Source organism: Astatotilapia calliptera, unplaced genomic scaffold (genome assembly GCF_900246225.1).
Source record: "Astatotilapia calliptera unplaced genomic scaffold, fAstCal1.2 U_scaffold_19, whole genome shotgun sequence".
NCBI lineage: Eukaryota > Metazoa > Chordata > Actinopteri > Cichliformes > Cichlidae > Astatotilapia > Astatotilapia calliptera.
In genome coordinates this window covers 270,287-342,375 of record NW_020535718.1, presented here as the reverse complement: position 1 = coordinate 342,375, position 72,089 = coordinate 270,287, and the positions used below count along the sequence as shown (strand labels likewise).

The 72,089-nt window shown below is 43.4% G+C and overlaps 1 protein-coding gene across 1 annotated transcript; it reads left to right on the top strand.

Moving 5' to 3' along the window:
• Window positions 1-13,463: 13,463 nt before the first annotated feature.
• LOC113017703 (neoverrucotoxin subunit alpha-like) lies at window positions 13,464-40,609 on the top strand. Its single transcript, XM_026160820.1, is given in 5 exon segments — window positions 13,464-13,524; window positions 19,418-19,513; window positions 33,284-34,762; window positions 40,073-40,148; window positions 40,150-40,609. Coding segments are annotated over 4 exon segments (2,106 nt in total). The 5' UTR covers window positions 13,464-13,524; window positions 19,418-19,422.
• The last annotated feature ends 31,480 nt before the right edge of the window (window positions 40,610-72,089 follow it).

Here is a 72,089-nt window from a genome sequence, read left to right as displayed (position 1 = left end):
TGCAAAAAAGTGCAATAAACTACAAAAAAAATTAAAATCGTTTTTCATTTTTTAACATATATTTCTAGTTAGAGAAATTTAAGAGGCTTATCCCTCAAAACTGTAAATACAAAAAAGTTGCACAAATTAGTTTCCCACCAAAGGAAATTTATTTTAAGTGTCTTCATAGTTGTATTTTTGAGATACACCAATTTTCATATACTGCAGGAAAAACGAAAAAATATATTATAGTGCAAATTTGCAAAATAACAGCATATGCATCAAAATAAACTATTTCCAGCAGTGCAATATGAGTCCTCAGCATCCCAGAAACGACGCAGAAAGTCATAAAGTCAAACACAACTTTAAAAACACAAGTATAGGCTCATAAGATAAGATAAGAGAAGATAACCTTTATTAGTCCCACACGTGGGAAATTTGTTTTGTCACAGCAGGAAGTGGACAGTGCAAAAGTTATGATGGTAAAAAACTACATTTCCGCAAAATGACGTCACTTCCGGTTTCGGGCAGGTCATGCCGGATATGTGATAGTTCACGCTGATGGACGTAGGAAGTGTTACAAACAGCTGATTGGATCAGCAAAGCGTGTTTCTGGAATATTATGTTTTTGTTGCTGCAAGTGCTTTTTATGCAGTTTTTGCAAAGCTATATGTGGAAGGAAACCGTGACCGGTGGCATAAGATTTAAGTACAACTCCTCCGGTTTCATATGCAAAAAAAATTATTGCGCTAGCTTACGTGGTTGCAGTGCTACCGGGATTTAAAAATAGTTACGCAAAATGGAGCGTGCAGAACACCGGCTCCGACCGGCTTTAAAGGGTTAACTGAATTAACATCCTCCTGGGCTTGGGAGAGCCTGATTGTCCTGCGGAAATGTTTGCTGCCAGATACTCGATGGTCGGTTACGTTGTGTGTCTGGCGACACTCTCAATGGAGGACAGTGAACGACATCTACCAATTCGGAACCACGATAACAGAGTTCTGGCTGATTGGAGCGGGCTCGGACCTGTCTTATCGAAGAACAAGAAGCAGCTACAGCTGTTCAAAATCCCACCAGGCTGGCCAACATCATAGACGATGGGCAGGACTGTGAGTAAGACTGTGTTTATTGAACGCAATATGTATAAGATTTTGGAGAAGAAGAACAGGAATTGAGAGACCTGTGACGAGTGACAGACATTAGACCAACTGTAAAATTGGAAGCAGTTTGTTCGCACTAACCAAAATAGCTACCATCTTCATCTCATGCGGCCCCCCTGGCACCAGCTGGATGCTCAAGGCAAAAGCTGACGGAAATAACAAAACTCTCCTTTAGATAATAAGACTTTTTGTTGTGACTCTCTCCCTCCTCATTCAAGGTAATTGTTAACTTTTGCTTAACCGAGTGAAGGGACACTTTCTCTCGGTTGAACACAGAACACACACACTCATATGCACACACACACGTACACTAACACAGACCTACACTTGTTTATTGTATATGTGGTCGGCAAGGTATCATCTATCTTAATTGCCTCTTGGGGATAAATAAAGTATCTCTTACTGTGGTACACTGATACACAGAAATCCACATTTTATGTTTCTCACAGCCTTTGATGAAAATGAAGTTTTTGAAATTGTCAAAAAAAATGTAAAAAATCTGTAATCTTTGGATTGTAATGATATTGATATATAGTAGTTAAAAGCATCATTGAGGCTATTATAAAACCATAAATCTGCAATTTATCATTTCAAACTGGTCAATTTGCAGACAGAATGAAAATAGCAAAAGTTATACCTCTATACAAATCTGGCAGCAAACACCATTTCACAAACTACAGGCCTGTCTCTTTATTAACTCAATTCTCAAGAATTCTTGAAAAACTGTTTAACAAAGGACTGGAAAAATTTATAGATAAATATAAACTACAAACAAAGAGTCAATACGGGTTCAGATCAAGCAGATCAACATTATTGGCACAATTAGATTCAATAGAATACATCACAAATTCCATAGACAAAAAGCAATATGTGGCTGGGTTATTGACTTCATAAACTGGAGCATTATGGTGTCGGAGGGGTAGTTTTAAATTGGGTCCTGAGTTATTAAAGTGACAGGAAGCAGTTTGTGAAATAAATGGTGGTTGCTCGTTATGTATGGACATTGTTTGTGGTGTACCACAAAGGTCAGTTTTGGGCCCAAAATTCTTTAACTTATACATCAATAACATTTGTAGCATGTCCAAAATATTAAAAATGGTACTCTTTTCTGACGATGCAAACATCTTCTGCTCTAGCGATGATCTGCTTCAGTTATTGGATGATATGACTAATGAAATAAGTAAAATGAAGTCCTGGCTGACAAACTGAACTGGTGATGTGATTGCTATAATTCATTGAGTACTAGGAATTGTGGTAATGTGTGGGTGTTCATGTGCTAATGGGGTTTTGCCAGTAGGGGGCGCTGTATTTGAGAGGGCTCATGAATGCCTCTATAAAAGAAGACTGACAAGTGGATGCTGTGTAATTATTCAAAGCTATACGAAGACAACACATGGTACCAGGAGTAAAAGTGGGAGAGCGGAAGCAATAGCAGCTCAAAGTTCTGTTTGAGATGGAAAGTTTGAAGCCTCCGGATGGACTAAAACTGGTGGGGAATGTGGACAGCAACTGGCGGTGTTTTTTTTTTAACTCTTTATTTTGTACTTTTTCCTTTGTATTACATACGGACAAGACAATAATAATAATAACACAACAACAAACACACAAAAAAAAAAAAAAAAAAAAAAAAAAAAACACGAGAGGTCCCGCCCTATAAGGCTGGCTGAGACTTATAAATTATCCATTTTGTCCACTGTTTTCGGTGTTTGTCAGATTTCAGTCTCAGAGTGTAAGTCATTTTTTCCATTGTATATATGTCCTCGATTACGTCCATCCAGTCTTCCAGTTTTAAAGGATCGCTTTTCAGCCAATTCTTTGTTATCACCTTTTTGCTTGACAACAACATAATCTTAAACAAATACCAGTCCTCCTTTTTTACATTTTCCCATATTCCAAAATACATTACTCGTGCCTCACACAGTACTTCATACCCCAGCACCTTCGTCATTGTTGCCGCGATTCTTTCCCAATATGATTTAATATATTTACACTTCCAAAACACATGTGAGTGATTGGCGTTCCAGTCTCCACATAATCTCCAGCATTGTTGGGGTGTTTTCAACTGCTTGCTTTTGATATACGGAGTAATAAAAAACCTAATCACATTTTTCCAGCCATATTCTCTCCATCGTCTAGAGCTAGTGGAGTTATGCTGTGTGAGACATAAGGATCGCCAATCATCCTCTGACAACTCAATTTGTAGTTCCGATTCCCACTTCTGTTTAATATATAATGTTTCATTCCTATTCGAATTTTGTAGGCCATCATATAATTTCGACAGAATTCCTGATGGAAGATTTTTATATGCACCTGTTATTGTTCCTATTATACGATTTCTTTCTCTCGAGAGCTTCTTTCTAATTTCTGTATTGTAAAAGTGTCTTAATTGAAAGTACCTAAATAAATCTGATTTATCCAATCCGAATTGTTTCTGTAGATTCTCAAAAGATTTAAATGTTGTCCCATCTATTAATGTACACATTGCTGTAATTCCTTTATTGACCCATCTTAAAAATGTGCTATCCCATTGTCCACTTTGGAATTTTCGAGAGTATGCAGGCCAAATCAGCAATTTACAATCTTCTGTAATTCTATATTTCTTCATTATTGTCCACCAGAGTTTAATAGTAAATTCAGTGATGAGATTTTTGTTCGTGGGCTGGGTAGTTTCTTCTCCCAATCTTGCTTGTGGATGACATGATAGGCAATAATTTAACTCTATATGCTTCCATTTTGAAGTATATTCTGATGAACACCAGTAAACAGTATATCTCAGCTGGGCTGCATAGAAATATTCCTTGAAATTCGGGAGGGCAAGTCCTCCTTTTTCTTTTCCTGATTGGAGTATTTTAAATCTTATTCTTGGCTTTGTCCCTTTCCAAATAAATCTACTAACTAATTTATCCCATTTACCAAACTGTGCATCTGTTATTTGGACTGGTAATGAGGTGAATAGGTACAATAACCGGGGAAGCACATTCATTTTTATTACCTCTATTCTTGAGCTAAGGTCCTTGACAAGCGGAGCCCATTTAATCAGATCTTTTTGGATTGTGTTACTAAACTTCACATAGTTTGCCTCGTATAAAGTACTTGTATCACTAGTTAAATAGACACCTAAGTATTTGATCTTATTTGAATCCCATTTTAGTTTAAGTTCATTTTGTAATAATTCTTTGGGGAAATAATTCAGACAGAGTACTTGAGTCTTTGCGATGTTTAGTTTATATCCTGCGTTTTTACCAAAATATTTTAATGCTTTAAACAGCCAAGGAAAGGTCGTATCAGGATCCTGTAGATATATAATTATATCATCTGCAAAAAGACCTATTCGTTGTTCAAGTTTGGAAACAAAAACCCCTTTTAAGTCTGTACTTTGCCGTATATACTGAGCCAAAGGCTCAATATACAAAGCAAAAAGAGCTGGACTCAAGCAGCAACCTTGCCTAGTTCCTCTAAAGAGCTCAAAGCTGTCTGTCAAGTCCCCATTTATTTTAACTCTAGCCATTGGCCTATGATACAGGGATTGTATACACTTGATGAAGATACTGTCAAAGCCCATTCTCTTCAAAACAGCAAAAAGAAATATCCAAGAGACTCTGTCAAAAGCCTTTTCAGCATCTAAACTCACTAAGGCTGTTGGGATTTTTTCTCTATTAACTTCATTAATTATATGCAATGTGCGTCGTATATTGTCTTGTGTCTGACGCCCCTTAATGAACCCTGTCTGGTCTTCATCCACCAGGTCAGGAAGGAACAGCTCTAGGCGTCTTGTGATTATAGATGTAAATAGTTTATAATCAACATTTAAGATGGAGATTGGGCGATAAGAATCACAGTTTTCCTTGTTTTTACCTTCTTTCGGTAAGACTGAGATGATGGCCTCTTTCCAGGAAGGTGGAATTTTAGCGTGTTTTATTGTCCAATTAAAAGAATCTATCAAAATAGGGGCCAAAACCTCTTTGAAAGTCTTATACCACTCATTGGGGTACCCATCACTCCCTGGACTTTTATTCGTCTTCAATCTCCTTATTGCCTTATCCAGTTCTTCCTTTGTAATTGGTTTGGTTAATAGTTCATTTTGAGTTGTCCCTATTGAAGGGAGGTCTAACTGATCCAAAAACTCTACAATTTCTGGTCCATTTTTCTGATCCGGTTGACTATACAATGTTTTATAATATTCTTGAAAGGTGTTTTTTATCTGTGTTGGTTCATATAGTAGTTCCTTGGTATTTGGATCTCTAATCTTGTTGACTGCATTAGTTATTTGCATTAATTTTAACCGTTTAGCCAATACTTTAGTTGCTTTGGAGCCAGACTCATAGAATGTTTGTTTTGTGAATCTCAGTTTCTTTTCTATTTCCTCCATAGTCAAATCACTTAGTTGTTTTCTTACGTTTTTGATTTTTTCAGCCAAATCAGGACTCAAATCTGTATGCTTTTTTTTTTTCCAAATCCCTTAATTGTTGTTCTAATTTGGACTGTGTAAGCTTCTTCATTTTTTTGAGGTAGCTGGTCCTTGATATCAAATACCCCCGAGTTACTACTTTCACAGTATCCCAAATTATTGTTGGGTCTATCTGATCATCCTTATTGTGGGCAATACAGGTTTGTATCTCTTTTTTGATCTCTTTTACCTCAGATTCATTATTGAGAATACCAATGTTCAATTTCCATAATAATTTCTTATTCTGATTATGTAGGTGAATGGTCAAATGAATGGCATTGTGATCCGACAAGTCGGCTATACCGATATTGCATTCTGTGACTCTGTTTATCACTTCTATTTATCAAAAAAAAATCTATCCTAGAGTGAACCTTATGGGCTGCTGAGAAATGGGTATAATCCTTCTCCAGAGGGTGTAATTCTCTCCATACATCGCAGAGATCCGCTTCCTTTATTAATGAGTTAAGAGATTTAGATTTATTATCTTTGCGTCTTTTTTTGCTTGTAGTATCTTTAGTATGATTTAATATACAGTTCCAGTCGCCCCCACATATCAAAACTGGCGGTGTTTTAAGCAGCAGTTTGAGCTGTACATGGCTGCCATGGGACTGGACTCTAAACCCGATGCCAGGAAGATTGCTTTGCTGCTCACGGTAGCTGGTCCTCAGGCCATTGAAGTCTTCAACACGTTTGAGTTTGAGGAAGTTGGTGACAGGAGTACGTATGACAGAGTGATTGAAAAGTTTGATGCACACTGTTCACCACAGAAGAACACAGTATATGAAAGGTATGTTTTCCGATCTCGGATGCAGCAACCAGAAGAGACTTTTGATTGCTTTGTGACTGATTTGAAGCTAAAGGCACAGTCATGTGATTTTGGAGAGCTGAAAGATTCTATGGTTCGTGATCAAATTGTGTATGGGATCCATGATAAACGGACTAGGGAACGGCTGCTCAGAGATTCCAAGCTAACTCTGGATGAGGCAGAAAGACTGTGTCATGCGAGTGAGTTAGCCCTGCAGCATGCAAAGACATTTAATGAGACGAGCGTCGCTGCAGTACATGATGGTGCAAGAATAGCTATGGTTAAAAAGAACGTGAGGAAGAATATGTCGCAGAAGCCCAGCAAAGAGGATACAGTGTATTCCTGTAAGCGATGTGGTAGCAGACATGCACTTAGACAGTGTCCAGCTTATGGCAAAAGATGTTTGAAATGCGATGGAAAAAATCATTTTGCCAAACAATGTCTGTCGAAAGTCAAACCCAAATCAGTGCATGTAGTTGAAGAGACTGACTTAAGCGAGACTTTCTTTGTGGGCATGGTGTCACTTGAGGATGTGAAAAGTGAGCATAACGAAACAGAGGACAGTGGGCGATGCTCAGAGTATGACGACACGTGGATTGTTTCACTCCCAATACAAGGAACTTTGGTGGCGCTAAGGATTGATACAGGTGCACAGGCAAACCTAATCAGCATGACAGAGATCCATGCTATGAAACCAAAGCCCAAAATAATAAAGAAAAGAGTACCTCTAAAAGACTACAATGGAAAGAATATTGAAAGTAGTGGTCAATGCAGGCTTAAAGTGACAATAAAACATAAAGATTATGATGTGTTGTTTAATGTTGTTCCAGAAGGTCGTGCATCACTGCTGGGTGGCGTGACATCCAAAAGATTGAACCTAGTAGAAAGAGTGTACCACATCGGCTGTCCAGAAATAGAAAGTGGACAGCGAGGAGCAGTTGACTCCATTGTACAGTATTATGAGGATGTCTTCAAAGGTTTGGGATGTCTACCATGCACTTACAGTATCCAGCTGACAGAGGATGCAAAGCCAGTGATCCATTCACCACGTAGAGTCCCAGCTCCACTGAAGGACCGTTTAAAGAAAGAACTTAACAGGATGTTACAGTTGCAGGTTATTACAAAAGTGGAAGAGCCGACTGCGTGGGTAAACTCAATGGTGTGTGTGGATAAAAGGAATAAAAACAATGATTTGAGAATATGCATGGACCCTGGCGATTTAAATCAAGCCATAAAACGTGAGCACTACCAGATACCAAAGCGTGAAGAGATTGCAAGTGAAATGGCAGGTGCCAAATACTTTTCAAAGCTAGATGCAGCACAGGGTTTCTGGCAAATAAAGCTGGATGAGAAAAGTTCAAAATACTGTACTTTCAATACACCTTTTGGCAGGTACAGATTCCTCAGAATGCCATTTGGCATAATCTCAGCATCTGAGATTTTTCATCGTGCCATGGACAACATGTTAGAGGGTTTACAAGGTGTTCGCTGCTATGTTGATGATGTGGTTATATGGGGCTCCACCCTACAAGAACATAATGAAAGACTGGTGAAGGTGCTGCAGCGGATGAGGGAGAATGGATTAAAGCTAAATCGTGACAAGTGTCATTTTGGTGTGAAGGAAATAACATTTCTGGGAGACAAATTCTCTGCTGGAGGTATTGAGCCAGATGAAAGAAAAGTAAAAGCCATCGCAACAATGCCACGCCCGACAGATAAGAGAGGTGTGCTCAGAGTGATGGGAATGATAAACTTTGTAGGAAAATTCATACCTAACTTGTCAGTGAGAACATCAGCACTAAGGGAGTTACTTCGTGATTCAATAGAATTTAAATGGACAACGAAGCATGAACAAGAATGGAATGATTTAATAACCACACTGACAACGCGCCCAGTGCTTGCCTATTATGATCCAACTAAGAGTCTGAAAATCTCGACAGATGCCTCAAAGGATGGGCTTGGAGCTGTTTTACTTCAGGCTGAAGAAGGGGGCTGGAAACCAGTTGCTTATGCTTCTAGATCCATGACTAAGTCTGAAGCTAGATATGCTCAGATTGAGAAAGAATGTCTCGGACTGGCATATGGACTTGATATTTTTCACTGTTATGTTTATGGTCTTCCTACCTTTACAGTTGAGACAGATCATCGTCCTTTGGTGTCAATCATTAAGAAAAATCTGAACGAGATGTCGCCGAGGATTCAACGTCTCATGATGAAACTGCAAAGGTACAGCTTTGACTTGATATACACACCAGGGAAGCATTTAGCTTTAGCGGATGCACTGTCGCGAGCATCAGAGGTGTGTCACGCAAGCTCCACTGAGAAAGACGTAGGCGATCATGTTAATATGATAGTGGAGTCTCTGCCAGTTTCTGACGCAAAAATACAACAAATATGCGAGGAGACAGCTGCCGACAGGGAGCTGCAAATGGTGATGGAAAATATCCAAGGAGACTGGCCCAAAGGGTCTTGTTCAAAGTATTATCATGAGGGACATCTGGGAATAGAAAAGTGTAAAAGGCGGGCTAGAGACACTGTGTACTGGCCTGGCATTAATAAAGACATTGAGACCATGGTCGGAAAGTGTGAAACATGTAACAAGTTTCAGAGCAGACAGGCAAGAGAACCCATGATGATTCCTGAACTTCCTACAGCGCCTTGGAGGAAAGTCGGAACAGATTTATTTCATTTTAATGGGAAAGACTATCTGTTGGTGATAGATTATTACTCTAACTTTCCTGAGATTGCTCTGCTTACAAGTACAACTGCTAATAATGTGATCACACATGTGAAGTCTATCTTTTCAAGGCATGGAATACCTGAAACTGTCATTAGTGACAATGGTCCTTGCTATAATTGCAAAGAATGGCAAAATTTCGCAAGAGAATACGGCTTTAAACATGTCACATCAAGTCCTCAACATCCACAGGCAAATGGCAAGGCTGAAAAAGGAGTGCATATCATCAAGCAGCTCTGCTGAGCTACAGGACTGCTCCTCTTGACTGTGGTTTATCCCCTGCAGAATTGCTGATGAATCGTAAGCTACACACAACTTTGCCCTGCTATCCAGAATGCAAGCAGAGTGAAGGAATTATAAAAAAACAAGAGCATCGGAAATGGAAACAAAAACTGCGATACGACAAGGGGACAAGAGCACTTGGGTTGCTTGCAAAGGATGATGTAGTGAGAATTCAAGATCAGAATGCATGGAGCAGGAAAGCCATTGTTCTTCAGGAAGCAGGTCCGAGATTATATGACGTAAGAACTGAAGAAGGACATGTGTTCAGAAGGAACCGTTGTAACTTGCTGAAGACTAAAGAGACATTTCAGGAGGAACAATCTGGTGAGGAAGATGAAAATCCATCCACGTCGCCACGAACTACACTGAACAAAAATATAAACGCAACACTTTTGTTTTTGCTCCCATTCCCCATGGGATGGACGTAGAGACCTAAAATTCATTCCAGATACACAATATAACCATCCCTCCCAAACAGTGGTCACAAATCAGTCCAAATGTGTGGTAGTGGGCACATCTGCTATATTGAGATAATCCATCCCACCTCACAGGTGTGCCACATCAGGATGCTGATCTGACATCATGAGTAGTGCACAGGTGTACCTCAGACTGCCCACAACAAAAGGCCACCCTGGAATGTGCAGTTTTGTCTACAGCAAAATGCCACAGATGCCACAAGCAATGAGGGAGCGTGCAACTGGCATGCTGACAGCAGGAATGTCAACCAGATCTGTCGCCCGTGCATTGAATGTTCATTTCTCAACCATAAGCCGTCTCCACAGGCGTTTCAGAGAATATGGCAGCACATCCAACCGGCCTCACAACCGCAGACCTCGTGTAACCACACCAGCCCAGGACCTCCACATCCAGCAGGTTCACCTCCAAGATCGTCTGAGACCAGCCACCCAGACAGCTGCTGGAACAATTGGTTTGCACAACCAAACAATTTCTGCACAAACTGTCAGAAACCGTCTCAGGGACGCTCAACTGCATGCCCGTCGTCCTCATCGGGGTCTTGACCTGACTCCAGCTCGTCGCCGTAACAGACTTGTGTGGGCAAATGCTCACATTCGATGGCGTCTGGCACGTTGGAGAGGTGTGCGCTTCACGGATGAATCATGGTTCACATTGTTCAGGGCAGATGGCAGCTGAGAATGTCCCAGTTCTTGCATGGCCAGCATACTCACCGGACATGTCACCCATTGAGCATGTTCGGGATGTGCTTGACCGGCGTATACGACAGCGTGTACCAGTTCCCACGAATATCCAACAACCTCGCACAGCCATTGAAGTGGAGTGGACCAACATTCCACAGGCCACAATTGACAATCTGATAGACTCCATGCGACGATGTGTTGCACTGCATGAGGCAAATGGTGGTCACACCAGATACTGACCGGTTCTGGGTCCCCAGACCCCCAATAGCGTAAAAAACTGCAAATTCCAGGGTGGCCTTTTGTTGTGGGCAGTCTGAGGTACACCTGTGCACTACTCATGATGTCAGATCAGCATCCTGATGTGGCACACCTGTGAGGTGGGATGGATTATCTCAATATAGCAGATGTGCCCACTACCACACATTTGGACTGATTTGTGACCACTGTTTGGGAGGGATGGTTATATTGTGTATCTGGAATGAATTTTAGGTCTCTACATCCATCCCATGGGGAATGGGAGCAAAAACAAAAGTGTTGCGTTTATATTTTTGTTCAGTGTATTTTTTTGAGAACCTGTGTTGCTTGGTATAAGCCAGACGAATCTGCTTAGTTGTCTTTGTGTACCCTCACTGGGTTTTTGATTAATTGGATAGCTGCAGCAGGAGTGATTTAAGTTTTTCTTTTCTTGTTATTCTTTTTTTGGGGTTTGGTTAAATACATGGTACCTGCAAAAACATTTTTGTGTTGTGTGTATTTATTAATTACTGCCCATCAGCTCCAGTTGCGTTCCTAAATCTTCTGATTAATAATAACCATAAAATTACACTCAATCCCTAGCCTATATTAATTCATTAGCGCTACATCAGTGTTACACAAACTCAACATCGAAGTTTACGGGAAGCCCACACACACACGGACCAGTACCTCCTCTTTGACTCCCATCACCCTTTGGAACACAAACTTGGAGTAATTAGGACCCTACACCACCGGGCAGAACATGTTCCCTCTAAGCCTGAAGGAAAAAAGAAGGAACACACACATGTAAAGGAAGCACTCAAAACGTGCGGCTATCCTAAATGGGCGTTCTTAAAGTCAGCAAAGAGGCACAGAAAAGAAGACCAGACACCAGCGAGGGAGGATAAGAGGGACAGACGCAACAACATTGTCATCCCCTATGTAGCCGGTGTATCAGAAAAACTCAGGAGAGTTTTCTCCAAGCATGACATCCCGGTGCATTTCAGACCCAGCAACACGCTCAGACAAAAACTGGTTCACCCGAAAGACAAAACGCCAAAACACAGACTTAACAATGTGGTGTATGCTGTACAGTGCAGCGAGGAATGCCCAGACCTCTACATTGGAGAGACCAAACAGCCACTTCACAAGCGCATGGCACAACACAGAAGAGCCACCTCCACAGGACAAGACTCAGCAGTCCATCTGCATCTAAAGGATAAAGGACACTCTTTCGAGGATGCCAATGTTCACATTTTGGACAGAGAGGACAGATGGTTTGAAAGAGTGAAAGAAGCCATCTATGTCCACTGTGAGCGACCATCTTTGAACAGAGGCGGGGTTTACAACACCAACTCTCTGCCATCTATAATCCAGTTTTGAGATCCCTTCCCAGACGCCTTAACGCCCACTCACATCCTGGGCCATCTGACCTCAGGAATTCGCATTATAAGGTGGGGCCAGGTTTAACAATGAACACACCCGAAACTCTGGCTGATTGGAACCCACACCCAGTTTCACACCTTGGCTCAGGCGATTAGAGGATTATCAGGGGGTCCTTTTGTCCCTCTGTGGGGGGTCACTCCCACTGGGTTTATATCTGGGACTCTCCACCATTTGACCTTAGAACTGAAGAAGCTTCTCGGATGAGAGGTGAAACGTCTTCAAGTAACTTAAAGAAGTCCAGACGCTTTTCTTTGCAAGCTCCTTTGACTATTTTCTTTAGAGCAAAAAAGAGCAAAAAAATTCTAAAGGGAACATTTATTTATTTTTATTTTATTTTATTGGTATTTTCCTTAATTGTGTCAAATATATATTTTCTCATCTAAATGTCCACTGAGCTGTGAGCCAGGGGGCGGTAAAGTGCCTTAACATTGGTTGCCAACAAAAAACTCCATTTGCAGTGATTCGAAACCCCGTTTACATGTGGACGAAACAGCTGCGTTTTCAAAAATACCCGTGTAGGTGCGGACATAGCGTGAAATAGTTAGTAATTTATTTTCTTACTACCTGTCATTTATTGCAGATTACTTGTATTTGCGTAATTGTTTACTAAATGTTTGAGGTGTGAAAGAAACCGCAATGGATCAAAATATGGGAGTGTGTGGTTGAAGGATGTGCACGCTCGCGTGCACGCGCGAGAAAGTGTGGGCGCGAACATTTTTCTTGTAAAACAAAGGGGGGCCTAGCAAAAAAAGTTTGGGAACCACTGTGCTAACTGGTGTTTCAATCAGCTGTGGGTGTAACTGTGAACGATTATTAGTCTCTATGTGCTACCTCTGTGATAGACTGGCGATCTTTCCATGGTGTATCTCACATAGGAATATTTGTGGAACACTCCACTCACCTACATGTCAGTATTTACAGTTGTAATTCCTCATCTTAAGTTCAGTAAGATTTGATTTCTCCATAATTTTTCACAAGTGAAAAGCTGCACACACTTGTTTGCAGTGTGATGTTTCATGAACTTGACTCATGGGAAAAAAAGGTTCTTACCTTATTACCTTATTAGGCCTTCCCCTCACTCACCACAGGAGACTGCCCCGTGTTCCGCCTCTGCAGAAAAAGTATAAATGTTGGTGTTCAGGCTTGTTTGGTCAGAGGTGCAGAGAAAGTATTTGACTTTCATACCTGATACTAATAAGGTTAATAATCTCAGAAAACTTAAAAAATCCTTTTGTTATTTTCACACTAAAATTCCAGTTGTTCCTCGCTGCCTAAAGGTAAGAAACTCTTTGCAACAGAAACATTAGAGACTGAACTGATTGTTCTAGGACTTAATCTGAGTGATTTCTATAGTGGTGACATTTTGCTTAAAAATGACCCGCAACATTACACTAAGTGTGGCTCCTGCAGCACATGCTTTGTTCTCCCTGAGACTTTGTTCACTCGCTCAGCTTTTATATAGTGTTTGTTACATAGAAGACTCGCTGTGGGACAGCTGTTGCTATGTTTCAGGCTGTGCTTGCATGGGACACTCTCACATAGTTCTGGTTTCCAGATTAATCTTTGTCTGAATGTTCCACTGGAATACTTAAAGAGATATTTCATTGGAAATGTTTCACGGACGTCACGGTAATGCCTGGAATTTGGACTAAACACGTCCAAATTCAATTCAATTCAATTTTATTTATATAGCACCAAATCACAAAAACAGATGCTACAATAATACAAAATGATCTCTGTTTCTACTCTAAGCAACTGGCGTGACTAACAGGCAGAAAAATTACATTCTCTTCCACTAGAGAGCTGTACAACTAGCTGCTCTAATTAAATGGGTTGCAACTGGAGATAAAACAGAAGTCAAGTCAAAGAAGAAATTACATAATAGTCATGCTGTGAGTGAGACAATGCAGTGCATTATAGCAATAGCTAAATATTTGAAAAGAAAAAGTAGTCAGTCGGACCTGGGTCCTGGAGACAATTCTGAGCTACCTGAAGGTTTGAAGAAAGCACAAAAGGTATACTGAGATGAGAGAGATGCGATAGCCTTTATTTGTCAGTTGCAGGTCTTTTGCCCACAACCGAGATGACAGACCTTGCCGACCGTACATACAATACACAAACATCACATTGGGGAGACAGGTCAGGCCAGGTAGCGAGAAAAAAAACATTGAAATGTGCAACACAAAAGGATAATACAGGAATGCACAGATATCAACACACCATAACACAATAAACACAGACAAGCAACATGGGAAAGAGTTCCAGTGTGTACATCTGATCTGGGACCGCTGCAATCTTTCGACTGCGCCTCCAGCTGACCCGATGTCCACATCATGGGGGAGGTAAGCGTTGGAGGTGGCGTTGGATAGGGAGGGTGATGCGTCAGTGAGTGCTTATCAGTATATGTATGTGTGTCCATAGTTCAGCTCAGACAGTGTCCTTCGCCCTGCCAGGCTAAGTAACAGTCTTCCAGCCAACCCAGGTGGCCTTGTAGGGAATGGGAAGGAACAGACTCAACACAGTCGTTATCAGGGTGTTTTTGTTCGGCTCCAGCCTTGAGCCCACAGCTGGCGCCGGAGGGGTAGCCGCATTATGATGGTGATTTTTCTTTTGCAAACAACTCATGAGAATTTCGAGCTGTTTTTAACACTCTGACACTGGTCTCTCAATCTCCCGTTAATAGCTGCGAGCTTCTCCGTGATGTTATCAGCCGCCGGTTCTGTGGTCTTGTCACTCTTTTTTGCTCACATAGCAGATTCTGAGACCTCACGACTGCAGCCAACTGAGCCAAGATGTAATCCAGCTTCCGCCCAGAGATGTTGTTCTGAGTTGATTCTTTCCTGATGTAATCCAACAGACATACGCTCAAAGGTGTTATTCTGAGGATTCACTGCAGTCGTAAGCGCCTCTAAGCTCTTAACCATGCTGCCTTCAGTGAGCCCTTTCTGAGAAGTCGCACCTGTCGTTCTAATCCCAGCGGGCAGCCTTGTGGGGGTTTGAACAACCGGTTCCGCTCTCTTAATTCTCCGACAGGCTAGGGCCAAGCCAGCTCCGATCAGCAAGAACCCTGTTATGATGGTTCCGAATAGGTAGATATCTTCAGCGTCCTCGATCGACAGTCCCGCCAGGCGCACGATCCTCTGCCACCCGTCCATCGTGTATCCGGCAGGGAAAGTCCCTCCAGGGCACTCGGGCTCTCCCGAGCCCAGACTTCTCGTTAAAGGGTGTCAATAGCATTCAGAGACCAGTTGATCAAATCCATAATTCTCTTTAGGTTTTAGACACAGACCGTGAGAGAGTGTTCCAGGGAAAGTAATACAAAAAAGACACGAGACAAGACAAGGACATAAGAACTAGCAGGGAAGATAAGAGAGAGGAGAAAAGTGCGTCCGCCTCCTCCGAGAGCCAAAGAAAAATGGAGACAAACTTAACCAATTCTGCATATTTGTTTGGTGTGCCGTTGCTTTTTTTTGAAGCCATCCTGATAACCTTATCTCACCAACGATGTGGAGATCCAACTTTTTTAGATCCAAATAAAATCAAGGCACTCAAAAAGATGCTGGAAAAGAGTAGAATTCTTTTGAACAGAGTTTAATAAACCGAATCATATGAACAGCAAGAAAATCTATACAAAGTATAGCAAGATGATACATAGCAGAAGGCAAGCAAAGCAAATGTACAGCTTTAAGTACAGACAGCAGAGAAACACAGGGATGAACAGAAAATAGCAGCAGGAAAAAGAGGATTTGGGGTGTCATCTGGTCCCCTAATATATAGGGACCAGTATTCCCACCCTCTGCTGGGTAACTTTCCAGCTCATCCTCCAGCCAAACACGGCTGCAGGGTCGGGTACCAGCCAAGATCTTGCCCAAAGGGAAGTCAGGACTCTGACTACCCTTTGCTTTGGCTTATCACAATAGGTCACAACCCAGGCAAACATAACACATTAATCCAAATAATGAAATCTTATAACAGACAGTCAGCATGTGGCATAATCTTATATTATACATGTAAATAATGCCCGACCTAACTACATAGGTTACGTGCTTATTCTCATTGTAGGTTTATAGTAGGTGTGTGTGTGTGTGTGTGTGTGTGTGTGTGTGTGTGTGTGAGAGAGAATTTATCGTCTGATCTTTAAGTTGATTTTATTGTATATATTCAGTATCTCTGTTATAATGTAACTGTTATGATTGTGCTGCATGAAAGACGTTGAGTGTTGGGGGGACATAGTTACTGGAGCTGGAGAGTGAGTTATTCAGGAGAACTCTCAACAGCATTAACTACCATAATCTTATATTATACATGTAAATAATAACCTTAATAAACCATTGTGAAGCAAAATGTCTTGTGCTAAAGACTCTGGGTGAAAGTTAAAATATATATGTTCAGTGCAGTATATAGTTACATAGGTACATATGTCACCCAAAAATCCACCAAACTTAGTTGGCCTGATCACTTAATAGAGATTGAAAATGTGACGTCATTCAGGGGTAAAACCGCAAAGGATTCTGGGAACTCGAGGTACTAGTGCTCGCAGGCTTTCAACTGAAATCAGTTACACAGCGAAAAAAGAAACACAAAAATGGCAAGAAGCTGTTGTATTATTAACTGCAACAGCCGGTCGCATGACAGCCACGGGAAGCCGACGGGTAAAGAGATTGTTTTTATCGGATTACGTCGTTGAAGAGAAATTGTTCAGCCATGTTTCCAAAGTAACAAAGAGGCGACGGATGGCCTGGATTGCAGCCATTCAAAGACTAAATATAACGTTGCAGAACACTCCAGCTCACATGTTAGTCTGCTCCAAGCATTTCCACGAAGGTCAGTCTTCTGTTGTAGTTATTATGTCATTTTCATAACATAATTGGTGATATAGGTTACAAGCAAGTCTGGCGCTGAACAGAAATTGTCGCGCTATGCTCCTTTATTTATTGTGCATAAATAGTGAATTGTCCTGACACAATATTGTGTTTCGCTTCTGTTATTATGGTACATTGACAAAAACATATACTTTTATTCACAGGATAAAACAGTTCTTTTGTATCACTAATTGCAGAGTACGATTACAGCATACAGTATTATTGTCACTGCTACATTTCTGTAACGCGAACCAGAAATTATTTCCACTACTGATTAATTACCGTTGAGCTCAAAGGTCCTATTAATAAACGGTTAACGAATGTGTATTTATGAAGACGATTTGTGAGACTGGTAAACTTACCTTTGTTCGTACGATGGTCTTTCGTTCTACATGTTGCATTTCAAGGTCCTGTACCCATCCGTCGGTAAACTGTTCCTGGGCTTGTTGCAGTGACCTGAAGTTACTAAACTTCATGAGTGTATGCACTCACTCCAAGAACCGTATAATTATAAATATGAGCGTGGTGAAAGTTGGGCAGCACGCTGACGTCTTTTGTCCACTCTGTGTGATCGTAAGGGTCTGACCCTTTCACTCCTTTGATTTTGTCCTCGTATCTTTTCTTTGACTTTTCATCAAGTCTGTCTTTGTACGGCCCGGCATTGTTCTCCTTCGTTTTGTACATACCTTTTTGGGGGGGCAAAGAAAAAGCAAGAAGGTATTGGAACCGGAGAATGAACGTTTTGCGGTGCTGCAAATGCTTGCTTTTGATGCGGTACTTGAATTGTTTTGCTACGAGTTCCCGGCACGCAATGCGCGAAAGTCACGTGGTCTGTCAATCTCTATTGCGATTGGATCTTTGATGCTTTTATTTAAACTTTTTATTTGCAACTTTATTTAAGTTCTGTGAACTGCTTCCAAATTTCACTAAACACTTTAAATGTCACTCACATCTTAAGACAAAATCACAATTTTTTTAGTGTATAAATTTCCAACCCAAATTTTGAGTGGCTTCACAGCATTGTGATTTACACATTCACTTGGGAACTGAAAGGTTGCTGGTTTGATTCCAGCTGGAGTCAGAAGAAGGACATCCCGTGTAAAACTACCCACTGTCCCTAGTGGCTGAAAGTAGTAACACTTTGCAATATACTAAAGTCATTGTACAGGGTGGGCCATTTATATGGATACACCGTAATAACATGGGAATGGTTGGTGATATTAAAGTCCTGTTTGTGGCACATTAGTATATGTGAGGGGGCAAACTCCTCAGGATGGATGGTGACCATGGTGGCCATTTAGAAGTCGGCCATCTTGGATACAACATTGTTTTTCTTGTGACATTACCAATAAGTTTGATGTGTCACATGGCCCTCTTCCTATTGAAAAATCAAAAGTTGTTGTTTTCACTTGGTATATAAGCCACAAGCTAGCGCCCATTGTCAGAGACCAGTGTGGTGTTTGATCAGAGTGCTCTCTCTGCTGCAGCATAGTATTAAGCCAGATCACAAGATGCTCATCAAGTGTTTGCAGTTTATTTAAAAACTTCCATCACACTTTATTAACAGATATCAGTGTCTGTGTAATGTTCCCATAGAGTCGGTGGGATTCCCAGCAGGTCCCTGAGGTCTTGTGACCAGGGCTTGCTGGTTGTCCAGCACACTAGATTAAAAACAAAAGGTGACAGAGTCTTTGTTTCTGTGGCTCCCAGACTTTGGAACTCTCTACCATTGAGTTTGAGATCTGTAGACTCTGTCAGTTCTCTTAAAAAACAGTTAAAAACCCATCTTTTTCAACTTGCCTTTGGTTGATGTTGTTTTATGTTCTAGCTTATGTGAAGCACTTTGTGATTTTATCTCGAAAGGTGCCATATAAATAAATGTTACTTACTTTACTTACTTACTAACAGTGCAGTTTAGATCAGTCAGATATGTGGCTAATTTCTACAGTGGTTATATGAAGTTCTGGTGGTTGTAAGTGGTGGTTCAGTCCATGTTATTATTGTGTGTATGAGGGTTCAGTCGGCCATTTGTTTATTTTGTCTATTGTGTGTATCGGTTGTAGGTGGTTGTGTGTGTGTGTTCAGTCCATGAGCTTAATGTGGGTCAGATGTGAGGAGGCAGAGTTCAGGAGTCTGACGGCTGTAGGGAAGAAGCTGTTCTGGTACCTGGTGGTCTTAGTCCGGTCTTTGTCCGTTTTTTTTTTACTTGTTTTATTTTCAAATTGATTAATTTGCACTTTATCGTTTACAGTAGGATTAACTTTGCTGTGCTTTCCACAAAACTGTCTGTATATTTTTATTTGTGTAGGAAACATGGACTCAAAAATAATGGAGGTGGCTGCTCTGGGTCGACCTTTCACCTTAGGGATGCTCTATGATGCCCGGAGTGATAAACTCATCCCAGGTAACGTGTGACATGTTTAGATTCTCAGTCTATATCCACTGTATCCACACTGATTTTAGAACATCTGGACAGCATAATCTCACATTTTTATCAAAGACGTGTCTTCTTTTACTGACCCCTGAACTCAGTTTTCATTCTGTAATCAAAAGTTCACATCTGATATTGGAAAAAATAACAGGTTTGTTGAAGTATAATTTTTGTTTTGATTGGTTTGACCTGAGAGAAATTTCCAGACATTCAATTACTTCAAACATCCACAATAACATCTGGTTTCCATTTTTGGTTGTGAATTATAATCATACTGTATGTGAATTCAAAGGTGGAGCACAGGTAGGTACAGTTTGTTCTCCAAAATATCAGGACAATGTGTTTATTGAACCGTTCTAAAAGTGAAAAGCAAAAATTCTGATTGAACTTCATAATATTGGGGGTGGGAATTTAACGTGTTAATCGCAATTAATGAATCTTTTAAAAATGCGTTAAAAAATTTACACATTTAATCACCCTTTGTGATCCAAGCAAAGGGGAACTTTTGTCAATGCATGATGTCCTGGTATATCGATTATACTGATGCACAGAACTACAAAAATGGAAGAATCAGAAAGCACGTTGCTAGGACTGATCGGAGGCAAACTTTATTTCAAAAGACTAACCGACGGAAGCCTTGATAAAAGCACCGTACAGTAGAATTGTAGTCAAGACCGCCTAATCCGAGACCAAGACAAGACCAAGACCAGAGGGTATCGAGACCAAGACCAAGTTGAGACGAGACCAAGACCGAGACCGAGTCGAGACGAGACCAAGACCAAGACAAAAAAAGTCTTTAAACTGCAGCCAGATGCTATTCTATATACATATGCAGGACACCTTAAACTATTTTTTTAATTAAGCAGCAAGGCAGAACAAAGTCGGGCCTGTATCAAGACACAGGGACTAAACCCCAATTCAACCAGACCCAGAACTGATCCGAAATTAAAACGGGACTACAACAGTAACCAAGACAGAACCAGATGATAGTAGCACTAAAAATCATCATAGACCTGCACTACACTTATTTTTTAATTCTACCAAAGTACACTATTTAGATTGAGAAAAGTTTATATAATTATTTAGCCTTGTTGTGCAAACAAGCCTGCATAACTTAATAAATATAGAATTTGAAAAGGAACAAATGGTATCTAAAAAGAAACACTAGGTACATGTTCTGATGAGTTTTGGCAAACAACCATCTGACTAACATGTGTGTCTCACCTGCTCTTGTTCCATCTCTGTTCTGTCGTCATTCTCTCTCTCCCTCTCTGTTCCTCTCTCTCCCTCTTTGTGCTGACAATCAAGCCAAACACCAACATCATCAAATATACAATTGAAACCAGATATTTATGTACTCTTCAGATAAAAACACAAACACTTTTTTAATTGTAACATCAAATCAGACTAAATGTTTATTTTTTTAGATTGATAAATATAAAAAACATATTTGTTAACTTTAAGAGTAAAGAGAGAAATTGTCTGTATTTCTTAATTGCAAATGGCACCAAATTGTATTCAAATTGAGCCACACTTATGGAGCTCCACAGTTCTTTTCCTGGTGTTTTGATTGACATCTCTTGATTTTCCCATGTCAAAGAAACAGGCTCTGTGTTTTGCCTTATATGCATCCACAGCTGTTCCACCAGTTTACTCACATGGACTCTACTAACCTATCAGAAGCTTCTTCAGCTCAGAATGGAATCGTCTGGAGTTTTCTTATTAATTAACAATAAACTTAGTGTATATGTACTCCTAAATTTGATGAAAGTGATTAAAATAGACAGCTCCCTCTTTTTATTCTGACATTTAACTAATTCAAAAGATATTTCAATATTTATTTATCTAAAACAAAAGTTTACTCTAAATTGATGTTTAACAGTAAAAAAAAGTTTATGTTTTCTCCCTAAAGTGTAAATATCTGGTTTCAACTGTGAATATACTGCTTTGTATTGAAATTCCTCTTGTTTTGCATAGATATACTGAACAACATCCAAAGCATAATATATAAAATAACATCTACCTGAGTTTTTTCTTTGAAAGAAGCTCCTTATGTCCATTCAGTGCACATGCGCCAACCAGCGTGCAGCCTGTTACAGTCGCTCCTGCTTTTCTCTTAGTTTAGCTCTTTTTTCTTACGTATTCTTTTTTTTCTGACTTGTATTTCCCTCCGTTTTCTATCTCTTACTCAATCATGTGGATTGAGAGAGTTTTTGTTCTTCTGGTGGCCGTGGAACTGTTACTTTTATCAAGGAACGGGACCGCGGCACATCTCCTACACGCACGGACTGTTTACTCCAGAGATCAGCTGATCGCCCTGATGCCGGCCGGCTCGCTGGCCAGGCCCGCAGAAGTACCAGCTGAAATTTGGAGGAAAACACATCGGGGATGCAGAGGTCACGGACAGAAGAGAAGAAAGAAGGTGACGGTGAGACAGCGGAGGCTCGAAGCGAGGAGGAGGTTTACTGGCAGTCCCAGGCTTCTACCTTTCTACCTTTAAAACCCGCCACCAGCCAAATGGCTGGTAGGCTTTTAGCTAAGCTTTAGCTTCAGCCAAGTGGAAGCGAAATTGGCTAGTCATTCATATGTATATTAGGTTGTTACCTGGGAATTCTGGAGGGAGGGGAGTGGGGGTGTGTGATTGAGGGCGTGGGGGAGCTGCTAAAAGCTGTGCACTTCCTTTTGTGTTTCATCTTGATGCATTCTCAATCATCCAGGGAAATAAATCTCCAAAAGTCACCAACTTGGAGTGTTTCAGTTTGCCGTCTTAGGGAGAAATCAACACACATGGGTGTTTGTCCTTTGTTGCTGAGATTTATTGATAAAAAACAGTACAAAAAACCAACCATTTGTACACATTTTTACAAATAATAATAAAAAGTGAGTGAGTACATTCCAACATTTTCAGCAATCACTCACAATCCTGGCACTGCCATGGTATCTGTAGTCTACATTTACCACATGTGTATCTGTTGCAGTGAACACATCGCACAGTGGCATGATTGTTCTTGCAATTGTGTTTGACCTGACACATGGCTCTTTTTCCAGGGCTCGGTGTGGAGGGTTGTGTCAAAGGCAACTGTTCTTTTCTTGCCTTCTTCGCAGCTACATGAGAGTGAGCTAACTCCCTTGCAAGCTCCACCAGGAAGTCCACCCGTCTTTCCTTCGTCCCGGAGCATGCTTGATACAGCACATGTGCATTCAGTGCTGCCATGTCAATCATGTTATAAAACACGGCAACTGGCCAGCACCGTGTTCCTCTGCGGACAGTGTACTCCCGAACCATCTGGTCCATCACATCCACGCCACACTTTGTTTTGTTGTAAAGGGTGACAGTGTTTGGCTTCCTTTTGGTAGTGTTATCAGTCTGAACCACGCTGTGCATGCTGCTAAGAATATAGACTGTCTTCTTCCGTTTGGCCGCATACGCCGTCAGCGTGGCAGCAGAGGTTGAAAACACCTAAGAAATAAGATAAATTGTTATTTCCATAGCCCTTTTACACACAATGAAACACATAAACATAGAACCACAAAAGACCTGCAACATACCTGAGTGGTGAATTCATTGCGATCTGTCTGTCTAGTGGATTGAGGAATTTCCCTGCGAATCTTGTTGACTGTGCCGAGGATGGTGGTTTTCCGTCTAAGAAGTTTTTGCGCAAGTGAAAGCGATGTGAAAAAATTGTCCGTGGTAACATTTCTGCCCTTGTCTAGGAATGGTTCCATCAGCCTCATTACTACATTTTCAGAAAGTCTCTCCCCACTGGGACGACTGGGGTCCTTGCCAAGATATGGGAAGACATTGCAAATGTACTTGGATTTTAGGTCGCAAGCCACCCAAAACTTGATCCCAAACTTGTCAGGTTTACTTGCAATATACTGCAGGAAACTGCACAGAGTCTTTGATGGGAAAAGCTGTTCATCAACGGTGATATGTAGACCAGGGTTGTAGCACGTGATGCAGTTGGTGACAAATGATCCCCACAAACTGGAAATTGCAGCGAACTTATCAGTCTTTGCTCGATCACTGCGGGTGGACTTGTCATCAAAGCGTAGGTGTTGCATGATGTTTTGGAAGCGGTTTCGTGCCATAGTTCCAATTATCTGTGGGTTTCCCAGGTTTGCTGACCAGCAGTCATTTAGAGATGGAACCCTGGTAACCCCCCGCAAGATGACAATTGCAATAAATGCCATTAGTTCAGGGAGGTCCATGAACCAATGAACATGCTCCGTTTGCTGTGCATGTTGAATAGTCCATTCTTGAATGCTATGAAGCATGTCAAGAGTGATGAAACACAGGAAGCTCTGAAGGCGACTCGTGATATTTCTCCTGGCCTTAGCCGTTGGCTCTCCATCTGCAGCGTACGCTTCTATTGGGGTGAAAGGGAGACAGGTCCCCACCTGTTCTTCACGCCACACTGTGCCATCTTTCGCTGTCTCAGTCCCCAAACAAGCTCTCTTTTTAGGTGCAGAAGCAGTCTCCTCATCTGCAGTGTGAACAAATTCAAATTGTGAGCAATGGGAAGGTCCAGTATCTCCTCCTCTGTATCAGAATAATGTCTGAAATATCTTACTTACAAACTACATCCACTTACTTATTTGAAATGAAATAGGAAATAACATGAAATGCAACTAACCGGAAGACTGATCAGACAGCTCTGAGTCCGAATCCGGCTGAACTTGTAGGTCTTCTCCATCCGAGTCACAAGGGTCGACTTCCCTCAGGATCATTTCCAAGGCCTGCTGAGTGGTCAGTCTTCTCTGCATTTTCTTTCCTTGGAGAGGAGGTCCGTACACCACAGAATTCTTCAGGGCAATGAAGGATTAGGCTAAGTGCAGTGAGATTGTATCATATATATAGGGCTTGGCTTCCTGATCAATGGTCCACTACCAAAAGGAAGCCAAGCCCTGTCACCCTTTACAACAAAACAAGGTGTGATCACATTGATGCCACAATGGACGCCTGATCAATGCTCCACTACCAAAAGGAAGCCAAGCCCTGCCACCCTTTACAACAAAACAAGGTGTGATCACATTGATGCCACAATGGACGACTGATCAATGCTCCACTACCAAAAGGAAGCCAAGCCCTGCCACCCTTTACAACAAAACAAGGTGTGATCACAGTGATGCCACAATGGACGACTGATCAATGGTCCACTACCAAAAGGAAGCCAAGCCCTGTCACCCTTTACAACAAAACAAGGTGTGATCACAGGGCTTGGCTTCCTTTTGGTAGTGGACAATTGATCAGGAAGCCAAGCCAAGGTAAATGCAGACTACAGATACCATGGCAGTGCCAGGATTGTGAGTGATTGCTGAAAATGTTGAAATGTACTCACTCGCTTTTTATTAGTATTTGTAAATATGTGTACAAATGGTTGGTTTTTTGTACTGTTTTTATCAATAAATCTCAGCAACAAAGGACATACACCCATGTGTGTTGATTTCTCCCTAAGATGGCAAACTGAAACACTCCAAGTTGGTGACTTTTGGAGATTTATTTCCCTGGATGATTGAGAATGCATCAAGATGAAACACAAAAGGAAGTGCACAGCTTTTAGCAGCTCCCCCACGCCCTCAATCACACACCCCCACTCCCCTCCCTCCAGAATTCCCAGGTAACAACCTAATATACATATGAATGACTAGCCAATTTAGCTTCCACTTGGCTGAAGCTAAAGCTTAGCTAAAAGCCATTTGGCTGCTCTCCGGGTTTTAAAGGTAGAAAAAGCCAAATGGCAGTCCGTGGTGATGTAAGTGTTAAACCGTGTCTGCTGTCTATCGTGATAGGTAATGTGCGATCGTTGGCAATTAAAATCGACGAGCTCTCAGCACTGGTACGGAGTCAGAGGGAATACCGAGAGTGTAGCCTGATGTGTTTCACCGAATCATGGCTGCACCAGGACATTCCCGATGAGAATGCTTCCGTGGAAGGCTTCCACACTGTTCGGGCAGACAGGGACAGCATCGCTAGCGGTAAGCGGAAAGGAGGTGGGCTTGCTGTTCTAGTTAACAACCAGTGGTGTAACCCTGCCAACATAACAATCAAAGAAAGGATTTGTTGCCCGGACACTGAACTGTGTGCTGTTGGACTCAGGCCGTATTATTTACCCAGGGAATTCTCTCACGTCATCTTGGTGGCTGTTTATGTTCCCCCCTCTGCTAACCCCACAGCTGCATGTGACACTATCCACTCTGCCATAGCTCGGCTACAGACTCAGCACCCGAGTGCCTTTATTGTGATCTCGGGTGACTTCAACCATGTATCACTGGACAATACACTACCAACATTCAAACAATATGTGGACTGTCCCACCAGGGGAGAGAAAATTCTAGACCTACTGTATGCTAACGTCAAGGATGCATACAGCTCCTCCTCCCTCCCCCCACTTGGTAGGTCAGATCATAACCTGATTCACCTCACCCCCTGCTATGTGCCAATTGTGAGGAGGGAACCTGTGACCACCAGGACTGTTAGGAGGTGGTCAGAGGAGGCAATAGCGGAACTACAGGGCTGTTTCGAGGTGACCGACTGGGAAACACTCTGTGAGCCTCACGCCAAGGACATCAATGGGCTTACTGAGTGTATCACAGACTACATAACTTTCTGCACCGACTCCATTGTTCCAGCTCAGACTGTTCATTGTTACCCAAATAACAAGCCGTGGGTGACTAAGGACATCAAAGCCCTCCTCAACAACAAGAAGAGGGCTTTCAGAGGGGGCAACAAAGAGGAGGTGAGGAAGATCCAGGTGTTACTAAAGGACAAGATCAGAGAGGCTAAGGACAATTACAGGAGGAAGCTGGAGTGGAAACTCCAGCAGAACAGCATGAGAGAGGTGTGGAGGGGCATGAAGACCATCACTGGATTCAGGCCAACCAACAGCAGGGGAACTGAGGGAGGTGAGAATAGAGCCAATGAGTTGAATCTGTTTTTCAATAGATTCGACACCACAGTGTCTGCTCCCACCCCCACAACATCACCTGTAGTCAGCCTGGAATCCAGAGCCACACCACTGTGCCAGCCTCTCTCTTCACATGTTGCTTCCTGTGAGATTCCTGACACCCCTCCCCCACCCATCACCTTCACTCAATACCAGGTTGAGATGCAAATGAGGAGACTTCACTCAGGCAAGTCTGCTGGACCAGACGGAGTGAGTCCCCTTGTCCTCAAGACCTGTGCCCCCCAGCTGTGTGGAGTCTTTCATAAACTGTTTATGCTGAGTCTGAGTCTGCAGAGGGTCCCGGTGATGTGGAAGACATCATGCCTCGTCCCTGTACCAAAGACGCCACGTCCCAGTGGCCCCCAGGATTACAGGCCCGTGGCACTGACCTCCCACATCATGAAGACCCTGGAAAGGCTCATCCTGGACCAGCTGCGACCCATAGTAAGACCACACCTGGATCCCCTTCAGTTCGCTTATCAGCCTCGTCTCAGAACTGAGGACGCCATCATCTACCTGCTCAATCGTGTCTACACCCATCTGGACCAGCCAGCGAGCACTGTGAGGGTCATGTTTTTTGACTTTTCCAGTGCTTTCAACACCATCAGGCCGACCCTCCTGGGTGATAAGTTAGCAGCGATGCAGGTGGATGCTTCTCTGGTGTTCTGGATTGTTGATTACCTGACAGGAAGACCACAATATGTACGTCTCCCACAGTGTGTGTCTGACAAGGTGATCAGCAACACAGGGGCACCACAGGGGACTGTCCTCTCCCCCTTCCTCTTCACCCTCTACACCACAGACTTCAGCCACTGCACAGAGACCTCCATCTTCAGAAGTTTTCTGATGACTCTGCGGTGGTTGGATGCATCAGCAGGGATGATGAGACAGAGTACCGGGCTGTGGTCGACTCCTTTGTCACGTGGTGTGAGCAGAATCATCTGCAGCTCAAAGTGGCAAAGACCAAGGAACTGATCGTGGACTTAGGGAAGACCAGGAAACACTTGACCCCTGTTTCAATCCAGGGGGTCAGTGTTGACATTGTGGAGGACTATAAATACCTTGGAGTTCACATTGACAATAAACTGGACTGGGCTAAAAACACCACAGCACTTTACAGGAAGGGCCAGAGTCGTCTCTATTTTTTGAGGCGACTGAGGTCCTTCAACATCTGCCAGAAAATGCTGAGGATTTTCTATGAGTCTGTTGTGGCCAGTGCGATCCTCTATGCTGTTGCATGCTGGGGGAGCAGGCTGAGGGTCGCAGATGCCAACAGACTTAATAAACTAATCCGTAAGGCCAGCAATGTTGTGGGGATGGAGCTGGACTCCCTCAAGGTGGTGTCGGAGAGGCGGATGCTGTCCAAGATAAAGACTATGTTGGATAACACCTCCCACCCACTCCATGACATGCTGGTCAGTCACAGGAGCTCGTTCAGTGAGAGACTGAGATTACCCATAATGCACCACTGAACGACACAGGAAATCATTCCTGCCTGTGGCCATCTCCCTGTACAACGCATCCACTTAACACACTGTTTGCTGCTACAACTACACATGTTTCTTTTCCAAATATTTATTTATAAGTGACGTATGTATGTATGTATATGTATATATTGTACTATTCTTAGTGTATTGTCTGTCTTGTCTTAATGTTGGTTTAAAATGGAGCACTGTAACAAAAAATAATTTCCCCCAGGGATCAATAAAGTATTCTGATTCTGATTCTGATCAGTACACAATTGAAACCGATTTACAGAGTTTGTTTAGCCGTGGAGGGTAACAACTGAAAATATGAAATGTAAGCTAAAACTCTCTAAAAAATCAGCATTGCTGTTCGGCTTTTTATTTATCCATTTGTTGATTCACTTGAAGAGCAAGTAATGCAACCAAGTGATCAGTTTGATATCTTTTGTGATACACCGTCATATTTACATTATTAGTTCAGTACGAATGATTTGCTTTGGTACCTGGTCAAACTTAAGCTCTCCTCTGTCTGCAGCAAACTCGCAGGCAGCAGCTTCTCCCCCCTCGCTCACATGGGTGCTGTGCTCAGTCGCCTAGTGCTTGAGCTCGGATCATACCAAAATTAGGGGGAATTTACGACGGTGCGCTCTGTGCTTCGCGTGTTGTTTTTGTTTTATACAGTTGTCAGTCAGGCATCTAACTAACAAATTACACTCCAAAAGACCCCATGCTTCTGAAAAAATGACCCGGGCTTAAGCCCAGTAAGCCACCCCCCCGCTCCGCTGATGGTTGACTCCAAATCTCCTGAACACTATGTCGATTTGAGAACGCAAGACCGAAACAGCGAGACCAAGACCGAGACCAAGACAAAAGTCCGTCGAGACCGAGACCAAGACAAAAGTCCGTCAAGACCAAGACGAGACCAAGATCACGTAAAAGTGGTCTCGAGACCGGTCTCGAGAGCGGTAGCAGTCCCAGTAACAAAAAAACGTGTTGGCAGCCCAAACTTGATGAAATGACTGGCTTCAGGACCAAAATTAATAAGTCAGCATTGGACAAACTGATATATTCTCTCACAAAATTGATTGCTCTGGACTGTAGACTAGCGGTGGGCAGATCAATCCAAATATTGATTCTATCGATACCAAGTCGTTATCGGTTCGATACAAGCCTGGTGAGATCTATTCTTTACTTTCAGTTCCGCTCTTGTTTGCAATGCTGTGCTTGCAGCAAAGAGAAAAGAGCCAGGTCGCCAGACTCGACGCTTGTGTTTAGGTGTTGCGCTGTCAGGTCACGTGACTTAGACGCTTTGAGGGTTGTTAAGTTGTTTACATATTATATTTTCAGTAGTTGTTTTTGTTGTTGAGAGTTTTTATTGTAATTTTTGTAATATAGTTTCTCAACAGTACTTGTTTGTTATAATTTGTTTACTGATTTGATAACTTTAAACCACCACGGCAGACCCAATGATAATCACGCGGTAGCTGTAACAGTACATTAAATGGCTGCAGCTCTCCCGCTGCCAGCTGTGCACATCACCACCAACAAAAACAACACAAGCAGAGCACAGGTTTCAAGCTGGCGAGGCGTGATTGTAGATCCCGTGCAGGCATAGCTGGAGTGCCAATTGTGCATACCGGGCATTTGCCCGGTGGGCCGATGGTGATTTTTCGTTTTTATGGGCCGATGATTTTTTTTTGTAACGGCATGAACAATGAAAGGTGGTGGATTGACCAGATGCTGGCAGATGTGTAAAAATAACTCAGGTGTTTGGTGGTGGCTGTGGCGGAGCTTCTACTGAGGCCAGCAGGTGGATGAGGGAAAGGGGAGGCAGGAGGAGCAGAGACCCGAGGAGGCCACCGGTCCGAGTGTCAGGTGAACTGAACTTCAGGTAAGAAGTTGTGACCTGCAGTCTATCTGAGTCAGATATAAACCAAGTTTAGTTTATTTTCGTTGTGCTGACTTTTTACAGTCAGTTACAATAACAATATAAATAAAGTAACTGTATTCTAAATACCACCTATTTAAACTGTAACTGTAACGGAATACAGTTACTCATATTTTGTATTTTAAATACGTACATGTACATGTATTCCGTTACTCCCCAACACTGGTAGAGTTGCTGTAAAAAATGTAATTGTGTCACGGTTCTGGGTCCGTCGGACCCAGTAGTTTGAGTTTTATTATGTTTTGGTTTTAGTTTGCATCAGGGATTGTTTTCTTGTTCTCTTGTAGTGTTGATTATGATGATGTTTATTATTTGAGTTTCATGTTTCTGTGGTGTTTAGGATTTGTTCTTCAGTTGTGTCTGCTTAGTATTTGTCTAGCTCCATGTGCCATTTTCTGTCTGTCTCTCTATGTCGAGTTTGTGTCTTAGTGTGATGGTTGCTTGTTCCTGTTTTATTGTGATGGTCTGCGTCTCATGTGAGTGTGTTCAGTTTTACCTTTGTCTCGTCTTGTTGATTATTCCCAGCTGTGTCCACCACCTGTGTGTAATTCCCCTGTGATTCTCTGTGTATTTAAGTCATGTCTGCCGTCATTGTAGTTGCTGGTCCGTCTGTGTATTCCACCCTGCGTCATCTGTGTGTTTCCCTGCTGTCAACCGCCAAGTGTTTCTGCTCATGTTCAGGTTCGTGTTCTGTAGTTAGTTTGTTCCCAGTCTAGTTAGTCATAGCTCCCTTTGCCGTTTGTATTTACTTTCATGCTCAATAAACCACCTTCACACCTTCACGACTGCCTGCGTTTGGATCCTCCTTCATTGCCTCCACACGGCTCACCTCACTCGCCGTGACAAATTGTCCCGCATTCAGAGAAAATATTACGCGTTTTGTATTGAGCTGAAAAGGAACAGTTTGTCCCGGACTTCAGCTACAATGAAAAAGACACAAAGCTGGAGTTATTCTGTCTTTGCTGCACAGCTGCCTCTTCTTCTCTCATTCTCTCCCCTCCCTCTCCTGTTGCTCCTTCAGTCATGAAACTGATCAATGATCAGCTGATCGGCTTTTCTCTCTTGTTTATCGCCCACTTTGTGCCAGAAAGAGGAAACCAGCAGATGTCGCGCTAAACAACAGCTGCACATTTAAACTTGATCAGCTGTTGTTAGAATTTATTTAATATTACTTTCTAGTATCAGCTGATGTTTGCTGGAGCCACAGCTGTAAAGCTGCTGGTCATGATATCGGTTTGGATATGTGGTGAGAGGGAAACATGAAGATGAAACCAGGAGATGTCCTTACTGAATCATCAGAGCTGAACAGGTGATGGAGAAACAGGTTTACCTTTTAGGTGACATGAATGAGTTGAAAGGAAGTTATGAACTGATTCTGAGAGACAAATAACACCAGGATCCTTTTCTAATTTCATAAAATGTTATTCAGCTGCATTCCTACAAGAGGGAGAAACTCTTTCAATCTTTCAACAGCTGCAGTAACTGTTTAAAGTACAAGACAGAGTCAGCTGGATTCTACTTTTAACAGTTTACTGGCATTTAAAATTCTGCTTTTCTTTGTTAGTTTAGAATTATAATTATTATTATTGGTAGCAGTTGTAGTATTTCAATCAAAACTGAAGAATAAAGGATGCAAAATTCATTATAAACCAAATAACTTCTTCTGGCTATAGTGGACGCATCTTAATGAAAAAATATGAGTATATAGGGAGTGCAGAATTATTAGGCAAGTTGTATTTTTGAGGAATAATTTTATTATTGAACAACAACCATGTTCTCAATGAACCCAAAAAACTCATTAATATCAAAGCTGAATGTTTTTGGAAGTAGTTTTTAGTTTGTTTTTAGTTTTAGCTATTTTAGGGGGATATCTGTGTGTGCAGGTGACTATTACTGTGCATAATTATTAGGCAACTTAACAAAAAACAAATATATACCCATTTCAATCATTTATTTTTACCAGTGACACCAATATAACATCTCCACATTCACAAATATACATTTCTGGCATTCAAAAACAAAACAAAAACAAATCAGCGACCAATATAGCCACCTTTCTTTGCAAGGACACTCAAAAGCCTGCCATCCATGGATTCTGTCAGTGTTTTGATCTGTTCACCATCAACATTGCGTGCAGCAGCAACCACAGCCTCCCAGACACTGTTCAGAGAGGTGTACTGTTTTCCCTCCTTGTAAATCTCACATTTGATGATGGACCACAGGTTCTCAATGGGGTTCAGATCAGGTGAACAAGGAGGCCATGTCATTAGTTTTTCTTCTTTTATACCCTTTCTTGCCAGCCACGCTGTGGAGTACTTGGACGCGTGTGATGGAGCATTGTCCTGCATGAAAATCATGTTTTTCTTGAAGGATGCAGACTTCTTCCTGTACCACTGCTTGAAGAAGGTGTCTTCCAGAAACTGGCAGTAGGACTGGGAGTTGAGCTTGACTCCATCCTCAACTCGAAAAGGCCCCACAAGCTCATCTTTGATGATACCAGACCAACCCAGTACTCCACCTCCACCTTGCTGGGGTCTGAGTCGGACTGGAGCTCTCTGCCCTTTACCAATCCAGCCACGGGCCCATCCATCTGGCCCATCAAGACTCACTCTCATTTCATCAGTCCATAAAACCTTAGAAAAACCAGTCTTGAGATATTTCTTGGCCCAGTCTTGACGTTTCAGCTTGTGTGTCTTGTTCAGTGGTGGTCGTCTTTCAGCCTTTCTTACCTTGGCCATGTCTCTGAGTATTGCACACCTTGTGCTTTTGGGCACTCCAGTGATGTTGCAGCTCTGAAATATGGCCAAACTGGTGGCAAGTGGCATCTTGGCAGCTGCACGCTTGACCTTTCTCAGTTCATGGGCAGTTATTTTGCACCTTGGTTTTTCCACACGCTTCTTGCGACCCTGTTGACTATTTTGAATGAAACGCTTGATTGTTCGATGATCACGCTTCAGAAGCTTTGCAATTTTGAGACTGCTGCATCCCTCTGCAAGATATCTCACTATTCTGAGCCTGTCAAGTCCTTCTTTTGACCCATTTTGCCAAAGGAAAGGAAGTTGCCTAATAATTATGCACACCTGATATAGGGTGTTGATGTCATTAGACCACACCCCTTCTCATTACAGAGATGCACATCACCTAATATGCTTAATTGGTAGTAGGCTTTCGAGCCTATACAGCTTGGAGTAAGACATCATGCATGAAGGGGATGATGTGGACAAAATACTCATTTGCCTAATAATTCTGCACTCCCTGTATATGTAAAAAAACGTTAATTTTACTTAATGTACTGCATTAAGTAAAATTAAAACACAGTGTATACTCTGGTGCTGATATCTTTTTTTCCTCTTAACCATTTTGTGGATCTCATGTCTTAAAGGTGTCACACTGTGGGATGCTAAAACTCTGCAGGAGAAGTCAGTGGAGAAAAATCAGCACAGCAGTGAGTTTGAAGTCAGTAAGTCTGATTCCACTAAAACAAAATCCTCTCTGCTGGATGTTAATGCTTCACTAAAGGCCAGTTTCTTTGGTGGACTCATTGAAGTTGGAGGATCAGCCAAGTATCTGAATGATAACAAGAAATCTCACCATCAGAGTCGAGTCACACTTCAGTACAAAGCTACCACCAAATTCAAACAGCTGATGTTGACTCCTGATGAAACCAGGAACACTCAAGAAGCAGAAGATGTGAAGAATTTGGCGACACATGTAGTCACAGGAATCCTTTATGGAGCAAATGCTTTCTTTGTGTTTGACAGTGAGAAGTTAGATGATAGAAGCATTCAAGTCATCGAGGGCAGCATGCAAGCAGTGATAAAGAAGATCCCCTCATTTAACTTTGAGGGGAAAGTTGACATCAAGCTGAGTGATGAAGAAAAAGCTGTGACTGATAAATTCACCTGCAAGTTCTATGGAGACTTCATCCTTCAAAGCAACCCTGGAACATTTGAAGATGCAGTGAAGACATACATCCAACTTCCAAAACTACTGGGAGAAAACAGAGAAAACTGTGTTCCACTGAAGGTCACACTGATGCCGCTGAAGACTTTAGATCCAGAAGCTCCTGAGAAACTGACTGAGATCAGCATTGTACTTGTTATAAAGGCTCAAGATGCTCTGGAGGACCTCTATAACCTGGACATAAGATGCAATGACCTGATGAACGACAGAGTGGGGAGAAGCTTTCCACAGATACAAGAACAATTGAGCAGATTCAAGAAGCTCTGTCAGTATTTCAGATCTTCACTCCAGGAAACAATGGCAGAGAAACTTCCCTCCATCAGGGCAGGTGAGGAAGATGAGCAGGAATTAGTGAAAGTGTTTGATGACAGAGACAAGTCACCGTTCAGTCAGAAGAGATTAACCAAGTGGATCAAAGAGGAAGAAAGAGAAGCTACCATCATCAAGTACTTTGTAGACGAGATGGAGGGAACAAAGATCATCTCAGATCAGTCTGAGCTGGACAGAGAGGTGTTTAAACCACGAATAGAGGAAGTTCTCTGCTTTGTTTTCACCTCCCTGAAATCCACTGACCCATATCTGCAGAACATGTCTGACTACTTGGAGAAAAAGAAACTGGAAGGTACTGATGGTAACACTCCACCTGCCCAGGACCAATGGTACCGCTCAGATGAAGTGATAAAGCAGATGACAGAAAAGGCCAACGTTGTCCATGACCTTGCCAAAGCTCTGAAGAATGACAACCGATTCTCTTTCCTAGTAGCAGCTATTGCAAATGACAAATACAAAGGAGGAAGTATCTACCACTACAGGAAGAACTTCCTGGTCACTGATGATTTCTCAAGACCTGATGTCACTGATGTGGAAAAGGTGACGGACAGAAGAGATCTGATCTGGTGTAAGTACTTTTACATAAATAAATCACATAAAGGATTTTACACCTGCAATAACTGATTTGGTTTCATTTTGTAACTTGGATATGTTATAAAATAAAAAACAAATTCACGTTCCACTGTAGTGGCATCATTAAGATGTGTATATGTAAATAAAATGTACAGCGTAAAGTAAAATCCAGATGGTAATGTCTGGTCGTGGCATTTCTAAGAACTTGTTTTTTTCTTTTTAATCAGTTTGTGTTAAAGGGGTCATACTCTGGGATATGATAAAAGTCTCCAGATTTTGATTGTTTTGTTTTTTCACACTAAAGCTTAGAAGCAAGTTTTGCACTTCCGCACAATGTGGATTTTTTCTTTAAATACCTTTAGACTCAGTTTAGTTGTACACTGACTTTGTCACGGCCGGCGAGGTGAGCCGTGTGTAAATTATTCAAGGACCCAAGATGCAAGCACTAGTGATGTGAGTGGGCTTTTATTGAGGAGGAAGACGTGTAACAAAAGGCAAAGGATGGCGAGAACAGAACTGACTAAACCTAACTTGGAAAACTAAAAATAAAACAGACCTGAAACCTAGAGACACAAACGGATATGCAGGGAGACGTAGACAGGTGCAGGGGAACCACACAGGGCCTAACACTCAGCAGTAATCAACAGATGGGAGACAGGAGGGAAACACACCTGCGAGAAATCACAGCTGACGAGACAGGGGAAACGTAAACTGAACACACTGACATCAGACACAGACCTTCAGAATAAAACAGGAAACTCACAGACACAGAACCAGACAAGACACTGAACTTAACAGGCAGATTCAAGAGCAGACACAGTGACACCATGGACAGACAACTGAATGTCATGTCAAATTATGTTTTTATTGGGGAAATTTAACCAACCCCAATCAGGATTTTTCCCTTAAGTATTGTTATTCATCTTAAGGCATGAAAAAAGATTTTTGAACTTCATTTTATAAAACATGTACTTTTCAAAGAGGTTTCTTTTTACTTGTCCACTTAGGTGGACAACATACATTTTGACTTACGAATTTAACAAATGAATAAATAATATAAACTGTGTAAAAACTATAACATAACAAATAAAAAAAAACAAAAACACCCAGCACCGACCACCGTTACCTTCACCCTCCACATCCTCTCGAGCTCTTCTCTGAGCCCTTGGTATTTCTCCAGCTTCTCGTGTTCCTTCTTCCTGATATTGCTGTCATTGGGAACCGCTACATCGATCACTACGGCCGTCTTCTGTTTGTCTACCACCACTATGTCCGGTTGGTTAGCCACCACCATTTTGTCCGTCTGTATCTGGAAGTCCCACAGGATCTTAGCTCGGTCATTCTTCATCACCCTTGTGGGCATCTCCCATTTTGACCTCGGGACTTCCAGGTTATACTCGGCACAGATGTTCCTGTACACTATGCCGGCCACTTGGTTATGGCGTTCCATGTATGCCTTGCCTGCTAGCATCTTGCACCCTGCTGTTATGTGCTGGATTGTCTCTGGGGCATCTTTACACAGCCTGCACCTGGGGTCTTGCCTGGTGTGATAGACCCCAGCCTCTATGGATCTTGTGCTCAGAGCTTGTTCTTGTGCTGCCATGATTAGTGCCTCTGTGCTGTCTTTCAGTCCAGCTTTGTCCAGCCACTGGTAGGATTTCTGGATATCAGCCACCTCCTCTATCTGCCGGTGGTACATACCGTGCAGGGGCCTGTCCTTCCATGATGGTTCCTCGTCTCCCTCCTCTTTCTTGGGTTTCTGCTGCCTGAGGTATTCACTGAGCACTCTGTCAGTTGGGGCCATCTTCCCAATGTATTCTTGGATGTTCCTTGTCTCATCCTGGACAGTGGTGCTGACACTCACCAGTCCCCGGCCTCCTTCCTTCCACTTAGCGTACAGCCTCAGGGTGCTGGACTTGGGGTGAAACCCTCCATGCATGGTAAGGAGCTTTCTTGTCTTTATATCAGTGGCTTCTATCTCCTCCTTTGGCCAGCCTATTACCCCAGCAGGGTACCTGATCATGGGCAGGGCATAGGTGTTGATGGCCCGGATCTTGTTCTTACTGTTCAGCTGACTCCTCACGACTTGCCTGACCCTCTGCAGGTACTTGGTGGTTGCAGCTTTTCTAGTGGCCTCTTCATGGTTCCCATTCGCCTGCGGGATCCCCAGGTACTTGTAACTGTCCTCTATGTCTGCAATGTTGCCTTCTGGTAGTTCAATCCCCTCAGTTCTGACTACCTTCCCTCTCTTTGTTACCATCCGACTACACTTCTCCAGCCCCAACGACATTCCAATGTCATCGCTGTATATCCTGGTAGTGTGGATCAGTGAATTGATGTCTCGTTCACTCTTGGCATACAACTTGATGTCATCCATGTACAGGAGGTGGCTGACAACTGCTCCTCTCCGTAGTCGGTATCCGTAGCCAGTCTTGTTAATGATCTCACTGAGGGGATTCAGGCCTATGCAGAACAGCAGTGGGGACAGAGCATCTCCTTGGTAGATCCCGCACTTGATGGTGACTTGTGCTATGGGCTTGGAGTTGGCCTCTAGTGTTGTACGCCACATCCCCATTGAGTTCCTGATGAAGGCTCTCAGGGTCCTGTTGATCTTGTACAATTCTAGGCATTCCATTATCCAGCTGTGGGGCATTGAGTCATAGGCCTTCTTGTAATCAATCTAGGCAGTGCACAGGTTGGTCAGTCTGGTCTTGCAGTCTCGGCTGACTGTTCTGTCTACCAGTAGCTGGTGTTTTGCGCCTCTGGTATTCTTGCTAATTCCTTTCTGTGCCGCGCTCATGTATTGACCCATGTGCCTGTTCATCTTAGCCGATATGATGCCTGACAGGAGCTTCCATGTAGTACTGAGGCAGGTTATTGGTCGGTAGTTGGATGGGACCGGTCCCTTCTTGGGGTCCTTGGGGATCAGGACCGTTCGACCTTCGGTTAGCCATTCCGGGTGTCACTCGTTAACTAGCAGCTGGTTCATTTGTGCTGCCAGACGCTCGTGGAGTGCAGTCAGCTTCTTTAGCCAGTAGGCGTGAACCATGTCGGGCCCTGGTGCTGTCCAACTCTTCATACTGGAGACCCTTTCTTGAATATCTGCCACTGCGATGGTTACTAGACCCTGTTCAGGGAGGTCGCTATGGTCTGCCCTCAGATCCACTAGCCACTGAGCATTGCCGTTATGGGTTGCGTCCTTCTCCCATATGCTCTTCCAGTATTGCTCTGTCTCCAGCCTTGGTGGCGCTGTTCTCTTATTGTTCCCTTGCCACTGAGAGCACACCTTTGCTGGTTCTGTGGAGAACAGCTGGTTTATTCTCCTGCCTTCTATCTCTCTGGTGTACCTCCCCAAGCGGCTGGCCAAGGCTGTGAGTCTTTGCTTGGCTGTTTCCAAGGCCTCAGGTATGGACAGCTTCCTGTACTTCTTAGGCACCTTCTTCATCGCACCTTTCTGCAACTCCGTTAGTTGGCTAACCTCCATCCGTGCTACTTTGATCTTGCCCTCTAGCCTCCTTCTCCATGGAGGGTACTGCCCCTTGTGGCTGTTCAACTTGTAGTCAAGCATCTCACTGCTGCCGTATTGTAGATCAGCTTGTTAGTGTCGGTAATCGTGGTTGTAGCTATTGTCTGTAGTGCTGCATTAACATCATCTAGCAGACCTTCTGAGGGTACTTCACGTAATCTTGGTAACCGGCTACGGGGGGTCCAGGTTTCAAGCTTGGCCATGATCCTGTTTTTCAGGTCAGTTCCTCTTGCACGCAACGATCCTTCTTCTATTGGCTATGTACCCAATCTCGGGTGGGGGTGATGATATCTCCCCCCTGACCTGGCGTCCTGACTCCTCCTTGCCGTAGCATTTATGTTGTACCTCGTCAATCTCTAGCTGTGAGAGCAGTCCCTTCTTTCGAATGTTGGAACACTGAGCTACTAGTTGTTTCGCCATCATTGTGGATGTTGGGTATCGAAGAATCCATAGGTCCCTCATCCTATTCATGTAGCCCCTTCCGCCAGGGTTACTTGCGTAGTAGCATTCCAACAACGCCCTGTTTTCGTCTCTTGTCCACCGATGCCTTCTTGTTCCAGTAGCCCACTTGTCGTCAGGGTGCTATACAAATATATATATATATATATATATATATATATATATATATGTGTGTATATATATATATATATATGTGTGTATATATATATATATATATATGTGTGTATATATATATATATATATGTGTGTATATATATATATATATATGTGTATATATATATATATATATATATATATATATATATATATATATATATATATATATTTAGAAATTTGAAATATATTTTATAAAAAAATAACAACATATATGTAACAATTGTCTGTGAAGGTTATCAGTCATCCAGGTCATGGTAGTCTAAAGAGAGAAAAGTGTCTGGACTTCTTTAAGTTGCTTGAAGAAATTTCCTCTCTTATCCGAGAAGCTTCCTCAGTTCTATTGCCAAATGGTAGAAAGTACCAGATTGAAGTCCTAGGGGAGTGTCCCCCAAGGGGGTCATGAACCCCCTGTTGATCCTCTACCTAATCACACGAGCCAAGGAGAACATCAAGTTCACCAGGGAAGACACAAAGGACTGTTTGCCTTTCCTGGACTGCGCTGTGCACATTGAAGAGAATGGCAACCTCAACATCGAAGTTTACCGGAAGCCCACACACACGGACCAGTACCTCCTCTTTGACTCCCATCACCCTCTGGAACACAAACTTGGAGTAATCAGGACCCTACACTACCGGGCAGAACATGTTCCCTCTAAGCCTGAAGGAAAAAAGAAAGAACACACAACAGGGGGTTCATGACCCCCTTGGGGGGCACTTCCCTACGACTTAAATCTGGGACTCTCCACCATTTGACCTTAGAACTAAAGAAGCTTCTTGAATGAGAGGTGAAACGTCCACAGGTGCTTCTCTTTCAAAGCTGTTTAGAATATGTCATAAATGCAACAAATATAACCTTGCCACTCACTGGCTGACCAGTGGGTGGCAGGGCATGGACAGACACACCAGTGTCCAATGTAGTGGTTTATTTGCAAGTATACCATCAACACTGCCACAAATACAAGAAAACAGCCTTTGAATAGCTGTCCACTGTAGTGACCACTATGCGTGAATCGGGATTCAAAGGCAAAATCCATAAAATAAGATTGTGATTTAGATCTGACATGTGTTAAAAACAGACTGTAGATCTGCAGTGGACAGATTAAGAAGGAGTCTAGAACATTATCATCAATTATGAACTTGATCAGGTCTCGTTCTCTCCATCAGATGCCTGTGGTCTCAGCCTGGATCCAAACACAGCGCACTTCAACCTCATCCTGTCTGAAGGAAACAAGAAGGCAACAGCAGTCGTATCCTGACCATCCTGAGAGATTCGATACTGTGCGTCAGGTTCTGTTTAAAGAGGCTCTAAATGGGCGCTGCTACTGGGAGATGGAGTGGAGCATAAAGAAAGGTTTAAATCCTGCTTCTGCTGTTTGCTACAAAACATTAGAGAGAATCGGGAACTATGATAACTGTGGCTTTGGATGTAATGACATGTCCTGGTGCTTTGGATTCCTTTGGGATTCAAAACCTACTTACTATGCACAACGTCAGCATCAGTACATAAACCTAATTCCCAGTCCAACTCCTGGCTGCTCCCGACTGGGAGTGTTTCTGGACTGGGTTGCAGGGACTTTGTCCTGCTATGAAGTGTCAGCTCACAAACTGAGACACATTCACAGCTTCAAAACCAAATTCTCTGAGCCTGTTTACTCAGGATTCTACTTAAATGCAAATAGCCACATATCACTGCGTCTGTAATCCCAGGCTGTGCTTTATGAAGCAGGGTCAACATATCCAGGATATCTTTCTTTTTTCCGCTTGAACTTACCCTAAAGCTATCAATGCTATAAGTGATTCAGGGTTTATCAATTTAGCCTGAGTGTGTTCACATGAAACAAGGAGCGTTAGCAACATCTGACCAATCACAAACATGCACAGGTGTACTGCAGCAGAGCAGTTTTGATATTTAGATGTGTGTAGCTTAAACTGCTGTTTAATAGCTTGACAGTAATGGATCAATATAATGTTACGTTTCGGTGTTGTCAGTGTTTTGTTTTTGCGTGACTGTCATGTATTTCCTGCTTTACTTTGAAAGTCTGTGTTATCTTAGTGTGTTCAATTTACGTTTCCTTGTCTCGTCAGGTCTAATTTGCCCCAGCTGTGTTTCCCTCTTGTGGTACATTCCCTGATTGCTCCTTCTATGTATTTAAGCCTTGTGTTTCAGTATGTCATGGTCGCGATCTCCCCCGTGTTGTAAATAAAAGGTTTGTTGTAAATAGCTGTGAATGGGTTTGTTGGTATTTTCGTCATGGGATATTTTCGTTTTGGGATTTTGGTGGAGAGCCTTAGTGGGGTTTTTTTTCGTGTGTTTTCTCCTTATTTTTATTTTCCTGCGTTGCACGCCGGTTGCCTAGGCCGGGGTGTAACATATGGGGGCTCGTCCGGGATCCGCTGGAGGGTCCGTGGGACCGCCCCAGCCTTCGTCGTCTGCTGGAGGGTCCGTGGGACCGCTCCAGCCTCCATCCGCCTTCGCTGGAGGGTCCGTGGGACCACTCCAGCCTTCATCCGCCTTCGCTGGAGGGTCCGTGGGACCGCTCCAGCCTCCATCAGCTTCATCCGCCTTCGCTGGAGGGTCCGTGGGACCGCTCCAGCCTTCATCCGCCTTCGCTGGAGGGTCCGAGGGGGGGACCGCTCCAGCCTCCATCAGTTTCATCTGCCTCCGCTGGAGGGTCCGTGGGACCGCTCCAGCCTCCATCAGCTTCATCCGCCTTCGCTGGAGGGTCCGTGGGGCCGCTCCAGCCTTCATCCGCCTTCGCTGGAGGGTCCGAGGGGGGGACCGCTCCAGCCTCCATCAGTTTCATCTGCCTCCGCTGGAGGGTCCGTGGGACCGCTTCAGTCTTCATCTGCCTTCGCTGGGGGGTCCGAGGGACCGCCCCAGCCTCCATCCGCCTTCGCTGGAGGGTCCGTGGTACCGCTCCTTCGTTTGTCTTCGCTGGAGGATCCGAGGGACCGCTCCAGCCTTCTGCAGCTGGTGGGCTGCGTGTCCGTGTTTGCAGCTGGTGGGCTGCATGTCCGTGTTTGCGGCTAGTGAGCTGCATGTCTGTTTTTGCAGCTAGTGGGCTGCTCGTTTGTCTTCGCTGGAGGATCCGAGGGACCGCTCCAGCCTTCTGCAGCTGGTGGGCTGCGTGTCCGTGTTTGCAGCTGGTGGGCTGCATGTCCGTGTTTGCGGCTGGTGGGCTGCATGTCTGTTTTGCAGCTAGTGGGCTGCTCGTTTGTCTTTGCTGGGGGATCCGAGGGACCGCTCCAGCCTTTCGTCTGTCTTCGCTGGGGGATCCGAGGGACCGCTCCAGCCTTTCGTCTGTCTTCCCTGGAGGGTCCGTGGGACCGCTCCAGCCTTCATCCGCCTGCTGGAGGGTCAGTGGGACCGCTCCAGCCTTCATCAGCTTCGTCTGCCTTCGCTTCAGCCGCCCGTCTCCGCTGGAGGGTCCGAGGGACCGCTCCAGCCTTCATCCGCCTTCGCTGGAGGGTCCGAGGGGCCGCTCCAGCCTTCGTCATCTGCTGGAGGGTCCGTGGGACCGCTCCAGCCTTCATCGGCTTCGTCTGTCTGAATCAAACTTTTCACTTGGGGTTACATGTTTGATTTTTGGGTGGGGGGAAATGTTACGTTTCAGTGTTGTCAGTGTTTTGTTTTTGCGTGACTGTCATGTATTTCCTGCTTTACTTTGAAAGTCTGTGTTATCTTAGTGTGTTCAATTTACGTTTCCTTGTCTCGTCAGGTCTAATTTGCCCCAGCTGTGTTTCCCTCTTGTGGTACATTCCCTGATTGCTCCTTCTATGTATTTAAGCCTTGTGTTTCAGTATGTCATGGTCGCGATCTCCCCCGTGTTGTAAATAAAAGGTTTGTTGTAAATAGCTGTGAATGGGTTTGTTGGTATTTTCGTCATGGGATATTTTCGTTTTGGGATTTTGGTGGAGAGCCTTAGTGGGGGTTTTTTTCGTGTGTTTTCTCCTTATTTTTATTTTCCTGCGTTGCACGCCGGTTGCCTAGGCCGGGGTGTAACAATAAAAACAGAATTTTACAAACAGCATATACATGCAAAGTTCCAAAAGTATGAATATGTTTTTTCCATATAATAATGCTGTAGAACACTATAGTACTTTTTTTTTTTTGCCTCTGCTTGTTTGTCGAAACCTTTCTGCCTCTTTTTGCCATTTGTGCCCTCATTTATCGTGCAGTTTAATCCTGTTAAACCTCTTGATGATTTCATGAGATTTCAATTTTGCTTTGTTATATTCTTCCAGACAACGGGAAATCAAAATTCAGTTAATCTGACTTGTCAGAAATTGATTACCGTATTTTCACGACCATAAGACGCACTGTGCTAAAAGGCGCAGTCTCAGTTATGTGTGCCATTACTGTATTTAACACACACATAAGGCGCACTGGCGCATACAAGTACCATATGCGTATTTAAAAATAAAGCGGGAGCAAACCTGAGTTCGGTACCTTACTCACATTTTTATTACCAGTAATCGTCATCATCAACAACACACAAGCATACAAGTGTGCATATTTAAAAATAAAGCAGGAGCAAAACAAAGTTTGGTACTCACATTTTTATCATCAATCAAACCCATCGAAGTCCTCATCCTCTGTGTCTGAATCGAACAGCTGCGCTAAATCTCCATCAAACATTCCAGGTTCACTTTCTTCACTGTCAGAGTCACTTTCCGTGCCGTGCGGCTCCTCGGAAATGATGCCGGCTTTTGCGAAAGCTCGAACAACAGTGCCAGCAGCCATGTTAGCCCAAGCATCTACAATCCATTGGCAAATTGTGGCGTAACTCGCCCGGCGCTGCCTTCCACTCTTGGTGAAACTGTGGTCTCCATCGGTCATCCATCGCTGGATGTGTTTGTCGCCGATGTGTTTGCTGCAGTAGGAGCGGAAGATGGCCAGCTTTTCCTTATAATCCGCTGGAAGTTGCTGCGCTACCGTAGTCCTGGTCCGGATGGAAAAATGGCACAGTTTCATAAAAAGTGAAAGTGAAACTGCTTTTAGCCGAATGGTGACCGTCGAAACGCTTCTCCCGCTCGTTCTTTGCTCGATGATCGCCTTATGTCCGTGGAAACTCAGCTGCGTCTTCTTGACCTGTCGGAGCTTGTTTTCCAGCTTCCTCCACTTGCGAACCATCGATTCATTAATCTTAAATTCTCTCGCCGCTGCTCGATTTCCATGTTCCTCCGCGTAGCTGATGGCCTTCAGTTTAAACTGTGCTTCGTAAGCGTGTCTCTTTGCCATTTTCAGGGTTGTTAAAACAACGATGTCCTGCATAACGCACATACCTGTTCTTTTATACAGGTATGTGCAATAAAGTCAACGCACACACTTCACCCTTTAGCGTTCTCATGGTGTTCTCTACTACGTCCTCCTTACAACACAAAGGGCGCACTGCGCTATAGGGCGCGCCGTACTTTTTGAAGAAAATCTAAGACTTTTAAGTGCGCCTTATGGTTGTGAAAATACGGTACTGATGTGTCTTAATATATCGGATTTGTACTATTTTTTTTTAAACTTTATTAGGTGCCTGCGAGTACCAGTCTAACATACAATACGTAACTGTGTGTGGGGGTTAAAGTGTGAAACACATATGTGATACTATCCTATGTGCATATCACTAAGGGACACAAAAGTGATATTATTAAAACATGTGATCAATGCATAAAATAAAGAAATTTCCATCATATTTCAACCCATTTGTGTCATGTTTTGGCTGTGTGCAGGCAGGAATTGGACCCAAACGCAAACTAACTGGAAACAGGACTGAACTCAAAATGGCAGCTTTTATTGGTGAACAGAAAACGCTACAAAACCTAAACTGGGAAGAACTCAACAAAACAAACACAGGGAGAAACACACAGCATGAGGGAGATCACTACACTCACTCAGAGAAACACAGGGCTTAAATACACTGGGAAATAATGAGGGGAATGGGACACAGAAGACCCAAGGGAAGCGAAACTCAGTACATTCACATAGGACACAGACCTTCAAAGTAAAACAGGAAATTTAACACAGACACGGACTTTACAAGGGGAGACAGCGCAACTAAGAAACACAGAGACCAACAAAAAGGAGACACAGAGGGTGGCTACTAAATACTCAGAAAACTAAACAGAATACAAGAAACCCAAACTAAGACACTAGACTGTAGAATAAACTGGGGCAACAAAGACAACTAAGATCATAAAACAAAAACCCTGAGACACAAGAAACTCAACACTGGGTCACCGACCCAGGACCATGACAATTTGCCTGTAAATCAAATCGAAACATTAAATACAAAAAAGAATTTTCTAACAACATCAACAACATTGCATCCTCAGAGATTTCACTATGTGCGTCATTCTGAGGTGCCAACCTAAACAACACAGTCAACATTTGTAGGTCTTTATGCACCGTTACCACTTTCATCATCACTGTTCTCATCACCTATCATCAGTGTCATCCTCAGCCTGTAATAAGCGTAACTGCAGATTATTGGCTTCGTCTTCTTTTGTCAGCATGGTTGTGATTAACCTACTCACTAAGCTGTGGAGGCATTGGATAAAACAACCACAGCATCTGAGTATGGACATCAACAGAGACACTATTATGGCTTTATACTTACCAAAATTACTACTAAACCATTCCTCTAGGGGATTGTGTATGCCAGAGTCCTCTGCCATTTGGGAGGACAGTAAAGCAAGTGTGTAAGTTCATCTCTGAATGTTTGTAAAGCATTCCCGCATTAAGCTTAACAACCGATATATGGAGCGACTGCCTCTTCTTGCTGCTACTTCAATCATGAAACTGATCAATGATCAGCTGATCGGCTTTTCTGTTGCGAGTCCGTCTCTCTTGTTTGTTTTTGGCCCACTTTGCACCAGAAAGAGGAAACCAGCGGCTGAACAACAGCAGCACGTTTAAGCTTGATAAGCTGTTGTTAGAATTTATTCAAAATTACTTTCTACACCAGGATTATGGGCAGAAATCTGTGCCATCAGAAACTGAATTTGAATAAGTTAAATTTGAATTTGAATTCTAACTTGAATAAATGCTTTTAAAAACTGAATATGAATTAGCCTAATTTGAAATTTAAATACAGGATCCTTTTCTACGTAGCTGACGGTTGGTAACTGTGCAGGGGCGGGTCTAGCAAGGTTTGGCCAGGGGGGAAGGTAGGGCATTAACACAGCAAGGGGGATACAAAGAAATTTATCATTTAAAATGTATAGTTTTTAATAAAGGATTATCTGAATCTTACACCCAAAGTTTTAATCTGATGTAAAATGTATAGAAGTCCATTAGTTTATATAGTAACTGTTAAGTCTAATATACCCTAGTAATCTATAGTACTTTTTCCTTTGGGAAGGTACTGTTAAGGTTCAAAATTGAGGAGGGAGAGTACAAACCACTCTTGGTCCAGAAGGTCTTGGTCAAACAATGATTTTAATGAACACACGTGTGGGAAGACACTCTGTACGCAGACAGCCAGTAGTCCTCGACTTAATCAAAGCATGAACAGATATTTTATAGCATCAGGGTTTGATTTACTGACGCCCCTTCATGCGTCACAGATACATTTTATACATAGATCAGATCAACACCACAAGGACTTTTAACCCAGAAGATCATCTTCTATTTACATGGCTGGTACTTTCCGTTCTTATCTTAAAGTGAATTGTTCCTCTTTCTTGTCGAGACATAACTAATCTCTCCTCTAAATAAATCTAACTAATGTGTGTGTATGTGTTGACCTCACATGCTCTTTGTGTCACCTCTTCACCTCCAACCTGCTGTGTCTCATCCTCAAATGCTCTTTCTCAATTCACCTGTTGCACTTCTGACCTTTCACCAGGCCAGAGGCTCATTGAGACTATGTGTATGTCTTCTACTAAATAAATGTTTTAACCAAGAACTTCTACTTAAAAGCTTAATATAAAATGATCTGATATATAAGTGTTTTGTAAGCATGTATTGCAATTCCTTCTATGGCTCCAAGTCACTTGCACAATAGATTGTCCGGACATTGCGCCGAACAAAGCTTCCGACCCCCAATTAATTGACCGAGCTCCAACTCTTTAATAAGCACAGATATGCATTGTGTATAAAATAGTCATAACTGCTTAAGGCCTTCTTAAAGCTATCTGTTACATTGTTAAAGCAATGATCATTTTGAATAACCTAGCAATTAAAATAGCCTCGTCTAGCCTGCTCCTCAGAATAACTGTCTGCTTTCACTTCTGCAAACTCTGCAACTTCCTGTCAGCCTGCAACTCAGTCTTTCTGAAAGAGACACTGTTTAAACCTCTAAATGCAATATCCATGCTGCAGCTTATATTTTTAATGCAATGGTACTGTTGATAATTATTTAACAATAGCAGTAAAATAATTTCCCTGCTCCACAGTACCATCTGTGCAGTCTGCAATTCTGTCGAAGAAAGATGTTGAATCTGTTTAATTATTGTAGAGAAATAACTGATTTCTGTGCATTTCTTTTTTCTTTTTTTTTACACGTGCATTAAATTAAAGTTGATTACATCGATTAAGCATCGCGAGGCAGAGGGTTGGGGGTGGTTCCCTTTTTTTTTTTGCTGGGAGTTGACAACCCTATCAGTTAGGTTGCTTAATATTTCCGCTAAGTACTCTTTAAAATACCAGAATAGGGAGGATGGTGTAGGTTTAAGTTTATTCAATTGATCAGTAAGAACTTTATTTATCCCGAGGGAAATTCTTTTGTCAGTGTTGCTGAACTATGAAATATTTTGGGTGCAGTGTATTTTTTGCATACAGGTGTAACAGAATAGCTTTAGTGTTTGTTTGTTTTTAAATTTGATTATGAACTTATACAAAATGTAGCAAGATATTTAAAAAAAAGTTTTATTGATTAAAAAATACACTATATCGGATTCATATCGGTATCGGCAGATATCCAAATTTATGATATCGGTATCGGACATAAAAAAAAGTGGTATCGTGCCATCTTTAGTTCGTATTAGGGGTTATCCATACAAAAATGGATTCAAACCCTCCCGTGACAGCGTTTGTGAACAGCAGTTTTCAGATCTTGCCACAGATTCTGGATTGGATTTAGATCTGGACTTTGACTGGGCCATTCTAACACATGGACATGTTGTGTTTTAAACCATCCCATTGTTGCCCTGGCTTGATGTTTAGGGTCGTTGTCCTGCTGGAAGGTAAACCTCTGCCCCAGTCTCAAGTCTTTTGCAGACTCCAAGAGGTTTTCCTCCAAGATTGCCCTGTATTTGGCTCCATCCATATTCCCATCAACTCTGACCAGCTTCCCTGTCCCTGCTGAAGAGAAGCACCCCAGAGCATGATGCTGCCACCACCATATCTGACAGTGGGGATGGTGTGTTCAGAGTGATGTGCAGTGTTAGTTTTCTGCCACACATAGCGTTTTGCATTTTGGTCTCATGTGACCAGAGCACCTTCTTCCATGTTTGCTGTGTCCCCCACATGGCAAACTGCAAATGGGACTTCTTATGGTTTTCTGTTAACAATGGCTTTCTTCTTGCCTCTCTTCCATAAAGGCCAACTTTGTGCAGTGCACCAATAATAGTTGTCCTATGGACAGATTCCCCCACCTGAGCTGTAGATCTCTGCAGCTCGTCCAGAGTCACCATGGGCCTCTTGGCTGCATTTCTGATCAGCGCTCTCCTTGTTCGGCCTGTGAGTTTAGGTGGACGGCCCTGTCTTGGTAGGTTTACAGTTGTGCCATACTCCTTCCATTTCTGAATGATGGCTTGAACAGTGCTCAGTTGGATGTTCAAGGCTTGGGAAATCTTTTTGTAGCCTAAGCCTGCTTTAAATTTCTCAATAACTTTATCCCTGACCTGTCTGGTGTGTTCTTTGGACTTCATGGTGTTGTTGCTCCCAATATTCTCTCAGAAAAACCTCTGAGGCCGTCACAGAGCAGCTGTATTTGTACTGACATTAGATTACACACAGGTGCACTCTATTTAGTCATTAGCACTCATCAGGCAATGTCTATGTGCAACTGACTGCACTCAGACCAAAGGGGCTGAATAATTATGCACACCCCACTTTGCAGTTATTTATTTGTAAAAATTGTTTGGAATCATGAATGATTTTCGTTCCACTTCTCTAGTGTTGCTTCGAAACGGGCCCACAGGCCGGGGGACTTAGCCAGAAAGCCGATGGACGTCAATGCCAAACCCAGAAGCCGCGCCGTACCCTCACTTCAAAGAAAATCGCAAGTCCTTCCTCCTAACACCATTTAATGCAAGCTGGAAATCTGTCACTAGCTCCATGCTCAACTGCTTCTCCATCCCAGTGATGTTTTCCATCCCTCCTTCCATCTTCCCTATCCGCCATTCGCAAATGCAGCAGAAACAAACTAATTAACAAACAAACAAACAAACAAAACAGTATATAAAATCAAAACAGATAAAATCAGAACAGTAGATAAAATCAGTAGTTAAATGTAAGTTTTGAAATTTAAGCTTAAAAGTGTGGATTTGGTGCTTTATTCAAATGCAGCTCAGAATAGGTGAGTCTTCAAGCTGGATTTAAATAAACTGAGTGTTTCAGCACATCTGAGGCTTTCTGGGAGTTTGTTCCAGATATAAGGAGCATAAAAGCTGAATGCAGCTTCTCCGTGTCTGGTTCTGACTCTGGGAACTGATAAAAGACCGGATCCAGATGACCTGAGGGATCTGGAAGGTTCATACTGGGTCAGGAGGTCACTGATGTATTTTGGTCCTAAACCATTCAGAGCTTTATAGACCAGCATCAGAACTTTAAAGTCTATCCTCTGACGGACAGGCAGCCAGTGTAAAGACCTCAGAGCTGGACTGATGTGGTCCACTTTTTTGGTCTTAGTGAGGACTCGAGCAGCAGAGTTCTGAATGAGCTGTAGTTGTCTGACTGATTTTTTAGGTAGACCTGTAAAGATGCTGTTACAGTAATCAAGCCTGCTAAAGATGAATGCATGGACTAGTTTTTCCAGGCCCTGTTGAGACATCAGATCTTTTATCCTTGAAATATTCTTGAGGTGATAGTAAGCTGATTTTGTTATTGTCTTAATGTGTTTTTCTAAGTTTAGGTCTGCATCCCTCACTACACCCAAATTTCTCACCTGGTTTGTGGTTTTTAGGTGTATAGATTGAAGTTCTCTGGTGACCTGTAATTGTTTTTCTTTGGCGCCAAAGACTATTACCTCAGTTTTGTTTTTGTTTAGCTGGAGAAAATTGTGGCACAACCAGTCATTGATTTCGTCAATGCATTTACCAAGAGCCTGTACAGGGCCTCGGTCTCCTGGTGACATTGTGATATATATTTGTGTGTCATCTGCATAGCTGTGATAGTTTATTTTGTTGTTCTTTATAGTCTGTGCCAGTGGGAACATGTAAATGTTAAACAGAAGGGGTCCCAAGATGGAACCTTGGGGAACTCCACATGTGATACTTGTCTGCTCAGATGTGAAGTTACCTATTGATACAAAGTATTTCCTGTTTTCTAAGTATGTTTTGAACCAGTTTAGTACAGTTCCTGAAAGACCTGTCAAGTTCTCCAGTCGTTTGAGTAATAGGTTGTGGTCAACCGTATCAAATGCTACACTGAGATCCAGTAAAACTAAGACTGACATTGTTCCACTGTCTGTATTCAGACATATGTCATTGAACACTTTGGTCAGAGCGGTTTCAGTGCTGTGGTTCTGTCTAAAACCTGACTGGAAGGCATCATAGCAGTTATTCTGTTTAAGAAGTAATTGAGCTGTTGAGAAACGGCTTTTTCAATGATCTTACTTAAAAATGGGAGACTTAAAAATGGGAGAAGAAAAAAAAAGGCACTGAGTCGCCAGTTCTTAATCCCTCCGTAGCAAAATGCAGCATGCTTTGGCGCCCAGCTGACAGGTTCCAAGCCTCTTATCTACCCTTGGCCAAACTCTGCAACAAACCTCACAGAGTTGCCAGGCTCTCAGCTACTCATCCCTCCTTCACAAAATTCTGCAGTAAACATCAACACCGGGTTGCCAGTTTCCTTTATCTTTTATTCGCAAAAGCAGCAGCAAGGTTTTCTACCATCGGGTTGCCAGTTTCTCAGCATAGACCAAAAAAAGGAACTGAGTTGCCAGGTTTTCCTTCATCCCCCTTTTGCAACGACGCATCTAGCTCCCCTACGTATCTATATTATTGCTAATATATATTGTAATACATCTATATCACTAAAGCACTTCTGGATGGATGCAAACTGCATTTCGTTGCCCTGTACCTGTGCATGTGCAATGACAATAAAGTTGAATTCTATTCTATTCTATTCTATTCTATTCTACTACCGAATTGTCAGTTTCTCCACACCTATGGTTGCAAGCAGCAGCAAACCCTTCTAGCACTGTGGTGTCTGAGTTGCCAGTTCCTGTCCACCCATCATCGCAAAAGCAGCATCGAATCCTTCTAGCTGGTTCCTTCTATGGAGATTGACAGACCACTTGACTTTCGTGTATTGTATGCCGAGTACTAGTGGCAAAACAATCAAAGCAATGCATCAAACGCAAGCATTTGCAGCAAAACGTTCATTCTCCGTTTCCAATACCTTCTTGCTTTTTCTTTGCCCTCCAAAAAGGTATGTGCAAAACGAAGGAGAACAGTGCCGGTCCGTACAAAGACAGACTTGATGAAAAGTCAAAGAAAAGATACGAGCACAAAATCAAAGGAGTTAAAGGGTCAGACCCTTACGAGCACACAGAGTGGACAAAAGACGTTAGCGTGCTGCCAACTTTCACCACGCTCAGATTTATAATTATACGGTTCTTGGAGTGAGTGCATACACTCATGAAGTTTAGTAACTTCAGGTCACTGCAACAAGCCCAGGAACAGTTTACCGACGGATGGGTGGAGGACCTTGAAACGCACCGTGTAGAACGAAAGACCATCGTACGAACAAAGGTAAGTTTACCAGTCTCACAAATCGTCTTCATAAATACACATTCGTTAACCGTTTATTAATAGGACCTTTGAGCTCAACGGTAATTAGTACACAGCAAAATCTCCAGTGTTAAATTAACACTAGAGAGTGTCTATATGGGTCCACACCTCTGAGTGTTAAATACAACACTGTTGAGTGTTAAATTAACACTTTTGACAGTGTTATATGTTTAAAAGTAACCTAGTCAGTTTTGAAGATTAACAAAGACTAACACTGAGCAGTGCTGATTTTCTAACACATGTACGGCCATAAGTCTAGTACATTGAAGTCGAGGTTTTGAAGTTGGTTATGATGTCGGTTGAGTCTTTTGTTGATGCGGCCATGAAATTAATATAGAAGTAAGGAAAAGCTGCCTACTGGGGTCAGCGGGGGAGCTGGCCCCAGGGAGGGGTTACCTGCCCCTCCCTTCCTTCCCTCCCCATCTCCAGCTGCCTCCCTCTTCCCGCTCCACCACAACCACCCACACATGCAGGGCCTTGGAGTAGGGGTATGTCACCAGGGTGCAGAGGAGGCTACCCCCCCCCCCCCCTGTCCCCTTCTGGCTGCCTCTGCCTCAATTTTATCCCACAACTTAGACATTCACATTATTCACACTCTCATTACACATACATATAGGATCTTAGGGGTGGGCACAATCACGGAGTCCATATTACCATCAGGGTGTACACCTCACCCCTGACGTCGTTGCCCACCTCTCAATTTTAAATACACTTAGACATTGAGGGCTATCAGGAGGGACTATGCGCTTACCTGCTGCTCTCTGGCAGGTAGCTCCATGCCCTCCTGGGTTTTAATTGCACCTTAGAACACACATGCATCAACACTACAATGAGCGGGTGGAGGGAGGTTTGGAGTCTTCTCCCACCCCCATTCTCTGCGGCCTGCTGGAGCGGGAGGGCTAGGAGGAGTTGGCCGTCCGACTGCGGTCTGGGGTGTGGGGCCTCCCTGCTGCTACGGAGTCGGGGCGGTCTGCTTCTCCCCACCGCAGGGAAAAGGGTAACACCACCTGGGTCTGGGTGCAGTTCCCCCCTCCAGGGGCAAGGGTAACCGGTTTGTAGAGTACGCTTGGGGAGTGTGATCGTGTGTACAACGTCTCTTTATGTCTGTCTCCACGTTGGTTGAGTGTGGAGTAAGTGCATATGAGAGCATGAGGGGGGGAATGGATGTTTGTATCTGTGTGTGCCTGTAATTTTGTGTCTATATGTCAGGTTGGGTATCAGACACCACCTCTCTGGGGACACCTCAGGCCCTCCAAGGTTTGGAGGCCTATCTCCACCCACCACCACTTCCCCTGCCGGTGGCGGACTCCCTCAGGTGTCGGTGCGTTGGTGGTTCTTTGTGTCTGGGGGTGGGCGCCCAGGTACACACCGGCTCACTCCTTGGCGGCCGCTTATCGGGGCCTGGAGCCTGGGGCTCGCTCGGTCCACTTCGGAGGTGGGGTGCCCCCGGCCTCTCGGCCTGGGGCTCGGTCACTCAGGCACAGCTGGCTGCCGGCGGAGCTCACGGGCGCGTCACTGCAACTCCCCCTGGCTTCTGCTCCGCGGCTGCTGAGTGAGCCCTCATCTGGGACTCTCCTCAGCTCTTACTGGGACAGTGGCGCGGCTGCCCCTCTGTTGGTTTTCCATGGTCTCTTGTGTTCTGGGGGCCTCTGGATGTCTGGAGTTTTGATCTCCTCCATACCTGCTTCATACCCCGGAGGACGGGGCGGTGGCCCCCCCACACCCTCTAGCAGATCGTTACATGGAGAAACCTTTGGAATACAAGCATGCTGATCCACACAGGTATGCACACGGGTGTTCACTGCTCGTAGACTTAAATTACACCTTTCTTGGCTACTACTTCGAAGCACATCTGTCCTGCGTGCTGCACAACAACATTGAATATTTAGTAAATACTGCTGTTTACACTTAGCTAGATTAATGCGATGGTGTTGTGTTTAGTATGTTGCTTTGTTTTTTTTGTCTTCTATTCTTCTCTCAACAGGTGATCCAGGAGATTTTTATTTTTTTCTCCCCCCCTTTCTCACTGTCCCTCTCCCCTTCTGTTTTTCCTTTCCTTCCTCTTTCTTTCTCCCTTTCCTATCCCTCACTGATGTCTGTCCCGTCTGTAACATCTGAAAATAAAATATAATAAATAATAAAAACAAAGATCGACCAAATGGACCAATACGGCAATGCCACGAAGATCCATTTGGCAAAGTAAATCCATTGGGTATCCTTGTTGGTCTTCAGACAACAATTCTGATGGCTAAAGAACCAAATGGGACAGGCAAAAAAAAAAAAAAAAAAAGAAGTAAGGAAAAGCAGATGCTGGCTTACGGTGCAGTTGGACGCTGGCAACGCGAGAGCGCAACACATCCGTAGGTTTTGGTTTATGATACGGGCGTGTTCCGGTGGTGCGGCTGGGAAGTGCAGCAGTGGTTGGTGCTGGTTTCAGTACATTGAATAGAGGTTAGACGGTGGTTTGTGGTGCAGTGGTGCAACGAGGGCTGCAGTCATAAACAAAGTAAAATTTTACTTGCCAAGAAGTAAAGGTAAAGCAGAACTTGGTTTATGGTGTCAGTAAGAGCCTCGGGGACGCAGGCATCACTTTTATGATGCGATTTTGCCCCGTTGTGGCGGCCATAAGCGCAGTAAAAGGGGTATTTGGTCTATGGTTGTTGTGTATCAGAAGAATTCTAACAGTTGAGCTCAGAGGTTTCTGTGCAAATTTCTGCTGATGAAAAGCGCTCTCTGTGTGTCTCACTGTGGGTGAGTGTGTGCGAAGCTGCAAAGCGCGCTCCGGGTGCTGTTTTGAGTGTGAGTGAGGCGCGCTCTGAGTGTGTTTTCAGTGAGTGTGAAGTGTGAACACAGTGACAGTGACGGTTGATGTGTTTGAATAGGAGGACATTAGTGCGAAGAAAATGCTTTTAGATCTGAAGGTTGACGCCTAGTGTACCTGTGGAAATTAAGTTTGTTCAAGGTGTGGCGACCCTCCTGGTCGTGGACGCGCGGCCAGGACCAGCGGCGTCTGGATGCTAAGTTGGCAACTTGGGAACTGAGGACTCCTGCATAGCCCCAGAATAACACTGGAACGGCCGTGTAACCACGGGTTCACATTTATTCTGGAATAGAACAAGAGAATGCTTTTACATCTAAGGTTGAGTTCTATCATAGGTGAAATATAAAAAGGTTGAATTCCTCGTTTCAGTGGTTGAAATTGTTGTGTGCCTGTCCCCTGACGAGTGTGAAATTAAATAATGAGGGAATTTGGAGCCACATAGAGATAGACGGGCTAAATTGGGTGTATGACTCTGTGGTGTAATAAAAATAAAAAGGAGAGATAGTGAGAGGTGTGTAGTGGAGAATTATGGAGGAGTAGAGAGAGGAATGTGTTGGGAGACTGGCGTGCAGTTTACGCTGTCAAGGTAGGCGTGTTGCCTGCTTATCTGTTTAACATGTGATGAAAATGAAATTAAATAAATCTCTTAGTGTGTTAATACAGGAAGCTGCGGACCTGGACCAACTGCCCCCACAAGCACAGCGGCCGAACCAAAATTATAGGTAATGGGAACTACACCCAGTACGAATCAGCAGCTGTGAAAAAGACAGCAGCGAGGAGAGAATTAGAGGAGAAATGAAGAGAAGTTTTAACACATAAAATTGGGGCCAACGGACTTGTGGAGGTTGGGAAGGCGTCCGGAGCATCACAACAAAAGGTGAAACAAAAACACACACAAGCAGAGACATGTGAGAGAAAGGCTCCTTTTAAGGTAACGCCTAGTTTGAGAAAAAGTTAAAATTAACCTGCTTGCCTACAAATGCACACACATGCAATGAAGAAACAGCTTACACTCATGAACACGTGAAGATTTTCCAACAAGGTTAAAGCAGCGAAACTTAACATACTTCTGTTGTTAAATAATAAAGTTTATCCACTACTAACAAAGAAACTCTCTGGGTTGCAGGACAACAATTTAACTAAAAAAAAAAAAAGAAGGACACTGGTCTGACCAACCACAACAAATTTAGTGGTAAAAAGATTCAAATTGTGACATGTTTTCTGTTGATTGATTAATACAAGTTATTACTGAATGAAAGAAAGTTCCATTTTTGGGCTTTTGAACATGATCTTAAGAATTTTAACATGTACCTGTGTTGTCCTGTCAGCTTGGCGGATCATGAGTTGATTATATGGTGAGAAAAAACAAAAAAGGGGGAGAGAAGGCTGACACAGGGCCTGGCCCCATTGTGTCTCCCCTCTGAATAACACAGCCAACACAACATCATTTTCCTGTTCGTTTGTTTTTGTTTTTTGTTTGTGTTTGTGTTTGTTTTTGTTTTGTTTTTGTTTTTTCTCTTTATGTTTGATTACAGGCTGCTTTGCCGGCCCTGAAAGCCGAGGCTGAACTGGACTCCTGCTCTCCCCTATACGTGACACTGACCAAATGCTGCAACAGCTGGACCCACAACAACGACCTGAAAAGTCAACAGTGCTGCAGGAATGTGATCTCATGCAGCAGAGACGGAGAGCACTAAATCTAAGGCCCGTTTCACTACACGGGGGAAAATTCTCAGACTACGTCAGCTGACAGAGCTGTGACGAGACGCCCGCCAAGCCCAGATGAAAAGTAAGGCCGAGCAAAACAATGCTGACCTTGATAACTTTGCATTAACACTGTGCAGGACAGTGATGGACCAACACGGAGGATCGGGCGGCGAAAAGGGCGTGACCGAGACAGGAGGAGTAACTGAGGACAGAAGGCACCTCAGAATGGACAAAAAACACAGAAGAAGATGCAGGTTTCACCTGCGGTGAACATCGACACTGGAGAAAGGACTGCCCCAATTGGGGTCAGAACCAGGACGGACTGAATTTTGAGCAGCAGCAGCAGCAGCAGCAATGGTCGCAAACAGACTGAAAAGGGCAGGACCCCAGGGCACGCTTCAGGCCATGGTTTACCCAGAACACCAGAACAGGGAAGTGATGAACACAAACACCCACACAAACACACACATCTGCATGCACTGACTCAGAATGAAGAGAAACACACACACACACACACACACACACACACACACACACACACACACATTGGAATGCTGATTCACTGAGAAGTGATCCACATACACACACACACACACACATATACGCTGATGCAATGAAGAATGCTTTGCTTATGCTGATATGCAAAATGCTGCACACAAACATCCCAATACATAATTTTTATGAGGAGCCATTGATTACCATTGATTACTTAGAATGTGTTGTATGTCACCTAGAGGGCATTTATGTAGAGTTAAGGAATAAGGTTTAAAACGGTTTGGTTATGAAAACAATGTCTGTGCATGATGTCTGTTTATGGCTCAAGGCCTTGACTGGATTCTTTGCTGTGCTTCACACAGCCCTGATGAGGAACAGTGGCACAGAGTGAAGATGATGAATTAATAGTGTAAGTTTTAGGTTGGAGTACGGCATTTTCTGTGATTGAGTTTTAATACAAGGAGGAACAAAAGGTGTTACGGCACCTGAGGTTCTCATTCCCACACAATATTGTCTCGGCAGGAAGCAAAACGTTCCTGTGAGTTTCTGGTTGATTTTTTGGTTTTGCTGAGCACTAGCTTGATTTTATCAGTGAGCTTTGGCTTGTGTTCTTTCTCGTAAGCGAGAGAGGGATAGTTTTATGCTTGGACATGTCTGCAACGGGCCCTAGTTTGTGTTATTGTTATTAGTGTTTTGTTGGTTACGTCTGTTTTCGTTTTTGTTACAGTGCACTGAGGAAAAAACATCTGAGAGGTGTGATCCACCGGTGGTGATATGGTGATATTTTGTGAGTTCATGATTTAACAATCAGCTCTTTAAACCAGGCCTGAAAGATTGACATTTAAAGAGCTATAAAAATTTATTACTGTAAACAGTTGCAAAGTGTGCTTCTCCATGATTGTAATTGGCTTGGGAGAAATTCACTTATAGGGGACACTGATCACATGAGAAGTCCTGAGTCTAAAAGGATTGCAGCGAGTCAATCCGGTCCAAAAAACATGGAAGTGTTTTCCTTTAAAAATGATGACGTCATCTTGCTGGTGATGGAGGCTCGAATAGGTTGCGCGGGAGACTCCATTATCAGCAACATCTGGTATGAATGTGTGTGAATGAATGCATGTGACTGGACTGTGATGGACGGACTAAAAGTTTTGACTGACTTGAGACTGAGACAATGACTGAACCAACTTTAGGATTAGTAAATGCCAACAAACAATTCACCCAGCCGGCATTAGAAGGATGGATGCTTTGGTTTGTTTTGTTTTTGCAGGAGCAGGACGATAAGAGAGACTGAAGAGGAGAATTTCTGATGCTTTTGGAGATATGATGTCACTAACCTTTTCTTTTAAGTTTATAGCTCCGGTGAATTGACACATGGGAGTGTGTCAAAAAAGGGGGAAGTGGAAGTTGAGTTTGAACATCAAACAATGGTGATATGAAAGTTTCTATGAGTTTATTTTTGTGTTTAATAATTTAGCTATGGTAAAACTTAAAGCTTATAATGTGTTAGACTTAGAGATGGTTCATTAATTTTTGATTACTTTTACACACACATAGATTATGATTAGAATAAGTCCTGAACACAATATTTTAATCCAAGTTTGAATCAGTAGAAGAACAATGGATAACAATATTAGATTATCAAGGCTAGGGAGAGAGGTGTTTTGATTTTCGGTCTCTTGCAGAGAAAGGAGCAGACACCAGACGAGGACATGGAGATATGAGGACCCTTCACAGCAGAGACAGATGTAGGGACTGCTGCGACAGCAACTGGGGTCAAGTGTCATGACGTTTGGGCTCCTTGAGAAGATGGATCCCACAAACACAGCAATAACCATGAAGGGGTTGGCGAGAACCAGGAACACCAGACCAACGAGGTTCGAGAGGCTCTTGGCAAAAAGGGGGACACGGCGGTGACCCCAAAACACACAGATCTTTGTTTGAAATCGGGGCAGAATAATCCCCAGAACTGTGCAATGACTAAAGGGTGGTCTAACCCCGGAGGTCGAAGAAAGAAGCTGAGAATCACCCAACTGGAAGATACTGGTAGCTGCAGCAATAAAAATAAAGGTTAAAAACTCCTTAGACAGAGGTTCTAGTCTAAGTACATTTGAAAGGTATTAGGTGGCATCAAAGGGGGTGGAAAACTGGAGCACCAAAATAAAGCTGTGGGAAAATGAGGAGTAATGGGAGTGTCATCTGTAACTGCTGTTATGGTTGTAAATCTAACTTTGCTTGCATCTGAACTGCGTGAACACAGAGGTCATCCCACATATGGTCCACCCGTTAAAGGGGGACAGAGGGCCTCAGGACCAAGAAGACCTGGACCTTGCAATGCTGGAGTGTATGTTGTAAGTGATCTCTTTGAAGAAAAGAGATCAAAGGGGGAATTGTGATATTATTCTGTTATCATATGTTACCTTATATATGTAATCAAAATAGTTGAATTATGTTAACTGCTGTAGATCATATTATACCCTTTAATATAGAGTGTGTGATTAGTATGTAGTTTTAGTTTGCATTATACTTCTGACTTAAAAGAGTGTGAAAATCATTCGATCTATTGGATTGACCTGTATTACTCAACACTGTTGAATGTGTTACACTGGTTCTTGACATGTTTTACTGCTGAATCATGAAGAGAATGTTGTGTGCAGAGGACCTTGTGCCGATAATAGAAGAGACAGACCACATTCCTTTTCAGAAGAGCAGAAAGACAGGGAGCCGAGGTCATAACTTAGGCGCCATAAGAGAGAAAGAATGTGAATCTTTGGGCTTTTACGACCAGCTGGGGGCCACTAGAGGCTATAAAAAGCTGAGCAACCCGTGACCATTTTGAGACTTGCTGTGACCCTCTGCAGGCAGGTCTCCCCATCATGATGGTTCTAATGCTCATAAGTGTTGAATTGTATGGAAATAAATGATTGTTGACTGAGCATTTATACACCGAGTACTGTCCTTCCTTCAGCCCAAAGATTCAAAGAATTGGGAGATTTCAACAAAAGCTAACCGTGGGAGAGCTTCGCAACAGAGTGTGGGTGAAGTGACTTTGTGTTTCAACGGTCGCACCACCGTGAAAAACTGTGTTTCCAGCTACAACCGCCGAGGCTAAAGGCTAGCCCGGACTGCTTGGCTGCGCCACGGAGGCAGCCGCTATGGACTGTCGGAGAGCTGGACAGTGACTGGCTAACGCGCTGTAGCAGAGACAGCATCCGGTCCGCAGGGAGAGCGGAGAGTGGATTTAGTTTGGGACTGGTGAACGGCAACCTACCGAGCAACTGAACTGTAAGTTGGACTTTCGTGCTCTTACTGGGGAGAAGAGGATTTTTCTCCATCGTCCGCCGTGAGCAGCAAACAGGCCTGCAACAAGTGTGAATATGAGTGTGTGTGGGGCCCATGTGTGAATATTGTGTATTTAGTGGATTTATATAGCATATTTTTGAGTGTGTATTAGTGAGTCACTTACCAAGAGGTGATAACATAATTTGTGTTGTTTAACATAATTTCAAAGGGAAATATTTCATTTACACAGCATGTTTCATTTGTTTATGAAGCTAGATATCATTTGAGTTGAGTTAAAAAAAGGGTGTGTTGTACATTACTTTTCCTGCCCTTACATTCAGTAAACGGTTGGTTTGTGTTAAAGAGTTGTCTGGGGTTGATTCTTTTACTACTGGTTAAGTCTAACTTGCAGGCAAAGGTTTACTGATAGTTTCCCTGATTCCTGTCTATACCAGAACCTTTTGTGGTATCTAGGCTGTAACGAACCTAACACCCCGCCTAGGGTGTCCAAACTGAGGTAAGTGGATTTAGACTCCGTATCACGGGTGGGGTGCTACACAAATACAGGCCATTTACCATAAAGTTCAGTGGACTCGCACTCTGCTCTCTGACGATTTTGGGGTTATTATTATAAAAGACGATTTTCCTCTAATCAGTCTTTCAATTCGTCAACCCTTCCTAAGCTGCTACTGTCACTTCTTTTCATTTCAGAAATCAGCACAGTACCGTAGTTATCACTACCTTATTTGAGGCAATTAACTAGCTAAGCACCTCCTCTCCATCTTCTACTCAAAGACAAGCTCACGCAAGCTTTACGAGCCATCAAGCCTTACCTCAAATCTCAAAATCCGGCATACCTCTCTGTCAGAGCCTCAGTTCAAAGTCAAGCCACGTCACTACCTGATCGAGGGTTCCTTCATCTATTAAGGTTTCCATTGTTCAGAATTTCCTTTGATCTCTTGTCTTACCATTCAATACACAAAACTCTGGACTCGGACCTCTCTCTCCCACAGTCAACACAATACCCGTCATAATCACAAACAGAGAGCAACAGAATTATCATAAATCCAGTAACTCCAAAAACATTAATAACCTCCGGCCTCTTCAAAAATATCAACATCCGTTGAACTCTACTGTCAAAAATCCACCAGTCTCGATCAGTATGGCACTTTTAAATGTCCGCTCTCTGTCGAACAAGTCTTTTATTATTAATGATTTAATCTTAGATAATAAACTTGACTGTTTATTTTTAACTGAAACATGGCTGGGTTCGGATGCACCAGTTGTTCTCACTGAGGCCTCCCCACCAAATTTTAATTTCTCTTTTTCTATTAGAAGTGGTAAGAGAGGTGGTGGGACTGCATCTTTAGCCAACAACACACTCACCACCAAACAAATTTTATTTGATCATTTTACCACTTTTGAATTCCATGCTATTGTTTTCAGCAGCCCTCCAGTTTTATCTGTCACAGTTTATAGACCACCTAAAGACAGCGCTGCTTTTATCAAGGAATTCTCAGAATTTTTAACAAACATACACTCAAAATATAATATGATAATTTTAACCGGTGACTTTAACCTGCACATAGATAATCCTTCTGACCCTGCAACAAAAGAATTCTTACACATTCTTCACTGTTTGGATTTTACCAGCACGTCACGCAGCCGACTCACAACAGAGGACACACTCTGGACCTGGTCATCACCCATGGGCTGTCCACCAGCGTGTCCTCTGTTGTTGACTTGGCTGTCTCTGACCACTACTGTGTGTTTTTTAACATCACTGGTTTTATTCAGCGGGAGACCTCGGTGCGAACTGTGAGGAGGCGCTATCTAACCTCTGAAGTGGCTGCAAATTTCACCAGGGTTTTAGACGAATGCCCCCCTGTGATTTTACCTGCACCCTGCGATTTGATTTTTGTGAACAATCCTTTCTTAAAAGCAGAAAACGACATTGTAGTTGTTTTTCGGCTGATCAACACAAAACCTTTTTCCTATGATTATTATTTTTTTTCCTCTACAATGTAATTTGTCTCTTTTTCACTCTTTTTTTTTCTTCACAATAGCTGGTGATCTGCAAAATCACTGCTCTCACTCACAATCAGAGGCAATTACTTTTGCACAGTGCACAAAAACACTGTGATGTCAGACACATTCACACTCACTTTTTCATCTGCATAAATAAACCATATGGCTGGAGATATGTGCCATGGTGATCCATAGGCATGATCACCAGTTTATTTAATTATTTTTAATCCAACAAAACAAATAAACAAAAACATGATGCTGATGCTACACACACACGAGTCATAACTCTGTTTCCCTCTCTTTGAGCAGCTCTCAGACAGCTCTCGATCTGATAATGTGTAGCCTGCTCATCAGCTCAGAAAAAAAACTGCAACGCAACATCACACAGTAGTTGCATGCTCTGCCCACAGCGGCAAGGTCTTACACTTTCACATTCAATTCAGCTTCTCCATCATGTACTTCTAGATGTTTCATACAGGGTTCAGCATTTTAGTTGTTTTCACAGGTGTGCTCTATATTTCAACAATGGCTCATAATAAGACGACAGTCTTTCACACAGGTCAAGTGCCTCTATGCACTTCATTAGTTTAAATATTTACCTATATCACTTCACCTCACATGTCATTGTACTGAATTTAAGCAACCACAAGCTTAATGTAGATTACTTTTAACAACTATCCACCTCAATGGTTTGGCACACAGGCTGTTGTCGAACAGGGCAAGCTAAAGAGTTAACATTTTGTGTCAGCAAGGGGTGGGGGGAAAGCCACCCACCAGAGCATAGCTGCTGATGTGGGCTGGCCTTTTCCACACACTCCTGGCTGCTTAAGAAATCATGATAACAACAACAGCTGCTGACGTCACACACCACGCGGTCTGCTCCGCACACACTCACACAACAACAACAACAACAACAACGAGACGACGACGAAAATGACAATAACACAAAATAGGCCTACTGTCCAGCACAATCGGGACCCCGCGGAACTTCTCAACGTCCCACAAAGCGGCGGAGAACCACAAAAAGTTCAAACTGCGCAACTCTGCGACTTAATGCTTCTGTATAAAAAAAACCCCACTGAGCGGCTTTGTACATCGCCCCACTTAGACGGCAAATTTTAGCCCCACTGAGCGGCCACGGACAACTCCCCACTGAGCGGTGAAGACGTACAGTTATAGAGTTGGACTCTAAACTTACTCGATGTTGCTTAGCGTGTAATATCCGCCTCGAATCCCGCCGATCGACATTCATCGAGGAGAAAGATAGACCGCGAATCCACAGGAACTTCCTGGCTGACGTCAGTCTTTCGGCGTGCCCCCTCGGTGAACGCGATCCCAGGGAACCGGCATCGAAGGACCAATTAATGATAGGTTTGTAGCATAAACCTATTCGCTGGAACGTTGAAGGCAATATAATTACACCGCAAAGCAAGACACGAAGTAGGCAAGTTCTTCATGTTACTCGTGCACAGGAGAAAACCGAAGAGGCGCCGTTCCCTCGCCTGACCCGGTTGCTCTCGTCCGTTCTTCCGTACCACTGGCCTTTTATTGAGGTTACATGAATATGCATAGGTTCACTAACGTGACGTCTACATACACACAAAGAGTACCTTGCCTGTGTGTGTGTGTGTGTGTGGGTGTGTGAGTGTGTGTGAGATCTGTGTGAGGTCAAAATGTGACCCTGTGAAGACTCCCCAAGGCTGGCGCCTAGAAGTCTAGCAGATTCATCTAAACAAAAGGCTCTTATACTTAAACAGATATACGTATGCTTGCTATACCATAAATCAACAAGAAAAGATAAACTCTCCTAGGGAGTATGTGATTTATGCCAAGGACACTCTAGAGGAATGAATTCACTTCCTTCTACACAGAGTTAATACAGACCTCCTTTAAGATAAAACATTCTTTCAATCTACAAATGATTATACACTTCTAAGCATATATGAGTAAATGTTTTCTAAGCATAAATAACAATCAACAATACAAAACCTATCAGTAGTATTTCAGTATTATGTGTATATATAATATTGAATAGCCTTCTAATATTAAAAGATAACTGTCTATTTTTTACAAATCCCATTTGGTCCGCCGACACAACTGTTGGGAGAACTATCTCTAATCGCATAGCCAGAATTTTTGCCAATATTTTATTATCTATGTTCAATAGACTTATTGGTCTGTATGAACCAGGTTCCAAAGGATCCTTACCAGGCTTGTGGATTAGAGAGATAGTGCTATCATACATGATTGAAGGTAAGCGTCCTTTAGTTAGAGCTTCGTTATATACCTCCAAAAGAACGGGTGAAATTTGTTCGCTAAAGGTCTTATAGAATCCAGCACTATACCTATCTGGACCGGGGGTTTTTGAGCACTGCATACTTTGAATAGCCTGATTTATCTCCCTTAATGTTATTGGTTGTTCTAACAATAGTTTGTGTTCTATATTGATAGATGGAACTTGAATAGAATCGAAAAAACTTTCGATTATGTCTGGATCTTTTTTTAAGTCTGAAGAGTAAAGTGCTTTATAATATAAACACTTATTTCAAGGGGGAAACTGAGAGCCTGTTCACCAGGAGCACAGACATCTGGAGCACAAACACCTGGAGCACAAACACCTGGAGCACAGACACCTGGAGCACAAACACCTGGAGCACAAACATCTGGAGCAGCATGTCGATGCTGTCGGCTGAGATCCTGAAGACTGAAGTCCAGGCAGCTCCAGCAATGATCCACTGATGTGTTTTTATTCCATGTATGAATGTTGTTATTGACAGAGATGACATTTGTGTGTCAGTGATGCAGTGACTGTTGTTGTTACCTGTACAGGCTGGTTAGACTCTATGAAACAGATCATACAGATCTCTGCATGTTAGAAGAGACTATTAACCTTCCTGCCTTCTTGGGACCTTTTTGTGCCACTGCTATGTGTTAAATGGCTGCCATTTCCACTGTGTTCAGTGGAATATAACCAAACTTGCCACAGGATAGTTTTTACCTGTCAATGTTAATATTCCAGTGTGAATTCCTTAAATCAGCCTAAAATGGCTGAGCAGCAGAAATCCCCACACCCATCACCCTGGGGACCATTTTCTGCCCATTGACTTCCATTATAAACGCTATTTTTCAACCCCAAATTATCATCATATGATTTTATTTTTTCTTCTTTTCTTGGATGTCAATGAAGACTCAGGGCCTTGAAGTTTTAATTTTTAAATTGCAAAAAAAATGCAAAAAAAATAATGGCAGGTCAAAATGTATGTTGGTGCCAATCTTTGGTCCATCTAAAGGCCTACTTATAATGACAATCACATATTACTTCAACTGGTTTTTTGTGGAAATATTTAGTTTCGTTTTTTGGTTTTTGGGGCTTATAACACAGGGCGCTCATGTAATAACACTGGGATTTGAAGGGTTAAAACAACGAAAATATAATTAAAACTTTACATGAATATTTCAGGGAGAAGTAGTTTTACAAGGTTGGCTAATTTAAAGTGGAATAAAATATGGATATATGGTCTTTTTATGGCGTGGCTGAGAATGGTCCCTAGGGTGATGGGTGTGAGTTTTTTAAAGGATGGCAGGAGGGTTATAGGTCATGAATGAGACAAAGGCAGGGAGGCGTCCTTTACAGCTAAACAGCAGAGTGAGAGAACAGCCAGCACCTCTACATTTATCACATTATACAGCACATGTATGATACTGACAGGGATGAGAAGAATTTAGTGATTCTGATCCCATCATTGATATTACTTATTGATTCTCAGTAGCTCTGCTCTGACAGTCACCACCATCACTGAGCAGCATATCAAAGACATTTGTGCACATTAACTGCATGTTGTGGCTCAAATGTTTGTGCATGTTGGAGGCATTTCCTCTTTGTTGTGATCAGTGTTGGTCATTACTCAAAACAGTCATTATTACACATATTACACAGAACACTTTAATTAAAAGTAATGGAGTACGTTACTTCATTACTCCTCATAACATTACTTTGATGTTACTGTGTGAAATGAACAAATGAGCATGTAACAACATAAAGCTGAGGTACAGCCCCACACACCAACACAGATCCTGATGAGGTCACGTGATGTTTCTCTGAGTGTTTATGAACACAAATCAAAGATGAAACAGCACAAAGACACTTCAAAGTGATTCTACTGTAGAAACATGAACAGGTAGAAACCTGCAGCCTGACTGCTCATCACTTTGTTACCTGTTCAAGTTCAGCAGCAGCAGCTCACTTTATCACGGTGCTGGTCTGGGGTCAGTGTTTACTCAGCTTTAACTCACTCTGGGTTCTTGGCTAGCTTAGCGTTAGCTTAGTGTTAGCATGCTGTGTGGCTAGCTTAGCGTCAGAGCTCTGCAGGTGTCTCCTGTGTAAATATTAATCACAGTGACAGTAAAGGAGGTAAAGGGCTGTGACGTCATCACGTACGCTGCGTCCTCTGTGGGCTCTGAGTGAACTCAAAGTACAAACTACAAGTACACAAACACGAACGTAGCTCAGAGTGGCGGACACACTCGGCCTCGTTGGTCCAGCTGTGAGTCCGTTACCGTGAACTATGGAGCGGCAGATTTGTGCTGGAACTAAGCTGCACACAGCTGATGTTAGCCAGGAAACATTACACACTGACTTTAATGGAGAGACCGGAAATACAAACACACAGTTTGTTGTGTGAAGAAATCAAACATGAGCTGAACAAACAGTAAAGTTCCTAAAGACAAACTGTTAAAGGAGGAAACAAAGCAAACTTACAGTTTCTTCACACCAACAACAAGCTCCACTCCACACCTGGACACTAAACACGGACACACAGGTGAGCTGCTTCCTGAAACCTTGTTGTAGCTGCAGGTGTGAACACACTGATCCCAGATCAGAATCAGAATCAGAATCAGAATCAGAATGGGTTTATTGCCAGATGTTGAGGTTTACAACATTAGGAATTTGCTGCGGTGCTTCAGTGCAAACAATAAGAATTAAAGTGCTATGTAGAAAGAAAGATATGTGCATGAGATATACATTAGATATATACATGAGAATAAGAATTAAGAGTGCCACGTAGAAGGATATATACATGAGTGCAGGTGGTGATCAGTGCCAGACATGGAATGATGCAGTGACACAGCGTAGGGTCATGTGTGAGTGGCGGGGACAGTCATGTGGTTATTGTTCATGTGTCCAACAGCAGAGGGGAAGAAACTGTTCTTGTGGCGAGAGGTTCTGGTGCGAATGGACCGGAGCCTCCTGCCTGAGGGGAGCAGGTCAAACAGACTGTGTCCAGGGTGGGAAGGGTCAGCTGAGATCCGGGCTGCACGCCGCAGTGTCCTGGAGGTGTACAGGTCCTGCAGAGATGGGAGTCTGCAGCCAATCACCTTCTCAGCAGAGCGCACAACACGCTGCAGTCTCTGTTTGTCCCTGACAGTGGCTCCAGCGTACCACACGGTGATGGAGGAGGTGAGGATGGACTCGATGATTGCGGTGTAGAATTGCATCATCGTCCGTGTTGGCAGGTTGAATTTCTTCAGCTGCCTCAGGAAGTACATCCTCTGCTGGGCTTTCTTGATGACGGAGGTGATGGTGGGCTCCCACTTCAGGTCCTGGGTGATGGTGGTACCCAGGAAGCGGAATGAGTCAACAGAGGTGATGGGGGTGTCAGTCAGGATGATGGGGGGGAGTGGGGCTGTGTGCTTCCTGAAGTCCACAATAATCTCCACTGTCTTCTGGGCATTCAGCACCAGGTTGTTGTGGCTGCACCAGGACACCAGACGTTCAACCTCCCTCCTGTAGGCAGACTCATCCCCGTCAGAGATGAGCCCAATAACGGTGGTGTCATCTGCAAACTTGATTAGCTTGACAGACTGGTGGGTGGAGGTGCAGCAGTTGGTGTACAGGGAGAAGAGCAGAGGAGAAAGAACACAGCCCTGAGGGGAGCCGGTGCTGATGGTCCGGGAGTCCGAGACATTCTTCCCCAGCCTCACGTGCTGCTTCCTGTCCGTCAGGAAGTCAGTGATCCACCGGCAGATGGGATCAGGCACATTCATCTGGGAAAGCTTGTCTCGGAGATGGTCTGGAAGGATGGTGTTGAAGGCAGAGCTGAAGTCCACAAACAGGATCCTGGCGTAGGTTCCTGGGGAGTCCAGATGCTGCAGGATGAAGTGTAGGGCCATGTTGATGGCGTCGTCTACAGACCTGTTGGCTCTATATGCAAACTGCAGGGGGTCCAGGAGGGGGGCCGTGAGGGTCTTGAGATGGGAGAGAACTAGGCGCTCAAATGACTTCATGACCACAGATGTCAGAGCCACGGGTCTGTAGTCATTTAGTCCAGTGATCCTAGGTTTCTTGGGGACAGGGATTATGGTAGAGGACTTGAAGCAGGCAGGCACATGACATGCCTGCAGTGAGGAGTTGAAGATGCCAGAAAACACTGGGGCCAGCTCGTTTGCACAGTGTCTGAGGGTGGCAGGAGACACACCGTCTGGGCCGGGAGCTTTCCGAGCATTCAGATTCTTAAACTGCTTCCTCACATCTGCCTCATGAATATGAAGAGTTGTGGTCGGAGGAGGTGGTGTGAAATCCTCTTTTGTGTGGGGTGAGGAGGGGGGTGTTGTAGGTGAACAGTTTGAAGGTGGTGATGGCTCTATGGAGGGGGGAGAGGTGGGGGAATGAGTGTCCAAAGTGCCTCTATTGTTGGGGTCGTTGGAGGTGTGAAGGCTGCCTGATGGCTCGTCAAAACGACAGTAGAAGTCGTTAAGCTCTGCTGTATTTGTAACATGAACATTTCTGCTGCAAAGCTTCAAATGTTCAGCATGTTTCTCTGTTTCCAGTCTATAGATCCAGTCACACTTTCTACCTTCACCTGTGCAGTAAAGACTGAGAGCAGAGCTGAAACCAAGCGTCCAATCAGTGAGCAGCATCAACACCTGAGCTTCATTCAGACTCTGTTATTGAAGATGTTGTTGGTACAAAGTTCATCTGCTGCTCTCATGAATCCATGAAAGATTTATTTCACTGAATGTTTCTTCAAAGCTCATTTCAACCTGTTGAAGTCATGAATGAAAGTGCAGACTGAGAGTGGATCACATGATGTTTGAGGTGTGTCATGTGACATGTTCAGTATTGTCACACATGTCTAGATTGTCCCTGATATCATAGCTGCTCAAACACTGATGATTATATTTGAAGCATTATTACTGATGGCAGCAAAGTTTGAATGGAGCTCTCTGTCTGTGCTGATTTGTCGCCCTCTGGAGGTCAAAGCACAAACTGCATGATGTCACTGTAACCACCACAGAGACAGGAAGTGTTTTTATGACTGAAACACTGAAATGATGCTAACGGCTGTCGTTAGGCTCACTGACAGCAGTGCGTATGTGTTCATGTCAAACACTGGCTCAGGTCAGACTCCTTCATCCTTCTCCAGCGTGAGGCCGCCCTCAGACCCACGGGAGCTCTGACCTTCGACCTCCTGACCCTAACCATTTTAGTCTTGTTGCATCTGCAAATCCATCCAAACTGTAGCTGAGCAAAAGAAGCTGGAAGCTGTTCTATGAATGATGTTCATACCAAAGTTTCTGTTTCCAGCTCAGACGTGTTAAACGCTGCTGCTGTGCTACATTTGACATTTCCTGCTTTCACTTCCATCCATGTCAAAGTGCTGAAGTCATCTGATCACTTTAATGCAGTAAAACAGGAACTGTAAGTCTGACATTTATTTACTGTCATTACAAACACACACAGCTGGATTAGCATCCAGACCATGGGTCACTAACAGCTTTGCCAACAGAGGGAGGGAAATCTGGGAGGATGTTTATTTTAAAAACCCTTATACATCAGGTTCTTGTTCTCTACAGCTTTCAGCAGAATTTCCTCACCAATGTGGTAGTAGTGCAATCTCAAGATGATGGGCCGAGGAAGATGACTTTGTTTGGGACGCTGGCGATTCACTCTATGTGCTCGATCGATGAGTGGCTTCTCCTCGAGAGATAGCGCCTCCGCCAACAGGTGTGAACCAACTCAGTCATCTTGGGTCCCTCTGTGCCTTCTGGTATTCCTGCAGTTCTTAAATTATTCCTCCTGGAGTGCCTCAAGAGCTCCACATCTCTCATCTAACTTCTTTACCTCCGCAGACAAACGCTCCACAGTGGCCTGGAGAGTGGCGATGGTGTCAGAGTGGTTCGAGGCACAGTCCTGCAGTTCAGTCAAAGTGTTATCATGCCTGGCCACGTCGCTTTTTATGTCCGAAATTGAGGGCTGGATGCTCTGGTTCAAGGATGATATCTCGCCTCCTATGGTGGTAGAAATCTCTAATATGCAAGTGTCCAGTGCTAGTTAGTTAGTTCTAGTTCTAGTGGTTAGTGGGGCTTTATTTGATGATTCTAGTGTGTGTTACATTGTTGTCATATTGTTGAGTCGCAGAGCTGTACAGTGTTACAGTTTCTGTAGAGTCTGGTATAAGGAACTCAGATCCCTCTGTGAATAATGTTCACTGAAACTGATCTGTAGTTAATGAACTAGTCAGGATTTACACTAGAGAATGTTTCTGCCATTACATGGCCTGTATTTGTAGAGCGCTTTACTCGTCCCTAAGGACCCCAAAGTGCTTTACACATCCAGTCATCCACCCACTGGTGATGGCAAGCTTGTAGCCACAGCCACCCTTGGGTGCACCGACAGAGGCGAGGCTGCCGGACACTGGTGCCACCGGGCCCTCTGACCACCACCAGTAGGCAACGGGTGAAGTGTCTCGCCCAAGGACACAACGACCGAGACTGTCCAAGCCGGGGCTCGAACCGGCAACCTTCCGATTACAAGACGAGCTGCCAACTCTTGAGCCACGATCGGCCCACATATTGTTGTCTTTTGTTGCAGACACCAAGTGTTGAGATCCTGTCTCAACCTCCTACATTCTTCCAGCAGGTTACACATTATTTTTTGTATTTGGAATCAAATATATGTGTCAGTTGGGCCTAGTGCAGGGGTCAGCAACCTTTAACACCCAAAGAGCCTTTTGGACCCGGTTTCCACGCAAAGGGTCAGGGTTCGGGAAAACACTGGGAGCCGCAAATACTTTGTGACATCTAAAATGAAGATAACACTGTGTGTATTGTTTTTACCTTTATGCTTTGTGTGAACAACTACAGTGTGTTGCTTATGTGCTCTCTCTGCTGTTGTTGGTGTGTGTCGGGCTGTGAGCTGCAAAGCTACAGCTGGCTGTGTGCGCACAGCAACCGTGTGTGTAAAGTGGTCAATAAAGAGATGCTGAAAAGCGCGTTCATGCAAACATCGTCGGGTCTGCCGTGATATGTTTACAACGGGACTTCTGCTCCTGAACCTCTGCGCACAGCGTCTGCAGGTCGGGGCTGTACGAAGTCACTTTATCTCTACAGGACTGTAAGCTGTCGTCTGTGAGGCGTGAGCGTGTTTGTTTGAACACAGTTCACGGTGGAGCTGCTGACATAATGTGGATCCGAAGATCCATAACTGGCCTACCTGGGGCTGAAAGTCTCCATAAATGCAGGCGTTTCGGCGGCTACACCGGCTTCCACGAGTGTGACGCTTATTTTGAGAAAATAATAGAATATAAATGTATTTTTATATTTCAATATCACAATAATCTTCCAATGTAGAACTACAAGTTAAAAAAGAACTAACATAAAGAAAATACACTTCAGCTAAATACTTCTCATTTATTTTCCCAAACCACCCGGAGTCGCACTATAAGGACTAAAGAGACGCATGCGGCTCCGTAGCCACAGGTTGCCGACCCCTGTTCTAGTGCATAATGAAATGCCTTTTAATTGTATTAAAACAATCTTTTTGAGTGAAAGTTTCCCAAAATCAACGTTAGCATTAGGAGAAAGAAATTGGCATATCATTTGTTAGTCCAAACC